The sequence below is a fragment of the Anomaloglossus baeobatrachus genome, chromosome 1 (genome assembly GCF_048569485.1).
Source record: "Anomaloglossus baeobatrachus isolate aAnoBae1 chromosome 1, aAnoBae1.hap1, whole genome shotgun sequence".
Taxonomy (NCBI): domain Eukaryota; kingdom Metazoa; phylum Chordata; class Amphibia; order Anura; family Aromobatidae; genus Anomaloglossus; species Anomaloglossus baeobatrachus.
This window is the reverse complement of record NC_134353.1, coordinates 558,563,297-558,635,385: the sequence shown is the minus strand read 5'-3', so window position 1 is coordinate 558,635,385 and position 72,089 is coordinate 558,563,297.

Sequence of the window (72,089 nt, the reverse complement as noted above, 5' to 3'; positions counted from 1 at the left end):
TTTAATCTTGAGCTCCTTCCACAAGTTTTCAATTGGGTTAAGGCCAGGAGACTGACTAGGCCACTGCAACACCTTGATTTTTTCCCTCTTGAACCAGGCCTTGGTTTTCTTGGCTGTGTGCTTTGGGTCGTTGTCTTGTTGGAAGATGAAATGACGACCCATCTTAAGATCCTTGATGGAGGAGCGGAGGTTCTTGGCCAAAATCTCCAGGTAGGCCGTGCTATCCATCTTCCCATGGATACGGACCAGATGGCCAGGCCCCTTGACTGAGAAACAGCCCCACAGCATGATGCTGCCACCACCATGCTTGACTGTAGGGATGGTATTCTTGGGGTCGTATGCAGTGCCATCCAGTCTCCAAACGTCACGTGTGTGGTTGACACCAAAGATCTCGATCTTGGTCTCATCAGACCAGAGAACCTTGAACCAGTCTGTCTCAGAGTCCTCCAAGTGATCATGAGCAAACTGTAGACGAGCCTTGACATGATGCTTTGAAAGTAAAGGTACCTTACGGGCTTGCCTGGAACGGAGACCATTGCGGTGGAGTACGTTACTTATGGTATTGACTGAAACCAATGTCCCCACTGCCATGAGATCTTCCCGGAGCTCCTTCCTTGTTGTCCTTGGGTTAGCCTTGACTCTTCGGACAAGCCTGGCCTCGGCACGGGAGGAAACTTTCAAAGGCTGTCCAGGCCGTGGAAGGCTAACAGTAGTTCAATAAGCCTTCCACTTACGGATGATGCTCCCAACAGTGGAGACAGGTAGGCCCTTGTGAAGCTCATTGTTCTTTGTGCCTGAAATACTTCTTAATACTTTAGGGGAACCAAACAGAATTCTTGTGGTTTGAGGGGTTGAATAATAAATGATCCTCTGAATAAACTTTTCACAATTTAAAAAAAAAATAAAAAAAGAAATAACATTCTTTTTTGCTGCAGTGCATTTCACACTTCCAGGCTGATCTACAGTCCAAATGTCACAATGCCAAGTTAATTCCGAATGTGTAAACCTGCTAAATCTGCAGGGGGTTGAATACTACTTGTAGGCACTGTATGCAGGAGTATCAGCAGAAGCTGTTACGCAATGTTAGAGCGGCTTTTTCACTAAATACCAGTGCTGCACAGAGTGAATCTCACATTTCTAACTTGCCAACCATGGGACTGTGGAGTCATCATCACTGAAACCGTACCAGCCACACCATATCTGGTGGTAACAGCAATTTTATGTAACCATTTCATGAATTTTTTAGAACATCCTTTACAAGGCCACAATACACAAGAAGTCTGACACTTAGTCAACACCTGGAAAGGATCATACAGGAGTATTTCCAAGTGAATTTCGATGCCATGACTATGCAACTGGAACCTTGCTCATTTTGGGCTTCCAATCAGGAAAAATGGCCTGAGCTCGCCACTTACGCCTTGGAGATCTTGTCGTGCCCCGCAGCCAGAGTTGTCTCGGAACGTGTATTCAGTGCTGCTGGGGGTGTGCTGACAGATAAGCAAACGCATCTGTCCAAGTGACAATATAGACAGACTAACATTCATCAAGATGAACAAATCATGGATCCGCAAGGACTTTTCTACCCCTGTGTCAACCTGTGGAGACTAAAGGCTTATGGATTTGTGAATGTGCTTCATGAAAATAACCATTTAAAGTTTGCAACTGTGGGAAAACTGATGACACTTAAGTGGTGTCTGTGGCGAAATTTGTCAAAATAATTTCTGCCATAGAAAGGGACGTACGTATGCAGGAGTATCAGCAGAAGCTGTTAAACAATCTTACATCAGATTTTCCACTAAACACCAGTGGTGCCCAGAATTAATCTCAATGCTTTGTCATGGCTAGGAGGAAATGGTCTTTTACTTGTCCACATCTGAGGGACCGAGGGCTGGCTGCTGTGCTGAGACAGCGTTGAGTAGGGTGTCTCTGCAGAGTTGCAAATTTGGTCATATACAAAATGAGTGGAAAAGGCCAGATGCTGGTGGAAAGGGAAACAGGCATGTTGGAAAGGGAAAAAAAGTTTGTGCCCGTGGGGTTGGTGATAAAGCAACAGTAACATCTGCTGAAGAAAAACCATCTGTTACAGGGGGACTGGCAGATTAGGATAAGGTGGTATATATCTCAATCGCCAGTCGGGGTCCACCGTTCTCTCAGATGGAAAAGGAGATGCTGGCTTGCCAAAGGTTAGGCGAAGGATACAGAGTAGAGATGAGTCACCCCTCTAGAGTTCGGGTTTGGTTCGTCGAACGGAGGACAAGTTCGTCAAACGTTCGACGAACCAATTCGAACCCCATTGAAAAGAATGGCAGGCAAACACAAACACATACAAACACATAGGAAACTCCTTCTAAGGTGTCCCAAGACACCACAAACACATGGAAAAGTGACAAGGACATATACTCATGCGAAAACAAAAGAGCTGGACGAGTAAAAAGAGGAAGAGACACAGATATAGGCATGTCATGCCCCTCTAAAATCAAGGGGACTCCAAGCAGATTCTCCCTTTTTTCAAAAAATTGGGCCACACACCACTTTAGTGGCAGAACTTGTGCCCCAATTGCAAACTTGACATGTTGATTTGCATCAAGCACATTCAAAAATACGGCAGCCTTAACTGTCCCCAGGATGACACCGGGGTAGCAAAGTCGTTGCTGAACCATGACTTGTTCATCTTGGATCATTTTTAAAAACACAGCAAGGGGACTCTAAGCAGAGTCTCCCTTTTTTCCAAAAATTGGGCCACACACACCACTTCAGTGGCATCAATTGTGCCCCAGTTGCAAACTTGACATGTTGATTTGCATCAAGCACATTCAAAAATACGCCAGCCTTAACTGTCCCCAGAATGATACCGGGGTAGTGAAGTCCTTGCTGAACCATGACTTGTTCATCTTGGATCATTTTTAAAAACACAGCAAGGTGACTCCAAGCAGAGTCTCCCTTTTTTCCAAAAATTGGGCCACACACACCACTTCAGTGGCATCACTTGTGCCCCAGTTGCAAACTTGACATGTTGATTTGCATCAAGCACATTCAAAAATACAGCAGCCTTAACTGTCCCCAGGATTACACCGGGGTAGCAAAGTCCTTGCTGAACCATAACTTGTTCATCTTGGATCATTTTTAAAAACTCAGCAAGGGGACTCCAAGCAGAGTCTCCCTTTTTTCCAAAAATTGGGCCACACACCTTCAGTGGCATCACTTGTGCCCCAGTTGCAAACCTGACATGTTGATTTGCATCAAGCACATTAAAAAACATGCCAGCCTTAACTGTCCCCAGAATGACACCGGAGTAGCAAAGTCCTTGCTGAACCATGACTTGTTCATCTTGGATCATTTTTAAAAACTCAGCAAGGGGACTCCAAGCAGAGTCTCCCTTTTTTCCAAAAATTGGGCCACACACCTTCAGTGGCATCACTTGTGCCCCAGTTGCAAACTTGACATGTTGATTTGCATCAAGCACATTAAAAAATCCGCCAGCCTTTACTCTCCCCAGGATGACACAGGGGTAGCAAAGTACTTGCTGATCCATGACTTGTTCATCTTGATGAACATTAGTCTGTCCCCATTGTCACTGTACAGACGCGTGCACTTATCTGTCAACACACACCCAGCAGCACTGAAGACACGTTCCAAGACAACGCTGGCTGCGGGACACAACAAGATCTCCAAGGCATAAGTGGTGAGCTCAGGCCACTTTTCAAGATTGGAAGCCCAAAATGAGCAAGGCATCAGTTGCAAAGTAATGGCATCGATGTTCATTTGGAGATTTTCCTGTATCATCCTCTCCAGCCGTGGACTATGGGTCAGACTTCTTGTCTCTTGTGGCCTTGCAAAGGATGGTCTAAAAAAATTATGAAACGATTCCATAAAATTGCTGTTACCACCAGATACGGTGTTGCTGGTACGGTTTGACTGATGATGACGAGACAGTCACATGCTTGGCAAGTTACTACTGTAAGATTCATTCTGTGCACCACTGGTCTTTGGTGGAAAAGCTGAGCTAAGATTGCATAACAGCTTCTGCTGATACTCCTGCATACGTGCGTCCCTTTCTATGGCTGGAATTATTTCGCAAAATTTGGACTTGTACTGGGGATCTAAGAGTGTGGCAACCCAGCAGTAATCATTACTTTTAATTCGGACAATCCGAGGGTCATGTTGTAGGTAGTGCAGCAAGAAGGCACTCATGTATCTTGCGCATCCATGCAGACCAAGTCCTTGCTGTGTTTGTGGCGGCAAGATGATAACCATGCTTCCTTCCTCTGACATCTCCCCCCAACCTCGAACAACCGAAATTTGACCAAGGTCTCCCTCATCTGCTGAATCTTCCATGCCCATCGCCAGGTTGTCCTCCTTTTTTTCCTGGGCTCCTGCACCTGCCTTAACAGTTTGGCTGCTACAATGCGCCCTTGTCAATCCCTCTCCCCCACCGTCCCATCCCTGCCGCCTTGGTGATGCTGAACGTCTGCACCTTGTAGACCTTGGTATCCTTCCAAATATGAATCCTCCTGTACTTCCTCCCCTTCCTCTTGTCCCACCACCTGATTCCGAATAGTGTTAAGAGTGTGCTCCAGCATGTAAATGACTGGAATTGTCATGCTGATAATGGCATTGTCAGCGCTAAACATATTTGTCGCCATGTCGAAACTGTGCAGAAGGGTGAATAGTTCCTTGATCTGAGACCACTCCAGCAGCGTGATCTGCCCCACCTCTGCATCTCATTGGCCCAGGCTTTACATCATAACGTAATGCACCACGGCTCGGCGGTGCTGCCACAGTCGCTGCAACATGTGGAGAGTCGAATTCCAGCGTGTCGCCTCATCGCATTTCAGGCAGTAAACCTGCAGGCTGAAAGACTTCTGGAGCGATGCAAGTCAGTCAGCTGAGCCGGTTGAATGGCGGAAGTGAGCAGAGAGTGACCATGCCCTCTGCAGATACCCATCTAGGCCGGGATAGTGGGTTAAAAATTGCTGGACAACAAGGTTAAACACGTGAGCCATACAAGGCACATGTGTCACCTTGCCCCGGTGAAGGGCCGCACCCAGGTTTGCAGCATTGTCACACACGGCCTTCCCTGGCTGAAGGTTGAGTGGAGACAGCCATTTACTAAACTCGGTCTCTAGAGCTGACCACAACTCCTCAGCTGTGTGACTCACATTTCCCAGCCATTTCAACGTAAAGACCGCCTGATGCCGTTGAACTCTGCTGCCAGCATTGTAAAGAGGTGTGCGGGATTCCTTGTGCGCAGTTACAACGGTAGGTTGCCTGACCAGAAAGACTTTGGGCGGAGGTGGAGGACCCAGACGAGGTTGAGGAGGCAGAAGCAGTGGAAGAACTTCGACATACAGAGGACTGACTCACAACTCATGGGGATGGCAAGACTTGTACAGCAGACCCTTCTCCATCTCTCACCATAGTTACCCAGTTCCCAGTCAGCGACATGTAACGCCCCTGTCCATGCTTACTGGTCCAAGTATCGGTGGTGAAATACACCCGTTCACACACAGAGTTTGTCAAGGAAGCGGTGATGTTGTGTGCGACATGCTGGTGTAGCGCAGGCACACCTTTCTTAGAGAAGTAGTGGAGACTGGGCATCTGGTACTGGGGCACTGCGTCGGACATAAGGTCTCCAAAATCCTCTGTGTCCACCAGGTGGAAAGGCAGCATTTCTGTAGCCAACAGCTTGCAGAGGGTGAAAATCAACCTCTTAGCTTTGTCATTGCTAGGAGGAAATGGTCTTTTTCTTGTCCACATCTGAGGGACCGAGATCTGGCTGCTGTGTGGAGACGGCGTTGAGTAGGGTGTCACTGAAAAACTGCTGGTCTGTGAGGAAATTGCAGGCGGAGACATGATGTTGCCTTCATCTAAAGTTGGTGCTCTCGATGTCTGAGAGAGCTCTACACCAGCACCTGTTTCCCCTTCCAAAACAACTGACCTGCCAATCAAACTGCCTGTTGCGGGTAAAGCGGTGGAAGGTCTGCGCCGAAAAGCATGTGTGACAGCTGTCCCCACAGTCATTGAGCATGAAGAGCGCGCAAATGTACTTGAAGGGGCAGACGGTGGTTGGCCCGCTCCGCTAGGCCGCATTGCAGCACAGTGAGCTTCCCACTAGGACTTATGCTTGTTATTCATGTGACGGTTCATGGACGAAGTAGTCAAACTAGTGAGTTTTTGGCCTCTACTTACAGATTGGCGACAAATCTTACAGACCACATGAGTTGGGTGATCCTTTGCAATGTCAAAAAAGGACCAGGCTAGGCAACTATTAGAGCCCATGTGACCTGCAGAGCCACCCCGTCTTGTGCTCAGAGGCAGAGTTGTGGCTGAGGATGCAGTTGTTGACGTACTTCCAGTACTCGGTCTGTGTCCAGGAAGGTGAAAGCTAACCTCGTCGTCAGTCGCATCCTCCTCCACTGCCTCTGCTGACCTCCTCGAGTGCCTGACTGTGGGTTGACAGTAAGTTGGATCTACAACCTCATCATCAACCTGTGTGTTTGCACTCCCATCGCCCTCAAACCTAACCTCTTCCTGCCCTGGCTGAATAGTTAAGTTGTCATTCCAATCAGGTATCTGAGTCTCATCGTCATCAGTATGTTCCTCATTGTCTCCACCAAGAGGTGTTACAGTTTGGGAATGAGGGTCTACATTATGCTCAGAAACTTGGTCATCAGGGCCTGAATCTGACTCACAAAGCCTCTGGGCATCACTGCAGATCATTTCCTGATCTGTACTCACTGTAGCTTGTGAATAGACCTCTGATTCCCAGGCTATAGTGTGACTGAACAGCTCTGCAGACTCACCCATCTTTGTTACACCATACTCTGCAGGGTGGGTGGAGACTTGAGAGCTGATAGAAAGCAAGTGCGATTTGGGTGACAACTCAGAGAACTGTTGTTTTTTGGATGTTGAAGTTGAGGTGGAGGAGAGGCCACTTGTTGGAGCACTTGAGATCCATTCAAGCATGTTCTTTTTTTGTGCATCATCTACCTTTGTTAGAGTTGTTTGATTCTGTAAAAAAGGGATCACATCAGATTGTCCACGGAAAGTAGTAGACATCTTACTTTTGCTGGAAGATGGCCTTTCTTCAGCAGATGTTACTGTAGCTTCGCCACCTACCCCAAAGACACAAACTTTTTTCCCTTTCCAATACGCCTGTTCCCCTGTCCACCGGCATCTGTTCTTCTGCCACTCATTTTCTTTGTGACCAAATAGGACAATTAAAATGTCATAGGTAGTCTAGCTTTATTGACAGTTGAAGAACCAACACTGACTATCCCTGACAATGAAACTATGGCCCTAAAACTGGCAGCACTTTTTGCAATTTAAAATAGTGTTGCAAAAATGGAGATGTGGTGTACACTGCAGTGGTGGTATAGCAAAATTGTCAGCAGAGGAACTTTAACTTAGTATCCCAGACAATGAAAGTATGCCCCTAAAAATGGCAGCACTTTTGGCAATTAAAATTGCATAGCACAAATGGACAGGTGCTGTACAATGCAGAGGTGGTATAGCTAAATTGTCAGCAGAGAAACCCTAACGTAGTATCCCAGACAATGAAAGTATGCCCCTAAAAATGGCAGTACTTTTGGCAATTAAAATTGCGTAGCACAAATGGACAGGTGCTGTACAATGCAGAGGTGGTATAGCAAAATTGACAGCTGAAGAACCAACACTGACAATCCCTGACAATGAAACTAAGGCCCTAAAACTGGCAGCACTTTTTGCAATTTAAAATAGCGTAGCAAAAATGGAGATGTGGTGTATAATGCAGAGGGGGTATAGCTAAATTGTCAGCAGAGGAACCCTAACGTAGTATCCCAGACAATGAAAGTATGCCCCTAAAAATGCAAGCACTTTTGGCAATTAAAATTGCGTAGCAAAAATGGACAGGTGGTGTACAATGCAGAGGTGGTCTGGCTTTATTGACAGCTGAAGAACCAACACTGACTATCCCTGACAATGAAACTATGGTCCTAAAACTGGCAGCACTGTTTGCAATTAAAATTGCGTAGCCAAATGGACAGGTGTGTAGAATGCACAGGTGCTGTAGCTAGCTGGTCAGCAAAGGAACATTAAGTTAGTATCCCAGACAATTTTAGTATGCCACTAAAAGTGTCAGCACTGTTGGCAATTAAAATTGCGTAGCAAAAATGGACAGGTGTGTAGAATGCACAGGTGCTGTAGGTAGCTGGTCAGCAAAGGAACACTAAGTTAGTATCCCAGACAATTTTAGTAGGCCATTAAAAGTGTCAGCACTGTTTGCAATTAAAATTGTGCAGCAAAAATGGACAGGTGTGTAGAATGCACAGGTGCTGTAGCTAGCTGGTCAGCAAAGGAAGCCTCACTTTCTACCCCTGACAATGAAACAATGCCCCAAGGAATTGCCTGAGCTTATGTAGCCAGACGCTGTGATATAAACCCCTGCACAGCATTGGCACAGACCTGCCTAGCAACAATGGCTTTGAACGGCTGTAATGCAGCCCTGAAAAGGGCTGAAATCACAAGTAGTCCCTAATCCCTAAAGCGATCTGTAGATTGTACTTTATGTCTATAGCGCACACAGCAGCAGCAGTGGGAGCGGGAGCGGTGACTGTCACCCACCCGCAACAGACAGATAATGGCGGCAACGGGGAAAATGGCTGGGTCTTATAAGGCAAGGACATTTGACATGCACAGCCTATGACATATGCCCTTGCTTGTCTGGCAAGGCGCAAAAATCCACTTTGCTGTGTTTGTGTCTGTGATTTGCTGAAAGCCTGACCCGCCCACTGTATGCGCGGTTAGGAAAAAAAAAAGTGCCATTCTTTCAGCACTCAGCAGCAGCACTGATCTAAACCCCGCCCCCCCCGCACACTATACGCTGAATTTTGATAATATCATGATTCACAGTGACTCACACTATTACAGTGAAAATAGTAACTAGCTATGCTTTTTGGTGATCGAATCGTTCTTGAACGTAACTCGAACTGCTGAACTTCAAGCAAATCATTCGAGTTCGTCGAATGACTCGAACACCCCCCCAAAATCATTCGAACATGAAATTGGCGAACCATTCGACTCGAACATCGCTCAACTCTAATACAGAGCTGGGTGGCTCTGAAACTAATAGGAGCCTGACCCGAGTTAGACAACACTCGGATCAGGAGATTGTGAACCCTGTTAACGTCACAGAATCCACACACCCAGCCCAGGAATTCCCTGTTAACAACACCGGGGCTCTGTGGTACGCTGTCCGTGTGCGTAGGTGGCACACCTGTGGCCAGCAGGTGTAGCAGCAGCCCAGTTAATGTCACTAGTCTGCACTAGCAGGACTGGTAGGACCGGAGCTGGCCGTAACCAAGCTGTGTTACCAAGTTTGGTGGTGTCCAGCACCGATGCCCTATCCCTGCCTACCTCTTGCCTAAAGCCGCATTGGTTCAACACATGGAGGTGTGCTCTGTATGATCATAATAAATAACTACGCACCTCCATATTGTCTCCAGCCCCTTTTATAACCTGGGTCCGCCCCAACCCAGGGTGGACCACAATGCACCTCCAGGAGCCAATAGCAGAGTGCACATCATTATTGACATAATCAGCAGCCTAGCCTGAACCGCCACTTAACTGCTGACCTCATGGCAGCCACGCCCCGAACACCTCACCATTCATCGTCTGACGAACAATGATGAGGTTCCAAGTCATAGGGGCGGGTCTCTGCGAGCCAGTCCGGAGTGGCCACATCATCAGGACACCTGATGCCCTCTGGCCTATCAGGGCCTGCCACCTCATGGACATGGCCAGTGAGGTCCTTACCGGACCTAGCCTCTGATGCACTAAAGGCTCAGTAGGCACAACACAGGACTTAGACACGGCACGGAGTTTAAGTACCTGTGTAAAGAGGCTTTTCGCACTAAGTGTGGGAGCATTCTCAGTAGCCCGAACTGAGGACTTAGCCTCAGGAATGGCACAGTCAGGCTGAGCATGCTCACTAGGTGAAACACTGGACTTAGGCTGTGGCTGGGCTAAATTGGCACACGCATGCACACTAGCTGCCTCTCCACACTTAGACGTGGAGGAGGAAGCAGCCAGCTGGACGACCCGAGGCACGGTCAAAAATGGCAGCTGTTGCCTGGGCACAACTGGAACTGCAGCAGGCTGCTTGCGGCTACGGCGGCACTGATTCATAACACCAACTGCCAGCCAAAATAAGATGTCTACTTCTTCCCGTGGATAATCTGATATGATCCCTTTGTTACGGACACGACCATCGCTACCAAATGTAGATAAGGCACCAAAACAGCAGATGCTTGAATGGATCTCAAGTGCTCCATCAAGTGACCTCGCCTCCACCTCAACTTCAATATCCCAAATACTCCATTCCTCTGTGGTGTCACCTTAATCACACTTGCTTCCTACCAGCTCTCAAGTCTCCACCTGCCCTGATGAGTATGGGGTAACAGAGATGGTTGAGCCTGCAGAGCTGTTCAGTCACACTATAGCCTCGGAATCAGAGGTCTGCTCAAAAGCTGCAGTGAGTCCAGACAAGGAAATGATCTGCACTGATGCCCAGAAGCTTTGTGAGTTGGATCCAGGCACAGATGAAGAAGGTTCTGAGCATTATGTAGACCCTCATTCCCAAAATGTAACTCCTCTTGGTGGAGACAATGGGGAACATGCTGATGAGACTCAGATACCTGATTGGAACGACAACTTTACTTACTATTCAGTCAGGGCAGGAAGAGGTTGGTTCTGAGGAGTCAGGAAGAAGGGAGTTAAAACACACAGGGTGACTGATGATGAGGTTGGAGACCCCACTTACTGTCAACCCACAGTCAACTAGTCGATGAGGTTAGCAGAGGAGGTGGAGGAGGATGCTACTGATGATGAGGTTAGGTTGCGTCTTCCTGGACAGAGACAAAGTACTGGAAGCACGTTAACAACTGAATCCTCAGTCACAACTCTGCCTCTGAGCAGAAGTCGTGGTGAAGGTCGCATGGGCTGTAAGCCTTGCCTAGCCTGGGCCTTTTTTGACATCGAAAAGGATCACCCAACTCATGTCATCTGTAAGATTTGTCACCAATCTGTAAGTAGAGGTCAAAAACATACTAGTTTGAGTACTTTGTCCATGAACCGTCACATGGATGTGAAGTGATAGGGTGAGGGTGTATTGATGACCTTTATCCACTGTGAATGCAAGATGCTTATTTGCCGTTCATTGTGTGCATTGTTGCTGACCACCCACAAGGGGATGCTGTTTTGCATCTGGCTTTGACTGTTTGGTCACTATAGCAATAGCAAAACGGTCTTCGGCTGTGGACTTGGAGACCGGAGGAGGGGCTGTATGTGAACTAAAGGAAAAGCAAAAGGTGTGCGTAATAGAAAGGAGCCGCCGTGGAAACACTTAGGTGGATTGTGAGGAGACTCGTGTTGGAGTTTGGTGAGGAGGACCGTAAGGCCTGTGAGCAGCATCCTGTGCCGGAGACCACCATTCTTCAGTTGCTCTCTATACTGTTTAACGTGAGAGGATCGTCAAGTCAGTTTTTATGGCAACTGGACACCACAGTACCCGGGTACGGTAGGATGGGCCCAGACAGGAATGCTTGCACACAACACTTTGCTTTGGTAACAAAACACATATCTGTTCTGCTTAGGCTGACTATATAGACAATAAGACTTTCTGCCTCTGCTCTGTCAGTTTGTCAGTTGCAGTTAAAATCCTAGAGGGAGAGCAACACATGTTTGCATTGACTGTTGCTTTACAAGATTTCCAGGACTGTGTTGCTGAGCTGTGTGGTTTGCCTTACTACTTTAATCATTTGCCTTATCTGTGAGGCTTCAGCTAACAAGGGTATTCAGTGGAGTAAATGGGTTTTGTCTATGTTTAGGTAGATAAGTTGTAAGCTCTTGAGATGCACCACTGGTAGGTCGTGTTCGCACACACACACACAAACACACACACACTCACACAATTACTCCTGCTACGCAGAGGGATTACCAGGTAGTAGGCAACTGTTTAGACAGTCCCTTGGTTAGGCAAAGGTTGGTGAGAAGGGTGTATAATTGCCATTACGAGTGTCGCAGCAAAGGAGTGTAGGCTTTTGGACTTGTGAATAGGTTGTTCTATTCTTTCAGTTTTATGTATGGTTCTTATTGTTTGTTTTGGTAAAGTTAAACAATCATTTATCAACCCAACTGCCTAGAGTCCTTTTCCTGGTGCGTGGTTTTGCTGTATACTGGGAACCCCAACCTGTACATGACTTTAAATGAAGCATAAGTCTCTGTGGAAAGGTCACTATGCTACAATGCAGCCTAGCTGGGCTGTGCAACCACCGTCTGCCCCATCAAGTGCATCTGCGTGCTCTTCATCCTCTGTGACTGTAGGGACAGCAGTCACACATGCTTTTGGATGCAGACCTTCCACCCCTTTACCCGCAACAGGCAGTGTGATTGGCAGGTCATCAGTTGTTTGGGAAGTGGAACAGCTGCTGGTGTTGAGCTCTATCAGACATTGAGAGCATCACCTTTGGATGAATGCAACATTATATCTATGCCTGCACCTTTCTCACAGATTAGCTGGACTACCTGCAGTTTAAAATTGCGCAGCAAAAATGGAGAGGTGGTGTAGAATGCATAGAAGGTGTAGCTTTATTGACAGCTGAGGAACCAACACTGAGTATCCCAGACAATGAAACTATGCCCCTAAACTGCTTGCACTTTTTGCACTTAAAATTGCGTAGAAAAAATGGAGAAGTGGTGTAGAATGCAGAGGTGGTCTAGCTTTCTTGTCAACAGAGGAACCCTCACTGACTATCCCAGACAATGAAACTATGCCCCAAGGAACTGCCTGCACTTTTTGCACTTAAAATTGCATAGCAAAAATGCAGAGGTGATGTAGAATTCAGAGGTGGTCTAGCTTTCTTGTCAACAGAGGAACCCTCACTGACTATCCCAGACAATGAAACTATGCCCCAAGGAACTGCCTGCACTTTCTGCACTTAAAATTGCGTAGCAAAAATGGAGAGGTGGTGTAGAATGCAGAAGTGGTCTAGCTTTCTTGTCAGCAGAGGAACCAACACTGACTATCACAGACAATGAAACTATGCCCCTAAAACTGCCTGCACTTTTTGCACTTAAAATTGCATAGCAAAAATGGAGAGGTGGTGTAGAATGCAGAGGTGGTCTAGCTTTCTTGTCAGCAGAGGAACCAACACTGACTATCACAGACAATTAAACTATGCCCCTAAAACTGCCTGTACTTTTTGCACTTAAAATTGCATAGCAAAAATAGAGAGGTGGTGTAGAATGCAGAGGTGGTCTAGTTTTCTTGTCAGCAGAGGAACCTACACTGACTATCACAGACAATGAAACTATGCCCCAAGGAACTGCCTGAGCTGATTTAGATAGACGCTGTGATAAACCTTTGCACAGCGCTGGCACAGACCTGCCTAGCAAAAATGGCTATGAACTGCTCTAATGTAGCCCTGAAAAGGACTGCAATTACAAGTAGTCCCTAATCCCTAAACCAATGTGTAGATTGCACTGTATAAGTCTACAGCGCACGCAGCAGTGGTGACTGTCACATACCCGCAGCAGAGAGATAATGGTGATGATGGGGATAATGGCTGGGTCCTATAGGGCAAGGACATGTGACATGCACAGCCAATGACACATGCCCTTGCTTGTTTGGCAAAAATCCACTTTGCTGTGTTTGTGTCTGTGATTGGCTGACAGCCTGGCCCGCCCCACTGTACGCGCGGTTAGGAAAAAAAACTGGCGATCGCCATTCTTTCAGCACTCAGCAGCACTGATCTAAACTTTGTCCCCCCGCACACTATACGCTTACTTTTGATAATATCATTAGTAACAGTGACTGACAGCATTACAGTGAAAAGCCAGCTAGTAACTAGCTACGCTTTTGGTGATCTAACCATTATCGAACAGTAACTCGAATGGTCTAACATGAAGCAAATCATTCGAGTTTGTCGAACAACTCGAACACCGCCCAAAATCACTCGAATTTTAAATTTGCCGAACAGTTAGATTTGAACATCGCTCATCTCTACTCATCACCTTCCGTATCAACTACTGCAAAACCCTCATCTATGCCTTAACTCAGCTGCTTAATTAATCCACTTCTCCCCTTGCTGCTCCTCTGCCTCCCTTCTTTATTGGCTCCCAATTTCTCAATGGTCTCAATGGATATAGTTGAAACTAATAGCACTGACCTACAAAGCCATCCATAATCAGTATTCAATATATCTCCTAACTAAACTCCTGATATCTTCACAAATTGTCACAATGACTATGGGGATAGCAGGAAACTGGATCTCTTAAGCAACCCTCAGGCTAGGGAACCCTATGCTATCTATAGTCTCGGGGAATTCCCCAAAGGTGGGGATTCCTGAGTCTCTTTCCTGACCCTGCTCCTGAGCAGCCCTGAAATATTACACTCCTCTTCTTCCCTCAGGGGAAAACAGGACAGAAGTGAGATTAAACCCACAAAAATAGACAGAAACTAAAACTATGTCACACAACACATGCTCACCGAGGTATAAACCAATAAAAGATATGGAGGTAAAAAAGAGCAGGGAGGAAACAACAAGACAAAGGGTAAACTCCACAACCCCTCCAGGTAAAAAGCAACACTTTCCAGAGAGTCTGGAACATAAAACACTCAGACCAACACAGTATAACCAATAGCTGGCATGGGTAAAAGATTTCATCCAACTTAAATATAACACCACCCTTGGAGAATAATGTTCCTCACACAGCCCTCTTACACAATGATGTCCCCACGTAGACCACATGGAGAATAATGTCCCCCACTGTCCCCAAATAGCCCCGATGGAGAATAATGTCCCACAGGCAGCTCTCTTAAACAATGCTATCCTCACACAGCCTCCATAGCGAATAATTGCTCCAAACAGTTCCCTCTCCATCTCAAAAAATAACCACTTCACCCCGTTTCCTGCATCTCTGGTCTGTGCTGTGCATTAATGGCACTGCTGATGGGATGTAGTGAGGTTATCATGCCTGCTGCAAATGGACGAGGAACCTGATGGTGCCCTGTTCAATCATGTTATTCACCAGTATCTCATCTGGAAGATGTAAGACGCTTTCCAAGTAGGGACTGCTTGGTGCAGGATGGAATGGCATGAAGCCAATTGCTTGTCTCGGTCCATGGGTCACACCAGAACATCCAAATCTACTTTAGAAGGTGCTATGAAAAAAAAGGTGAAAGGTGAAATTTTGGTGTGAAAATTCAGTTTTTTGTCTTGAAAAGTTATAATCAAATAATGACAAATGTGTGTATGTACAATTTTAAATTAATTTAAATGTTAAGTGTCTTTGTTTACGCAGACTGTATTGGATTACCAGAGAGACAAACAATACAAACAAAGTTGTCTTTTTCTTATTTCATTACATATTCTAATATACTACATTTCTATATAACTATAACAATAAAACAGAAGCTCATCTTTAGTTATCATAAGAAATAAGAGAAAAATAGTAGTAGTAGACTTTGCAGTGTTTATTCATCAGTCTTCATATTAGGCACACAAGAAATAGATTTCTAACAGTAGTTTATAAAGGGTAGAGAATGCTAATGAATTCTTAAAGATAGGTAGTACTCCCTGTTACTTAACTCTTTAATGCTCCAGAATGGATGTATCTCTCATGGAGTGGATTGGGGTCTGGATCTGAGCCCACACAACACACTGCAGATGTCAGCTAAATTAAATAATAGGCATGTGTCTAACAAGTGCGACCAGGTTCAAGTTTACATAGTGAACTTAACAATAAAAGTAAAACATTTTAAAAAAGTTTTTAAAATACAAAAAAAGCAAAGAGAATGTACAATTTTGAAACATTCCTTATTTTCCCTCATTATAAATAAAGACTTTAGAAAAAGAAAAAATAAACATATCTAGTATCATTGCATACATAACAGATGGGTGTGTAAAAATATAAAAGTAACTAACCCTTTATTGAACACCATAAAAAGAAAACAACCAACATACAAGAATTGCTCTTTGTTGGGCATCACACTTTCCTAAAAAAATACAATAAGAAGCTATTAAAATGTCATTCCTACCTCAAAACCTTCAGCTTAGTACACAAAACATTAGCTTTCACACAGCACTACTCATGGGAAAATAAAAATGGTATAGGTATTGGAAAATGAAGACAGAAAACAATTATTTTTCTTTTACAAAATGTCAGAAATTTTTTTCCCCACAGGAAGAAAAAAAAATCAAGAAAAAGCAAGATTGAAGTTGTTTTAATTGTATTGACGTTGAAAACTATTTTTACTGTGCAGTGAAAACCATGTAAGTAAATCCCCCTCCAAACTTTTTGCCATATCATGGTGCAACTCAAATCTATACCTTAGCCGTAATAGGGTTGTGTCAACAGAAAAAAAAAAAGTTATGTCTCATGGAAAAAGGGGCAAGAAAAAATGATGACACGGAAAAATTTTAAGAGATTTATATTCTACCATATTTTTGGGGACACACCAAATCTTAAGTAATCTACAGTCTTCAAATTATATTTATGTTTAATCTAATTTTATTAGTTAATGAAGACAACTTATAAACACACCATTTACGCCACAAACTTGGCATGATATAGCATTTCCATAGAGTAACATCCAAACAAGTTCTTAAAGCGATCATTTTAGTGTCAGAGACAATTGAGAAAAATTTACATATATACCATTAGAGACTAAAGAGTGTGTAATATTTACAGTTGGAAATAAATGTATGATTCCATTAGCCTGAATTATGATGAGAAACAATGAGAGAATAAACAGAAAGAGTGAATACGGATAGAAGAAAAGTAAAGGGGGAGGAATAGGAATGAATAGACAAGGAGAGGGGAGGGAATGTAAAGGGTAGCATGATAAGGTGCCTCCTCCCCTTGCCTCCACCACCCCCGAAACATGGGAGAGGGGGGAAGAGAGATAGAGAACAAGGCAAAAAAGAAAACAAAAGGGGGAGCAGGAAGATGTACAAAAAGAATGCAACTAGAGTTACCATCTTATGCTATATTAAATAGAGATTTAAATTCAGGGGAGTCTGGAAACAAGATCCAAGAGCTCCAGATCCTAAGAAATTTTTCTGTCCTACCCATAATCTCAGCTGTTAGGCTTTCCATTTTATGGAGACGGGTCATCTTGACATACCACTCCTCCAGAGACAGAGGTTGCGTCAACCTCCAATGTCTTGGAATAACTGTCCCGGCCTCAGTTAAGCAGAATCACAGAAGTCCCTGTTTTTGAACCTTAATGGATCTAGGGAGCATAGATAACAAGGCTATGTGGGGGGAACCTATAATTACATCTTTACATATAGCATGGTAGGTCAAGAACACACCATCTCAGAAAGGTTTTAATGTACTGCAACTCCACCATATATGTAACATGGTGCCCCTGTCTGTGTTGCACCACCAACATTTGTCAGAGACTGAAGGATAAATATCATAAAGACTTGCTGGGCAACAGTACCAATGAGTTACATTTTTGTAATTTTTTTCCTGGGCTGCACATGCCATATAAAATTTGTGCGTGAATAAAAATGATTTTCTCCAGTCACCCTCTGACAGGCCCCCCCCTCCAATTCCTCATTCCATCTCCTCACAAAACTTGGTCAGTCCAGACCCCCAGTTTCATTTAGCAAGGCATATATGAAAGAGACCGTGTGAGTCAAATGGAGAGTCCAACAGAAACAATTTCTCAAAATTTGTGGGTGGATTTATGAGCCTTATTTCTACCCTGAGATGAAAGGAAGGATTTTAACTGGGCATATTCCAACCACGAACGCCACCTGCTCCGTTCATGAGGGCAGCAAAGAAGGGAAGTGCTACTCCTTTGAGAACATGGTAGTATCAAATATCGGCCCTTGCCTTCCAGGCCAGAAATTGCTTTGAATGCATCCCTGGCGGAAAATCTGGGTTAGAATAGAGAGGAGTAAGTGGTCCTAAACCAGCACCAAGAAATCCCTTCTTGATCTCTACATCCCAAGTCTTCAGAGCCACCTTCAGAAAATCCGCCTCTGACTGTACATGACCCCTGTTTGCCACACTAATCCATGTGAGATTATACAGTGGTAAGCTGGAGCACTCTTGTCATATGTTGATCCATTGTTTAGAAGGCCCATGAAACCTCCAGTCTAATAACTGCATCAAAAGAGTTGCCCTGTGGTACAGTCTAAAATTGTGGAGCTCTGCTTCCCCCTCCGAGTTTTTATATCTATATAAAGAATGCAGACCAGTTCTTGCTCTATGACCACCACAAACAAATCCCCGGATAGCAGATTGGAGTCTAGAAAAGAAGGCAGAAGGAAGTGCATTGGGGACTGCCTGGAACAAATACAGGACTCTGAGCTGAACATCCATTTTGATGGCATTAATGTGCCCAAACCAATATAGCTTCTCTTTATCATAGGTATTTAGGTCTCTGACTGTTCTATCTTCCAATGCTGGTAGTTCATTGAGAAAACTCTTGCAGGATCCGAAGGGATCATTACTCCTAGGTATTTTAGAGTGTCATTTTGCCACTTAAATGGATAGTTTTTTTAACGTGTCTGAATTCTATATTTGATAATGTGACATTTAAAGCTTCCAATTTTGATACATTAACTTTAAAGTTACTAAGAAAGCCGAAGGTCTCCAGCTCTTTAATAACCTACTGAAAGGAGAGACGAGGCTGGGTTACGAACATAAGGAGGTCTTCTGCAAATAGAGCTGATTTAAACTGGTCATTTCCCACTGGTATCCAATGTATATTATTGTTGTTTCTAATAGTCACTGCCAAGCGCTCCATTATTATTACGTATAACATTGGAGATAATGGGCAACCCTGCCTAGTACCATTGCTAATAGGGATCGGAGATGAGAGGAAAGCATTTACCCTAATTCTAGCCGAGGGGTCTTTGTAGAGAGAGGAAATCTTCTCAACGATCTTATTACCTAGGCCAATTTGATGCAAAGAGGCCATCATAAAATTTCAATTGACCCAATCGAAGGCCTTCTCCACGTCTATAGACAGCAAACACATTGGGATAGATTTGTCCCTCGACCGGGCCATAAGGAGAAACAATGTGTTAGTATTATCTCTGACCTCATGACCCATAACAAACCCCAGTGTGAATAATATTTGGGAGCAAGGGAGCTAATCTGTTAGCCAGAGCTTTTGAGAATATTTTAATATCAATGTTTATCAGTGAGATAGGGCGATAGTTGGCTACTACTGTATGATCTTTTCCTGGTTTAGGAATTACACTGATATGAGATTCTAATGATTGTGCAAGAAAAGGTGAGTCATCTGTAATGGAGGTAAAAAGTCTACTTTTAAATGGTGTAAGCTGCTGACCTAATAGCTTATACAATCTCAGGGTAAATCCATCTGGTTCTGGGCCTTAAAATTATATTTAATATAGTTTTGCTTTTCTCCACCGTCTTGGGTAAAGTAATATAACATAAGGACAGTTGGATGGCAACTTATGAAATACTATAGCAGTACAATGAAGTACATTATTCTAACCAGAGGTCAAAAGAATGCATTATATACCATGTCATCCAGAAAATGTGTTCTGACAACAAAGAAATCTTGTGAGGTTGACATTATGACTATGGAGAATTGCATACTTTACCATGATGTTGTATGAGAAGCTTGTTGTGTTATGCATGAATTACTGCTTTCCCAAAGTACACTAAAAGAACATTTCTTACAAAATGATTCAAAACAATGACAGCTCAGGTGAAGTCAACTGAAGGAAATAAACTACTCATATTTAATCAAGCTTTTAGTTGACAGTGCGCTACTACTTTGGGAACGGCTTCTCAATGAATCTATGTTTGAAAGTTCCAGGGAGCCACATATCATACATTTATTTTTAAAATGCATATAAATAGACTTATTATTTTATGTAATATTTAACACTTGGCTTTTGTTATTTTATTTATTTACTTGATCTGCTTTGTAAAGAGTCTTGATGTAAAAAAAAGTCTTTAGAAACATGTTGCTGTTTTCTCTCCAGTCACATTTCATGAGGACCTTTAAGTAGATTTTCTTAATTAAAATGAGAACCTCCTCCAATTGCTACATTTTCACCTTATCTGAAAGTTTTTTTGACACACTATAAAGAAAAAGACATGGATCGCACATCCCAAAAAATACAATGATCTAAAGCCGCTAGGCAAAAAATTAAATAGAACATGAGGTTCTTTTGTTATCATTCTGATCAGATTGTATTAAGCCCACTGCCACGTCACGGCAAACCTCTTGAGTAGGTTCCTAACCAAAACCTTTTTGTGCGGCACTGTGCACTAACCACTGCTGCAGCGACAAAGCGCCAGCAGGGCAGGTGACCTGGTGCCTCACAGCACCCATGCTGCAAGGCGAAGCCCCCAAGGCTCCAGGCCGCGCCGCCCCACTGACACGACACCACCACAACAGCAGCCACCACACAGCACACAGTGAGAGGAGCTGTGCACTCACCTCCCACTGGCTCCCATATGTGGACTGGGAGAAAAAAGAAGGCTGACCCTTCTTGCAGTCTCCTGCTGATTAAAATCACCTGTGCCAAATGGGGAGAGTGCAGATCCAAGCAAAAAGAAGAGGGGGATAGAACCACTCAAGAGGTTTGCCGTATCGTGGCAGTGGGCTTAATACAATCTGATCAGAATGGTAACAAAAGAACCTCATGTTCTATTTAATTTTTTGCCTAGCGGCTTTAGATCATTGTATTTTTTGGGATGTGCGATTCATGTCTTTTTCTTTATAGTGTGTTATACAACATTCTATCCCCCTCTTCTTTTTGCTTGGATCTGCACTCCCCCCATTTGACACAGGTGATTTTAATCAGCAGGAGACTACAAGAGGGGTCAGCCTTCATTTTGCTCCCAGTCCACATATGGGAGCCAGTGGGAGGTGAGTGCACAGCTCCTCTCACTGTGTGCTGTTTGGTGGCTGCTGTTGTGGTGGTGTCGTGTCAGTGGGGCGGCGCGGCCTGGAGCCTTGGGGGCTTCGCCTTGCAGCATGAGTGCTGTGAGGCACCAGGTCGCCTGCCCTGCTGGCGCTTTGTCGCTGCAGCAGTGGTTAGTGCACAGTGCCGCACAAAAAGGTTTAGGTTAGGGACCCACTCAAGAGGTTTGCCGTGACGTGGCAGTGGGCTTAATACAATCTGATCAGAATGGTAACAAAAGAACCTCATGTTCTATTTAATTTTTTGCCTAGCGGCTTTAGATCATTGTATTTTTTGGGATGTGCGATCTATGTCTTTTTCTTTATAATGTGAAAGTTTTTTTTGTCTATGCCCCTTTAAGGGTGCATGGGACAGCAGTCATGTGCGAGGCACAGTTCTCGTTCGCCATGAAACTCTACAGTAGGATGTGATCCTGGCTGGGTACGTGGACGTGTGGTGCAGGTTATACCTTTTTGCCTGCTGCTCATCACCTTTGCTTCAGGTGTGAAAGACCAAATCGACATTGAAGATAGAAACGGAGGCCAACAGTTCTTATAAACCCCTTTATGAACCCAATTTCCATTTTATGTTTTCATTTTTTCCTTTCTTTCTACCAAGAGTCATAGGCTTGTTTATGCGGGATGAGTTGTACTTTTGAAGAACACCATTCATTCTGCCACGTGTTGTACTGGAAAATGGGAAAAAAATCCAAGAGCAGTGAAATTGTTTTTTTTTTTAATTTACAAGTTCGTAGATATCAAACATGTATACTTATATTTCTATTTACATGGTGGAAACAAAGTTTGAAATTTGTAAAAAAAAAAAAAGAATTGCGCTTTTGTTACTATTTTTGGAGACCTGTAACACTGTAATATTCTCATCTTTTGGGATCTGGGGCTGTGTGATGACTTATTTTTTTTTCCTGAGTGGATGTTTTTAATTATACAATTTTTGGGTAGATGCGAGGTTTTGATTGTCTCTTATTGCCTATTATTTTAAAAAAAGTGTAATTTTAGTGTTTTGATTTTATTTCTCATTCTGCCCTTTTCCGATCAGATTAATTTACTTCATATTTTGATAGAATGGGCAACACCAAATATGTGTATTTTTTTATTGTATTATTTTCAATGGGGCAAAAAGAGTGAGTTGGACTTTTGTGCTTTTTTAATTTTTCACATTTTTTAAAACTTGTTTGTACACTTTTTATTGATTTTTCTAGTCTCTTAAGGGGACTTGAAGCTGATACAGTCTAATTTCTTCTGCTGTTCAGAATGATGTTTAAGAACCGGTCTGTACAGTAGGATAAAGAGTTGCACACTAGTCACAATCTATAGGGGAATAATGAAAAGCAGAACTGCTATGGGAATACTAGACTGAAAAATACAATGAACTATCTGAAAACATGAAAATGGAATATGCATAACTGCTATAAATAATAGGAATATTTTTGGGCTCTTTTGCATTGATCAATACAATGGCTAAACATCTCTTATATTCATATTATTCATAGCAGTTATGCATATTCCATTTTTCATGTTTTTTCACTTTTTCAGATATTTTTCATGGATGCCGTGCACTTGGAGGAACAGGTGAGCTAGATGCCTTTGATTTTTTTGGTATGACGTACTGGTACATCATAGATTGTGAAGGAATTAGGCAGTTCTTTAGTGCACTGCTTCCACTGCTCTTCCAACACAACCTTGTAAGCTAGACAATGGGCAAATAACTTAAATACAGTTTCCAAAATAGAAGGCGACATGAGACACACCTCCTTTTCCACCTCCTCAACTGTTACATCCTTTGCTGTTTCTGATCTTATTACTTTCCAGCCTACACCATTGTATCATATGGGAAAGTCATTCTAACCTGCTCGCTCTTCTGTATCTCAAACTAGCAGGGATTCACTGCACCAGCAAAACAACGCTTTTGGACCAGCTGACCAGGACTCCTTTTCATTTCATATTTTAAACCTGTTAGGTCTGTTCTCCACGAGCTATAAGCTGCACTGTGCTCTACTCCAGACCCTTCCTTCAGCCGTGACCCTGATCTCAGCCAGAACTAAGTTTTGAAGCTAACCCCACTCCTATCCTCAGTCACCTTCGTAAGTGTGTCCATTTCTTCAGATCTCACTGTCTTACTTCAGCTGTTGCAGTCACCACGAGTCACCCACTAGAAGCAGACTTTAGCACCTAACTGAGTTGCAAGTTGGAAACTAGTCACAAGCTGTTCCCTATCTTGCTGTAAACTGAAACCAGTCTTTTACCCTAAGAGGCAACTACTCCCTTTGTGAGCTAGTCCCACACTTAATTCTTGCTTGTCCTACAGTCAGTAGCTAAGCCAAAACTTTCTTACTAAACATTGTACATAACAGTTCTATAACTTGTAGATTACATCAGCACTTTAAATCTTACTACTATGCATATACAACATGAGACTTTGGCAGGATTGGAGTATTTAGGGCAGGGACCACCAAGGCCACTCTCCTACACCCAATCATTTCACATGGTTGATCCCTGGTAATGCCATGTGCACTTGTTGAGTGGTGAAATTTTTATTTACATATTTGAAAGACAAAACAAGGAGGGGAACAATCAGAGGTAAGGCTGTATGCGCATGCTGCAGTTTTTTCTTAACACAAACTGCAACCAAAACTGCACCTTGTCAGAGAGAGCCTGGAAATGTAAAAAAAAATGACTTGGAATGTAGGTGAGTTTTTGGTGCTTTTTTGATGTGTTTTTGGTGCGTTTTTGTTAATGCATTTTTTTAAAAGAGGAACAAGCTATGATAGGATAGGATAATGGATAGCTAGCTAGAATAGATGATAGATAGAAAAAAATAGAAAGAATAGAAAGATAGATGGATCAATACATAGATAGGTACATTTAGGTCCAGACATATTTGGACAGTGACACAATTTTCGCGAGTTGGGCTCTGCATGCCACCACATTGGATTTGAAATGAAACCTCTACAACAGAATTCAAGTGCAGATTGTAACGTTTAATTTGAAGGTTTGAACAAAAATATCTGATAGAAATTGTAGGAATTGTACACATTTCTTTACAAACACTCCACATTTTAGGAGGTCAAAAGTAATTGGACAAATAAACCAAACCCAAACAAAATATTTTTATTTTCAATATTTTGTTGCGAATCCTTTGGAGGCAATCACTGCCTTAAGTCTGGAACCCATGGACATCACCAAACGCTGGGTTTCCTCCTTCTTAATGCTTTGCCAGGCCTTTACAGAAACAGCCTTCAGGTCTTGCTTGTTTGTGGGTTTTTCCGTCTTAAGTCTGGATTTGAGCAAGTGAAATGCATGCTCAATTGGGTTAAGATCTGGTGATTGACTTGGCCATTGCAGAATGTTCCACTTTTTTGCACTCATGAACTCCTGGGTAGCTTTGGCTGTATGCTTGGGGTCATTGTCCATCTGTACTATGAAGCACCGTCCGATCAACTTTGCGGCATTTGGCTGAATCTGGGCTGAAAATATATCCCGGTACACTTCAGAATTCATCCGGCTACTCTTGTCTGCTGTTATGTCATCAATAAACACAAGTGACCCAGTGCCATTGAAAGCCATGAATGCCCATGCCATCACGTTGCCTCCACCATGTTTTACAGAGGATGTGGTGTGCCTTGGATCATGTGCCGTTCCCTTTCTTCTCCAAACTTTTTTCTTCCCATCATTCTGGTACAGGTTGATCTTTGTCTCATCTGTCCATAGAATACTTTTCCAGAACTGAGCTGGCTTCATGAGGTGTTTTTCAGCAAATTTAACTCTGGCCTGTCTATTTTTGGAATTGATGAATGGTTTGCATCTAGATGTGAACCCTTTGTATTTACTTTCATGGAGTCTTCTCTTTACTGTTGACTTAGAGACAGATACACCTACTTCACTGAGAGTGTTCTGGACTTCAGTTGATGTTGTGAAAGGGTTCTTCTTCACCAAAGAAAGTATGCGGCGATCATCCACCACTGTTGTCATCCGTGGACGCCCAGGCCTTTTTGAGTTCCCAAGCTCACCAGTCAATTCCTTTTTTCTCAGAATGTACCCGACTGTTGATTTTGCTACTCCAAGCATGTCTGCTATCTCTCTGATGGATTTTTTCTTTTTTTTCAGCCTCAGGATGTTCTGCTTCACCTCAATTGAGAGTTCCTTAGACCGCATGTTGTCTGGTCACAGCAACAGCTTCCAAATGCAAAACCACACACCTGTAATCAACCCCAGACCTTTTAACTACTTCATTGATTACAGGTTAATGAGGGAGACACCTTCAGAGTTAATTGCAGCCCTTAGAGTCCCTTGTCCAATTACTTTTGGTCCCTTGAAAAAGAGGAGGCTATGCATTACAGAGCTATGATTCCTAAACCCTTTCTCCGATTTGGATGTGAAAACTCTCATATTGCAGCTGGGAGTGTGCACTTTCAGCCCATATTATATATATAATTGTATTTCTGAACATGTTTTTGTAAACAGCTAAAATAACAAAACTTGTGTCACTGTCCAAATATTTCTGGCCCTGACTGTATATGATAGATAGAAAGAACATATAGAATAGATAATAAGAAAGAACAGATAGAATACATAGAAAGAAATAACAGAATAGTTTGATAGAGTGATAGCAAACTTGGCCAGCCATTTTTTAATTTTTTGGGGGTAAAAAAAACTAACGTGGGGTCCCCCCTTTTTCATATCCAGTGCAGGAACAGCAGCAGCTGGAGGCTGCAACCATCAGCTGTCTGCTGTACTTTAGCTGGTTATGAAAAATAGAGGTGATCCTACGCTTTTTTTTAATTTGATGTATTTAAAGAAAGATATGATGATGGGTTTCCCCCATTTTTCTAATACCAGCCAAGGTACAGCAGAAAACTGGTCTGCTGATATTTTTAGGGTGGAAAGGCCATGTTTATTTGGCCCTTTCCAGCCTAACAATAGCAGCCCACAGCCGTCCCAGAAGTGGCGCATCCATAAGATGCACCAATTCTGGTTCTGGACCCACCTCTTCCTGATTGCCCTGGTGTGGTGGACAAATAAGGGGTTAATGGGCACTAGGTTAGTGATGTCAGGTGTCTGAGACACCCCAAATCACTAATCTGTAAGTGAAAGTAAATAAACAAAAACAGCCAAAAAATCCTTTATTTGAAATAAAATTAAAAGCTCCCTCTTTCACCACTTTATCAACCCCCAAACACCCCTCCAGGTCTGAAGTAATCTACACGAGGTCCCACAGTGATTCAGTTTTGCTACATCCCTATACTGCCACAGTGAGCAACAGAGAACATGACTGCTAGCTGTGAGTGCAGACAGAGCCGCAGCAATCAGAATGAACTGGGGTGAACCCCTGACATCACAGCTACGGGTCCCTCAGTACGGCCTGTGTCACAGCAGTGATGTCACGGGTTCACTGTTGTGAAGTTCAGGCCACTACTGAAGTGAGCTGCGCACTCGGCGATGCCATCACTCATGTGAGTCCTCCAGCTGTGGCTCACTTCAGTGGCAGCCTGATTTGCTGTCACAGGTGGAGGACTCCACCTGTGGTCACGGCTAACCTGAGTGCCATCACTGCTGATAAAGAGACTCACTTCAGTTGCTGCATGGTACTGACAGTAAGCAGTCTTGTTCTATGGTGCTCGCTGTTAGCATCAGATGTAGCAGTGCTGGAAGCGTCATGTGACCTCGTGTGGATTACGTCGGACCTGAAGGGGTGTTTGTGGTGTTAATAAAGTGGTAAAATAGGGTGTTTGTTTGTCTATTTCAAATAAAGGAATTTTTGGGAGTTTACAGATTAGTAATGGGGGGTGTCTCATAGACGCCTGCCATGACTAATCTACGACTTAGGCTATGTGTGCATGTTCAAACAAGGAGCCTCATGGTTATACCTTAAAGTCTCATATAGGTCATACTGGTATAGGGTATAAATTGACCCTCCAGTATGGCCACATGAGACAGCACACTCCAATAACATGTAATAAAACAAGAGCAAAATGAGTTTTTGGTGCAATTAGAAAGTAATTTTATTATTAATAAACAGTAGGACAATTCATATATAGAAAGGACGTTTCAAGCATAGGGTTGGGGAATAAATACCAAGGTCCCATAGACCACAATTGTAAAAAATATATATTCAGTGAGATGGGATTTTACAAAAAAAAAAACAAAACGTTAGAACCCAGGTAAGACGCTAGTAAAAGCTTGTAGGTGGCCAAACCATTTCAAGTGGAGATGGGCTACATATCATACAGCAGCATAATAGCATGTGTCGCAAAAGCCCGTATCAAGGAGTAGATTATAAAGCCAAATATAGCGCTTACCTAATACAATGGTGGTTCAGGGGAGCCAGACCAGAGGGGAACCGCCGACGGACGTTTTGTGGTGCGGGACCGCTTCTTCCGGGAGGAGTGAGTGCCAGCTGTGACCGCAAATCACCTGAGTGACGGCAGTGCTGAACGCACTGCTCACTTCAGTCACTCGGATGATTTGCTGTCACAGGTGGAGGACTACAGCTGTGGTCACAGCTAACCTGAGTACCATCACTGCTGATAAAGAGACTCACTTCAGTTGCTGCATGGTACTCACAGTGAGCAGTCTTGTTCTATGGTGCTCGCTGTGAGCATCAGATGTAGCAGTGCTGGAAGCGTCACGTGACCTCGTGGGAATTACGTCGGACCTGAGGGTGTTTGGGGTGTTAATAAAGTGGTAAAATAGGGTGTTTGTTTGTCTATTTCAAACAAAGACATTTTTGGGTGTTTGTGTTTATTTACTTTCACTTACAGATTAGTAATGGGGGGTGTCTCATAGACGCCTGCCATGACTAATCTATGACTTAGGCTATGTGTGCATGTTCAAACAAGGAGCCTCACGGTTATACCTTAAAGTCTCATATAGGTCATACTGGTATAGGGTATAAATTGACCCTCCAGTATGGCCACGAGACAGCACACTCCAATAACATGTAATAAAACAAGAGGAAAATGAGTTTTTGGTGCAATTAGAAAGTAATTTTATTATTAATAAACAGTAGGACAATACATATATAGAAAGGATGTTTCAAGAATAGGGTTAGGGAATAAATACCAAGGTCCCATAGACCACAATTGTAAAAAATATATGTTCAGTGAGATGGGATTTTCCAAAAAAAAAACCAAAACGTTTAAACCCAGGTAAGACGCTAGTAAAAGCTTGTAGGTGGCAAAACCATTTCAAGTGGAGATGGGCTACATATCATACAGCAGCATAATAGCATGTGTTGCAAAAGCCCGTATCAAGGAGTAGATTATAAAGCCAAATATAGTGATTACCTAATACAATGGTGGTTCAGGGGAGCCAGACCAGAGGGGAACCTCCGACGGCCGTTTTGCGGTGCGGGACCGCTTCTTTCGGGAGGCGTGAGTGCCAGCTGTGATCGCAAATCACCTGAGTGACGGCACTGATGAACGCACTGCTCACTTCAGTCACTCGGATGATTTGCTGTCACAGGTGGAGGACTACAGCTGTGGTCACAGCTAACCTGAGTGCAATCACTGCTGATAAAGAGACTCACTTCAGTTGCTGCATGGTACTCACAGTGAGCAGTCTTGTTCTATGGTGCTCGCTGTGAGCATCAGATGTAGCAGTGCTGGAAGCGTCACGTGACCTCGTGGGGATTACGTCGGACCTGTAGGGGTGTTTGGGGTGTTAGTACAGTGGTAAAATAGGGTGTTTGTTCATCTATTTCAAATAAAGGAATTTTTGGGTGTTTGTGTTTATTTACTTTCACTTACAGATTAGTAATGGGGGGTGTCTCATAGACGCCTGCCATGACTAATCTACGACTTAGGCTATGTGTGCATGTTGCATTTTTTCATGCGTTTATGCAATGTTTTAAACTGCAACATAAACACATGCGTTCTGTGTCCCCAGCAAAGTATGAGAATTTAGCAAAATCAATGCGCATGTTGTGTTAAGACGCAGCGTTTTGCATGCCAAATTTTTGGCAAAATAAAAAGCAACATGTCACTTCTTTTGTGCGTTTTGGATGCTTTTCCCACTCTATCTATGGCAGAGCAAGCATCCAGAACGCATGAAGTCTGCATCCATTCTGCACTCAAAATACATCTAAAATGCAGCATTTCGGCTGCATTTTGAAATGGACATGCAGTGACAAAACGCTGCAGAATATTTGTCACGGCAGAACGCAACATGCGCACATAGCCTTAGTGGCAGCTATGGGCTGCCATTAACTTCTTATTGCCCCAATTTCCACTGCACCAGGGTAATCGGGAAGAGGAGGTAAAGTCCCAGGGCTGTGACATCTAATGGATGCGTCAATTTCGGGCGGCTGCTGGCTGATATTTTTAGGCTGAAGTCTCCATAAAATGTGGGTCTTCCCCACCTGAAAATACCAGCCATGAGCTGTAAGGCTTTATCTTGACTGGGTATTCAAATTTTGGAGACTGCACGCCATTTTTTTATTATTCATTTATTTATTGTACTGTATGATGTAGACATGCCAACCGGTGGCTATGATTGGTTGCAGTCAGACAGCTGTCACTCAGCATGAGGGTGCATCTGACTACAACCAATCACAGATGGGGAGGAGTGAACATGTATGAGCCTAATGAGTGGGTGCAATGAATATGTTATGAGACTAATGAGCGGGTCAGGAAGAAGAATGAGAGTTCGTGGGAGCAGTGTGACAGACGTGCGTGCCGGTGATCGGTGAGTAGCGGAGAGTGAGACAAAGAAAGAGAGAGACACCGACATGCCAAAATCACTCCAGCATTGATTTTGTCATTCTGGAACTAAGTTGGTGAGTTGCATTTTTGTTGACAAAACCGATGGTAAAACGTATGCAAAACGCAAACAATTTGTAATCATGCATTTTGCCACGCATTTTTCATACCCTCATTGATTTCAAAAGATGACAAATGTTGACAAAAACCCAAGAAAAACTAAACATGCAGCTTCTTTTTTGTCAAACTTGTCAAAAAAAATTCCGACAAACTGCAACGTGCGCACAGCAAATCTGACTTCTCATAGACTTTGCTGGGAAGTTAAATGTCAGAACGTTCTGACAACAAAGTTGCACCAAAAAACACGACAAAAAAAATACATGTAGCCTAAAGTAAAATAGAAACATTTGCACCAGTTCTGCTTTGTTTATCCACTCCTGGTTTAGGACCAATTACTCAATGTGTGCATGTGGCCTAAAAAGGAAAAGAATTTTCCCTTGAACCTTGAAAATATAATTATTACTAGAGTTGAGCGCGGTTCGCGGTTCGAGGTTCTCCAGTTCGCGGCTCGAGTGATTTTGGGGGCTGTTCTAGATCGAACTAGAACTCAAGCTTTTTGCTAAAGCTCGATAGTTCTAGATACGTTCGAGAATGGTTCTAGCAGCAAAAAGACAAGCTAATTACTAGCTGGCTTTCCGCTGTAATAGTGTAAGTCACTCTGTGACTCACACTATTATGAAATTTCAGTATATAGTGTGCGGGAACAGCGCATTCAGAACACTGCTGTTTGGATAATGGCGAACGCCATTTTTTTTTTTTTTCCTTGTCTTCCTTCCCTGAGCGCGCGCGTGTAGTGGGGCGGCCAGCATGTCAGCCAATCCCAGACACACACACAGCTAAGTGGACTTTTAGCCAGAGAAGCAACGGCATGTGTGATAGGATGTCCATGTCACATGTCCCTGCATTATAAAAACGAGTATCTGCCCGTCCGGACGCCATTATCTCTTCTGCGTCTGGGTGTCAGACACCGCTGGCGTAGCTCCTGTCTCCGATACTGCTGTGTACGCTCTATACACAGCGCTATACAGAATAGGGATAGAAGTTTCTATTAGTCCTTTTAAGGGCTAATAACGGCAGGGTCAGAGCCATAGGTGACAGTCAGGGCCGTGAAAACAGATTTCAACAGCTACACAAGATGACAGCGTCTGTGTAGCTAAGGTCAGGGATTTCCTCGCTGCATTTCCCCATTAGGAGGGATAGAAAGGCAGGCTTCCTTTCCTCTACCCAGACCCACAACCCTGCCACTGTACCCTCCTGCCCTTTGCACACTCAAGCTCATTGCTACTAAGCCATTATAGTAGCAAACACTGAGGAAACTTAGTGGCATCCTAAATGTGGCTGTTGGACTGCTGTATTGTCCCACTAGTGCAAACATATTTGCAGCACGTCTGCCTGCATTGCACACTCAAACTCATTGTTACTAAGCCATTATACTAGCAAACACTGAGGAAACTTAGTGGCATTATAAACGTGGCTGTTGGACTTCTGTATTGTCCCACTAGTGCAAAGATATTTGCAGCACGTCTGCCAGCATTGCACACTCAAACTCATTGTTACTAAGCCATTATAGTAGCAAACACTGAGGAAACTTAGTGGCATCCTACACGTGGCTGTTGGACTTCTGTATTGTCCCACTAGTGCAAAGATATTTGCAGCACGTCTGCCAGCATTGCACACTCAAACTCATTGTTACTAAGCCATTATAGTAGCAAACACTGAGGAAACTTAGTGGCATCCTAAACGTGGCTGTTGGACTTCTGTATTGTCCCACTAGTGCAAAGATATTTGCAGCACGTCTGCCTGCATTAGACTCTCAAACTCATTGTTACTAAGCCATTATAGTAGCAAACACTGAGGAAACTTAGTGGCATCCTAAACGTGGCTGTTGGACTTCTGTATTGTCCCACTAGTGCAAAGATATTTGCAGCACGTCTGCCTGCATTGCACACTCAAGCTCATTGTTCCAAAGCCATTATAATACCAAACACTGAGGAAACGTAGTGGCATCCTAAAAGTGGCTGTTGGACTTCCATTAGTGTCCCACTGGTGCAAATCTATGTGCAGCACCTCTGCATGACACCCTCCTGCTCTGTTTTTAATAAGCTATAATGATAGCAAAAAATGCTGCCATTTAGTGGCATACAAGAAGTGGCTGTTGTACTCCATTAGTGGCCCACTGGTGCAAATCTATGTGCAGCACCTCTGCATGACACCCTCCTGCTCTGTTTTTAATAAGCTATAATGATAGCAAAAAATGCTGCCATTTAGTGGCATACAAGAACTGGCTGTTGTATTTCATTATTGTCCCACTGGTGCCAAGCTATTTCTAGCACCTCTGCATGACACCCTCCTGCTCTGTTTTTAATAAGCTATAATAATAGCAAAAAATGCTGCCATTTAGTGGCATACAAGAACTGGCTGTTGTATTTCATTATTGTCCCACTGGTGCCAAGCTATTTCTAGCACCTCTGCATGACACCCTCCTGCTCTGTTTTTAATAAGCTATAATGATGCCATTTAGTGGCATATAAGAACTGGCTGTTGTATTTCATTATTGTCCCACTGGTGCCAAGCTATTTCTAGCACCTCTGCATGACACCCTCCTGCTCTGTTTTTAGTAAGCTATAATGATAGCAAAAAATGCTGCCATTTAGTGGCATACAAGAACTGGCTGTTGTATTTCATTATTGTCCCACTGGTGCCAAGCTATTTCTAGCACCTCTGCATGACACCCTCCTGCTCTGTTTTTAATAAGCTATAATGATAGCAAAAAATGTTGCCATTTAGTGGCATACAAGAAGTTACTGTTGGACTTCCATTAGTGTCCCACTGGTGCAAATCTATTTGCAGCACCTCTGCATGACACCCTCATGCAGATTTTGCTACGCTAATTTTATAGCAAACTCAGGGAATTCCTTGCTGCATTTGATCATTCAGAGGGATAGAAAGTGAGGCTTCCTTTACTGTCCTGGTACCCACAGAACACGGCCACTGTACCTACCTGTCCACTTTTGCCACGCTATTTCATTTGCCCAAAGAGTTGACTCTTTTTCTGCCTTCCTAAAATTGTCTGTAATACTTAGTTAGTGTTCCTTTGCTACCAAGCAAGGTACAACACATGTGCATTCTACACTCCTTTCCATTTCTGGAATGCAATTATTAAATGCAGGTAGTCCAGCCAATCTGTGATGAAGGTGCAGGTGTGGATATAATGTAGCCTGCATCCAATGTTGGTTTTCTCGATGTCTGACAGCTCAACAATACCATCTGTTTCAACTTCCAAAACAAGTGATGACCTGCCAATTACACTTCCTGTTGCATGTAAAGGGGTGGAAGTTCAGTGTGAAAAACCATGTGAGACTGCTGTCCCCAGTCACAGAGGATGAAGAGCACGCAGATGCACTTGATGGGGCAGGCGGTGGTTGCACAGGCACGCTAGGCCGCATTGTAGCACAGTGAAATTTACATTGCGACTTATGCTTCATTTTAAGTCGTGAACAGGTTGGGCTCCCCAGTATGCAGCAAAACCAGGCAACAGGAAAAGGACTCTAGTCAGTTGGGTTGATAAATGATTGTTTAACTTTACCAAAACAAACAATAAGAACCATGCATACAATTTAAATAATTGAACAATCTATTCTGTTGCCTACTACCTGCTAATCCCTCTACGTAGCAGTAATTGTGTGTTTGTGTGTGTGTGTGCAAACACGACTTACCAGTGGCGCATCACAAGAGCTTCCCAGTTATCTATGTAAACATAGACAAAACACATTACCCCTCCTGAATACCCTTGTTAGCTGAAGCCTCACAGATAAGGCAGATGATAACAGTGTGAATGCAAACCACACAGCTCTGCAACACAGTCATGGAAATCTTGAAAAGCAACAGTCAATGCAAACATGTGTCGCTGTCCCTCTATGATTTAAACTGTACGTGACAATTTGACAGTGCAGAGGCAGCAAGTCTTATTGTCTATAAATAGTTGGCCTACCAAGAACAGATATGTGTTTTGCTAATAAAATAAAGTGTTGCGTGCCCGCATTATTGTCTGGGCACAGCCTACCGTACCCGGGTACTGTGATGTCCAGTTGCCAGAAATACAGACTTTACGCTCCTCTCACGGTAAGCAGTATAGACAGCACCGTAAGAATGTTGGTCTTTGGCACAGAATGCTGCTCACTGGCGTTACGGTACTCCTCACCAAACTCCAAAATGACTCCCCTCACAATTGAACCAAGTGTTTCCGCGGTGGCTCCTTGCTGTAACGCACACCTTTAGCTTTTCCTTCTGTTCATAGACAGCATCTCCAAGTCCACACCCGAAGAGCAATTTCTCCTCCACGTCTAAGTGTGGAGAGACAGCTAGTGCGCATGCGTGTGCCGATTTACCCCAGCCGCAGCCTAACTACAGTGTTTTGCCTAGTGAGTATGTTCAGCCTGACTGTGCCATTCCTGAGGCTAAGTCTTCATTTCGGGATACAGCACATGCTCCCACACTTAGTGCGAAAAGCCTCTTTGCACAGGTACTTGCATTCCGTGCCGGGTCTAAGTCCTGTTTTGTGCCTAGACACCATGCTAAAGCTGATAGTCTTTTTTCAGAGACTGTATTTCATGCTACTGAGCATGCTCAGGCACTTACTGCATCAGAGACTAGGTCCGGTAATGAACTCTTTGGCCCTGCCCCTGATGTGGGGGGCCCATATAGACCACAGGGCATCAGGTGTCCTGACGATGTGGCCAGGCCACTCCCAAATGGCTTGCAGAGGCCCGCCCCTATGACTTGACACCTCATTATTGATGGTCAGACGATGACTGGTGAGGTGTTTGTGTCGTGGCAGCCATGATGTCATTATTGAAGTTGCGGTTCCAAATAGGACGCTAGTTATGCCACTCATGACGTGTCACTCTGCTTTTTTCTCCAGGAGGTGCATTGTGGTCCACCCTGGTTTGGGGCGGACCCAGGTTATAAAACGGGCTGGAGCCAACAAAGAGGTGCGCAGTCTTCTATTATGCTCCGAAAGAGCATACCTCCATGTGTTGAACCCATTGCAGCTTTAGGCCAGAGGTAGGCAGGGATAGCGCATCGATGCAGGCCGCCACCACAGTTGGTAACGCAGAACGGTTAAGACCAGCTCCTGTCCTACAAGTCCTGCTTGTGCAGCCCAGTGGCATTAACAGGTCTGCTGCTGCTGATGCACCTGCTGTCCACAGGTGTGGCCCCAATGCACACGGTCAGCGTACTCAATGGCCCCTGTGATGTTAACAGGGAGTTCCTGGGCTGGGTGGGCGTGTGGACCCTGTGACGCAAACAGGGCTCCCAGTCTCCAGATCCAAGTGGCGTCTAACTCGGTTCAGACTACTATTAGTTTCATAGCCACACAGCTCTGTATCCTCCACCTAACCTTCCAGTTGTCAACCTCTCCTTTTCCATCTGGGAGCACGGTGGACATTGACTGCTGATGGGGATATATACCTTTCTCTTTCTTTTCTTATTAATTTTCGTTATATAGCGGTAACATAGTATATACCACCTTATCCAAATCTGCCAGTCCCACCGTAACAGATGGTGCTTCTTCAGCAAATGTAACTTTTGCTTAACCACCAAACCCACGGACAAAAACTTTTTTCCCCTTTCCAACACACCTGTTCCCCTTTCCACCAACATCTGTCCTTTTTCAACTCATTTTGTATATGACCAAAAGTGCAACTCTGCAGGGACACCGTACTCAACGCCATCTCAGCACAGCAGCCAGCCCTTGGTCCCTGAGATATGGACAAGTAAAAGACCATTTCCTCCTATCCATGACAAAGCGTTGAGATTCACTCTGTGCAGCACTGATGTTTAGTGGAAAAGCAGATCTAAGATTGCATACCACCTTCTGCAGATACTCCTGTATATGTGCGTCCCTTTCTATGGCAGGAATTATTTCGCCAAATTTTGTCTTGTACCGGGGATCTAACAGTGTGGCAACCCAGTAGTTAGCATTACTTCGAATTTGTTCAATCCGAGGGTCATGTTGTAGGTAGTGCAGCAAGAAGGCGCTCATGTGTCTTGTGCATCCAGGAGGACCAAGTCCTTGGTGTGTTGGTGGCAAAGAGGTGAGAATCGTGCCTCCTTCCTCTGCCCTCTCCCCCGAACCTCGCACAACCGAAATGTGAGCAAGCTCTCACTCATCTGCTGACTCTGAGTCTTCCATGCCCATCGCCAGTTCGTCCTCCATTTCTTCATGGGCTCCTGCACCTTCCTCAACACTTTTTGCTGATATTATTTGCTCTTGTTAATCCCTCTCCCCCACCATGACTGCCGCCTAGGTGCCGCTAACCATTTGGACCTCGTAGATCTTGTTATCCCTTCCGCATATGACTCCTCCTATACTTCCTCCCCTTCCTCTTGTCCCAACACCTGACTCCGAATATTGCTTACAGTGTGCTCCATCATGTAGATGACCAGAATTGTCACGCTGAGAATGGCATTGCCAGTGCTAAACATCTTCGTCGACATTTGTAAACTGTGTAGAAGGGTGCATAGGTCCTTGATCTGACACCACTCCAGCAGCGTGATCTGCACCACCTCTGGATCAAGTTAAGCCAGGCTATATGTCATAACGTATTGCAGCAGGGTTCGGCGGTGCTGCCACAAATGCTGCAACATGTGCAGATTCAAATTCCTGCGTGTCGGCACATCGCATTTCAGGCGTTTAACCATCAGAACTAAAGACTTCTGTAGCGACGAAAGTTGTTCAGCTGCTGTGTGCGAACGATGGAAGTGAGCACATAGCGAGCATGCCCGCTGCACAAGGCCCTGTAGGCCGGGATGGTGTTTTAAAAATTGCTGGAGAATTAGATTCAAAACGTGAGCCATACAAGGCACGTGTGTCACATTGCCCTGATGATGGCCCGCAGCCAGGTTTGCATCATTGCCGCACACTGCGGTTAAGTCATCAACGGAGTATGCTCCGTCAATTTGTACTCCGGTCGCCAGGTGACAACGTGTTCCTTTCATGCTGATGATGATGATGGGAGAGAAGTTGATGCCAGCGGCGCAGGTGGACGCAGGTTATGCTCACCCACTGGGCTGCATTACCTTGACAGATGCAGAATCTCTGGCTGAATGTAGGTGGTGGGTATCTCACAGATGAAGTACCATCATTCAGCTACAACCAATGGGAAGACAGCACACCCTTTCTTATGCCCATCCTGTCTGCAGACCACTGCCAGACATAGCTATGAACCTCTGGTTACTTTTACCCCCAGTTCAGTTTTATGATTTTGTGTGCTTGTTACCTGACTACTATTCCTGCTTGCTGTTTATGTACCTTGTTGGCCGATCCGCATTTCACCTCTGATTGTTTTCTGATTAAGTCCTGGCTGTCCCATTCTGTTCCTGTTCCTCAATTAATGTTTTGTCCCTGCCTGACTACTATTCTCTGGAACTGCAGCCTTCCACAGGTATTGATCACCTTGGGCCCTGTATAATTTCTAATCCCTGTATAGGGGTTAAAGGGTTTCAGGGTTCTGGAGATCCTGCTTGGTGAGTGGCTTCCCTCTAGCCTATCCTTTACAGCCCATCTGAGTGTGTGGATTAAGGAAGGCGTTACACCGTGCCCTCTGCAGAAGGCCATGTAGGCCAGGATAGTGCTTTAAAAATTGCTGGACAACCAGGTTCAACACGTGAACCACACAAGGCACGTGTGTCACATTGTCACGGCGAAGGGCCGCACCCATGTTTGCATCATTGTCACACCCGGCCTTCCCTGGCTGCTGGTTGAGTGGAGAGACCATTGATGAAACTTGGTCTCCAGAGCTAACTGTCCACAACTTCTCAGTGGTGTGACTCACATTTCCCATACATTTCAAAGTAAACATTTGACGGCATGATGGCATTGAGCTCTGCTGCCAGCATAGTAAGGAGGTGTGTGGTTTTCCTTGTGCGCAGTTACAAAGAAGGCTCCCCTGACCACACAGGGTTTGGGCCGAGGTGAAGGACCCACATGAGTTTGAGGAGGCAAAAGCAGTGTATTAACTTCTACATACAGAGGAAGGATTGTTACAACTCGTGGGGACAGCAAGACTTGTACAGCCGACCCTTCTCCATCTCTCCCCATAGTAACCCATTGCCCAGTCAGCGACATGTAACGACCCTGTCCATGCTTACTGGGCCAAGTATCTGTGGTAAAATGCACCCTGTCACACAGTTTCTCAAAGAAGCGGTGATGTTTGGTGCGACATGCTGGTATAGCGCGTGCACGCCTTTGTTGGAGAAGGAGTGGCGCCTGGGCATCGGCTCTTGGGGCACTGCGATGGGCATAAGGTCTCGAAAATCCTTGGTTAAACAGGTTGGAAAGGAAGCATTTTGGTAGCCAACAGTTTGCAGATGCTGAAAGTCAACCTCTAAGCCATGTCATGCCCTTCTAAAAGCATGTAAAACACAGCAAGGGGACTCCAACCACAGTCTCCCTCGTTTCCACTAATTGGGCCACACACACCCCACTTGACTGGCATCCGTTGACCCCCCTTTTCAAAATGAAAAAGATGCTTTGCATGAAGCACTCTCAAAAATACGCGTGCCTTTCACCTCCCCTGGATGACCCAGGGGAAAAAAGTCCTCTGAGAGCCATGACTTGTTCATCTTGGTTCTTTTACAAACACAGCGAGGGGACTCCAACCACAGTCTCCCTCGTTTCCACTAATTGGGCCACACACACCCCACTTGAATGACATCAGTTGACACCCCTTGTCAAAATGAAAAAGATGCTTTGCATGAAGCACTCTCAAAAATACGCGTGCCTTTCACCTCCCCTGGATGACCCAGGGGAAGAAAAGTCCTTTGAGAGCCATGACTTGTTCATCTTGGTTCTTTTACAAACACAGCGAGGGGACTCCAACCACAGTCTCCCTCGTTTCCACTAATTGGGCCACACACACCCCACTTGACTGGCATCAGTTGACCCCCCTTTTGAAAAAGAAAAAGATGCTTTGCATGAAGCACTCTCAAAAATACGCGTGCCTTTAACCTCCTCTGGATGACCCAGGGGAAGAAAAGTCCTCTGAGAGCCATGACTTGTTCATCTTGGTTCTTTTACAAACACAGCGAGGGGACTCCAACCACAGTCTCCCTCGTTTCCACTAATTGGGCCACACCCCCCCCACTTGACTGGCATCAGTTGACCCCCCTTTTCAAAATGAAAAAGATGCTTTGCATGAAGCACTCTTAAAAATACGCGTGCCTTTCACTTCCCCTGGATGACCCAGGGGAAGAAAAGTCCTCTGAGAGCCATGACTTGTTCATCTTGGTTCTTTTACAAACACAGCAAGGGGACTCCAACCACAGTCTCCCTCATTTCCACTAATTGGGCCACACACACCCCACTTGACTGGCATCAGTTGACCCCCCTTTTCAAAATGAAAAAGATGCTTTGCATGAAGCACTCTCAAAAATACGCGTGCCTTTCACTTCCCCTGGATGACCCAGGGGAAGAAAAGTCCTCTGAGAGCCATGACTTGTTCATCTTGGTTCTTTTACAAACACAGCAAGGGGACTCCAACCACAGTCTCCCTCGTTTCCACTAATTGGGCCATACACAGCCCACTTGACTGGCATCAGTTGACCCCCCTTTTCAAAATGAAAAAGATGCTTGCATGAAGCACTCTCAAAAACACGCATGCCTTTCACCTCCCCTGGATGACCCAGGGGAAGAAAAGTCCTCTGAGAGCCATGACTTGTTCATCTTGGTTCTTTTACAAACACAGCGAGGGGACTCCAACCACAGTCTCCCTCGTTTCCACTAATTGGGCCACACACACCCCACTTGACTGGCATCAGTTGACCCCCCTTTTCAAAATGAAAAAGATGCTTTGCATGAAGCACTCTCAAAAATACGCGTGCCTTTCACCTCCCCTTGCTGACCCAGTGGAAGAAAAGTCCTCTGAGAGCCATGTCCACATTGTCAGTGGACAGACACGTGTGCTTATCTGCCAGCAGACCCCCAGCAGCACTGAAGACAGGTTCCGAGAGAACGCTGGCTGCAGGACACGACAAGATCCCCAAGGCATACGTGGCAAGCTCAGGCAATTTATCCAGATTGGAAGCCTAAAATGAGCAGGGCTCAAGTTGCACAGTAATGGCATCGATGTTTCCTTGCATATACTCTTATATCTGTGTCTCCTCCTCTTTTTCCTTGTCCAGCTCCTTTGTTTTCGCATGAGTATATGTCCTTGTCACTTTCCCATGTGTTTGTGTTGTGTTGTGAGTTGTTTGGCACCTTTTGGACACCTTTGAGAGTGTTTTCTAGGTGTTTTTATGTGTTTGTGATTTCCTGCCATTGTTTCCTATGCGGTTCGAGTTCGGTTCGTCGAACGTTCGACGAACTGAACTCGAGCCGAACCGGGACCGGTTCGCTCATCTCTAATTATTACTAGAGATGAGCGATGTTCGAGGTTCGCCAATTTCATGTTCGAGTGATTTTGGGGGGTGTTCGACGAACTCGAACGATTTGCTAAAAGTTCGGCTGTTCGAGTTACGTTTGAGAACGGTTCGAGCACCAAAAGCGTGGCTTTTCACAGTAAGTATGTGCGCACCTTTCGTATCTGCATGCGTCCTGCATCCCCAGTACAATCCCTTACTCTTTCCTACTCACCGATCACAGGCGTCTCGCTGCACGGCTGTCTGAAATCTCCAGCGGCATTTTCTCTTTTGAAAATGGCTGCCTCTTCATTATTCAGTTAGTTATTATGTGCTTTCCCCGCCCACTGGGCGCCCATGATTGGTTGCCGTCGGACACGCCCCCACGATGAGTGACAGCTGTCTCACTGCAACCAATCACAGCCGTCAGCAGGCGAGTCTATATGGTGCAGTAAAATAAATAAATAAATAATAAAAAAAAGAAAAAAAAAATGCTGTTCCACCCATATTTGATACCAGCCAGGATAGATCCACACGGCTAGAGGCTGGTATTGTCAGGATGGAGAGCACCACATTATGGGGAGCCCTCCACCCAAACAATATCAGCAGGAAGCTGCCCAGAATTGCCGCATTTATTAGATGCGGCTGTCCCAGGACTCTGCCCAGCTCATCCCGAATTGCCCTGGTGCGGTGGCAATTGGGGTAATAAGGAGTTAATCATGACAGGCGTCTCCTCGAGATTCCTTTCATGATTAAACTGTAAGTGAAATTAAAGAAATACACACAGCGAAAAATCCTTTATTTGGAATAAAAGACAAAAAAAATCCTCTTTCACCCTTTTATTAAAATCCCCAAACAACAATCCAGGTCCGAAGTAATCCACACGACACTGTCAGCTCTGCTACATGAAGATGACAGGGAGTGATCTGTGTCCTCTCCACGTAGCACCTGAAGTAAGCCACGCTGTCACCAGACTTCACTCTGCAATGTAGACGTCAAGATTACCAAATCTACCTATGTTTCTCATTAGAGCCAGTGGCTCAATGGTTAGAGCTCCCGTCTAAGAAGCATTAGTTCACGAGTTTGAGCCCCTGCCGTCCCAGTAAAAATTTTAATTTATTTTTAATTATAATTATTATTTATTTATAATTATAATTTAATTTAATTATGCACTGAGTGGAGGAGCCGGACATCAGCTGTGAGTCGCGGGACACACCTCTAAAATCGGAGCAGTTCACGGAATGAGGCTGCATTGCTCTCTACTCTCTCTCTCTTTCTGTCTCTCTCACTTTCTCTCTCTTTCTTTCTCTCTCTTTTTCTCTCTTTCTCTCTTTCTCCCTCCCTCTCCCTCTCTCTCTCTCTTCTCTCTCTATTTCTCTCTTTCTCTCTCTTTTTCTCTCTCTCTCTCTTTTTCTCTCTTTTTCTCTCTCTCTTTTTCTCAGTCTCTCTTTTTCTCTTTCTCCCTCTCTCTTTCTCTTTTTCTCTCTCTCTTTCTTTCTCTCTTTCTTTCTCTCTCTCTTTCTCTCTCTCTTTATCTCTCTCTCTTTAACTCTCTTTTTTTCTCTCTCTCTTTCTCTCTCTTTTTCTCTCTCTCTCCCTCTCTCTCTCTTTTTCTCTCTTTCTCTCTCTCTCTCTTTTTCTCTCTCTTTTTTCTCTCTTTCTCTCTCCTCTTCTTCACTCTCTCTTTTTCTCTCTTTTTCTCTCTCTCTTTTTCTCAGTCTTTCTTTTTCTCTTTTTTCCTCTCTCTCTCTCCTCTCTCTTCTCTTTCTCTCTTTCTCTCTCTGCCCCTCTCTCTCCCTCTCTCTCTCCCTCTCTCTCTTTTTCTCTCTCTTTCTCTCTCTGTTTCTTTCTCTCTATTTCTCAATCTCTCTCTCTTTCTCCCTCTCTCTCCTCTCTCTCTATTTCTCTATTTCTCTCTTTCTCTCTCTTTTTTGCTCTCTCTTTTTCTCTCTCTCTCTTTTTCTCAGTCTCTCTTTTTCTTTTTTTTTCTTTCTCTCTCTCTCTATCTTCTCTCTCCTCTCTCTCTCTCTCCCTCTCTCTCTCTCTTTATCTCTGTCTCTTTCTCTCTTTCTCTCTCTCTTTCTCTCTCTCTCTTTCTCTCTCTCTTTTTCTCTCTGTTTCTCTCTCTTTCGCTCTCCCTCTCTATCCTCTCTTTCTTTTTCTTTCTTTCCCTTTCTCTCTCCTTTTCTCTCTTTCTCTATTTTTCTCAGTCTCTCTTTTTCTCTTTTTTCCCTCTCTCCCTCTCTATCTCTTTTTCTCTCTCTCTTTCTGTCTCTCTCGTCTCTCTCGTCTCTCTCCGTCTCTCTTCTCTTTTCTATCTCTTTTCTCTCTCTTTTCTCTATCTTCTCTCTCTTTCTTCTCTCTCTCTTTCAGACCTGGCTATGATCAGCTGATGCGGTCACCTGACGGAATCAGCTGACACTATAAGTCGATCGGTGAGGCTGGCTTTTTACCGCCCGGACGGCTAAACTATCAGCTGATGCTGTCGGACAGAAGTCTGCACAGAAGTGTGTAGTTTTTGGGGGGGGTTTCACTGATGCATCAGCTGATTGTATAAAAGCCGTTTATACAATCAGCTGCTGTGTCATGTGATTCAGGCCCTTGAACCTGACACATCATCTGATCGCTTTGCCTTCTAGCAAAACGATCAGATGATATTGGATCCGGATTGGAAGGCGCGGGACCCTTAACCCAGGATTACTGCAGAGGGGGAGTTCTTTATTTCCATAAAGATGACGTCACTAATTGTGTTGTGTTTTATTTATAATAATAATATTTTTCTATGTGTTCTGTTTTTTTATCGGTACTAGAAATTCATGGTGGCCATGTCTAATATTGGCATGACACCATGAATTTCGGGCTTAGGGCCAGTTGATAATATACAGCTAGCCCTAACCCCATGATTACCCAGCGAGCCACCCGTCACCAGGGCAGCTGGAAGAGTTGGATACAGCGCCAGAAGATGGCGCTTCTATGAAAGTGCAATTTTCTGGGGCGGCTGCAGACTGCAATTCACAGCAGGGGTGCCCAGAAAGCTTGGGCACCCTGAGCTGCGGATTCTAATCCCCAGCTGCTTAGTTGCACCTGGCTGGACACAAAAATTGGGTGAAGCCCACGTCATTTTTTTAATTATTTCATGAAATTCATGAAATAATTTAAAAAAAAAGGGCTTCCCTATATTTTTGGTTCCCAGCTGGGTAGAAATAGGTAGCTGGGGGTTGTGGGCAGCCTGTAGCTGCCTGCTGTACCTGGCTAGCATACAAAAACATGGTGAAGCCCACGTAATTTTTTTGGGGGGCAAAAAACTCTTGCATACAGTCCTGGATGGAGTATGCTGAGCCTTGAAGTTCTGCAGCTGCTGTCTGTCTGTATGGAGGAGAGCATTCACTAGTGTATGCAGGAGAGCAGACAGTATTTGCAGAACTACACGGCTCAGCATACTCCATCCAGGACTGTATGCAGGAGTTTTTTGCCCCCCCAAAAAATGACGTGGGCTTCGCCATATTTTTGTATGGTAGCCAGGTACAGCAGGCAGGTACAGCTGCCCCCAACCCCCAGCTGCCTATTTGTACCTGGCTGGGAACTAAAAAAATAGTTAAGCCCTTTTTTCAATTGTTTCATGAACTTCATGAAATAATTAAAAAAAAAATCGACATAGGCTTTGTCCCATTTTTGTGTCCAGCCAGATACAACTAGGGAGCTGGGAATTTGAATCCACAGCACAAGTTGGCCCCAGCATTCTGGGCGCCTCTGCTGCAAATTGCAGTCCGCAGCCGCCCTAGAAAATGGCGCTTTCATAGAAGCGCCATCATCTGGCACTGTATCCAACTCTTCCAGTAGCCCTGAAGCCGGGTGGCTTGCTGGGTAATAATGAGTTAATACTAGCTTTGTTTTACTAGCTAGTATTAAGCCAGAGATTCTTAATGTCAGGCAAGTTTGACCCAGCCATTAAGAATCTCCTTTAAAAGGTTAAAAAAAGACACCACACAGAGAAAAAAATACTTTAATAGAAGTAAATACACAGACACACTTAGAGACTCCATGTTTATTACTCCCTCTCATCCCTCCATGATCCATGGTCTTCTATCTTCTTTCTCCTTCAACCCATGCAGCTCTGCTTTATCAGACAGCACAGCATTGGAGGAAGAATGCTGCTGCTCCCGTGCAGTCTATTCACTCAGTGAGTGAGCAGAAGCTGCGTGCTGTAAGCGGTGACGTCACCGCTGACAGGTGGGTTGCTATAGTAACGGTGATCACCGTTATTCACCGGCTGTGGCATCTAGTCCTTGCATGTGAGCTGACTCTGTAAAAAGCACCCACATGCAGGAACGGGGAAGCCGACCATGTGCCAGAGCATTTTGCCGGTACACGGAGATGCTGGAACAATCACCGCGTACCGTAAAGATGCACTGACAGGACCTAGCATGACGTCTAGCCATGTGACCAGTCTGTAGCCAATAAGATAATAGACACATGACTGGTCACATGCTATTTTGACGTCATGGTAGGTCCTATCATCAGTGCTGGTTACCGGGAGGACGCAGTGATTATCGGAAGGAAAAGCGGCGGGAGACAGAGTGCAGGATGCATCGCGGGGACCTGTAAGTGTTATGGCAATGTTTATTAACTGTATGTGTACATGTATAATGTGTTTTTATGTGTTTTTGTTTGCCTCCCATTGTTTTAAATGAGGTTTGAGTGGTTCGTCGAACGGAGCCTCCGTTCGATGAACCGAACTCGAACCCTAGTGGGTGGCTCATGCATAATTGTTTGTGGATGCCATCACATGTTGGCAAAGCCCCTGAGGTGCCTGAACAGTAGAGCTCCTCCTCAGGTAACCCCGTTTTTAAACTAGACCCTCAAGAAATGTATCTAGTTGTTTAATGAGCACCTTAAACACCCAGGTGCTTTAAAGAATTTTATAATGCTGAGCTGGGAAAATGAAAAAAGATATTTTAACTACAAAAATATTGCTTTAACCCCCAAATTTTTCATTTTCAATAGGCTAACAGGAGATAATGCATGTGTGCTGCCCCTGCAGCTGATCGAACCACTCGGATCCGGGGGTGGTGATGACTCGTGGCACGATGGTCTCCGGACCCGGGGGCCAGAGTTCACAGTCAAATGAATAAGGGAGTATTTACTGGGGATTTGGTATAGTTAGTGACGCAACCCATTGTGTACGGTATTTGGGAGTACCGCCGCTGCTATTAGGAGTACCCGGGGTGATGGAGTTTGGCAGTAAGATGACGTTACCCTCAATGGGTAGGGGTAGGCCCCGGGACTCTGGATGATAATGCGGGGGTGCAGTGCAGGGGTCAGTCAGGTACTCACTCAGTAATGAAGCAGACGCTGACAAAAGGTTAAACAATGTCTCTGACTGCCGCTGTCTCCTGAGGGGAGCCCGTCCGGGTCCCATCCCCTGCAGCACTGCCTTGTGGTCCGTAACCTGCCTCCTGGTACCAATTCAGATTGTCTGTTGTGGCCCGGTAGCTTGGAGCTTTCCGAACCCCGCTCCCCACTGTGGCTAAGTGAAGGAGCCTGCTCTCAGGAGCTCATGCTTGGGATTTCAGTGGGCCACTTGCTAGGAAATCCCTATCCCCCTCGTTGCGCTAGTTCCCCTAATCTCTGAGCCTCGTGGGAACAGTCCATAAAGGTCCTGTCCTCCGCAGGTTAATTTACGGGTCGCCTGAAGCTTCTCCCGGACCTAGGATCAGTGTACCCTAACGTGCCTTCGGTCCTGGACCGGTGATAGGACCAGGCTGCTGACCGTCCTCTTTGATGGGTTCCAGGCACCTAGCCTCAATCCCGTGCGAACGGGGGTCCGACTCCTCTAGGTCCAGACCACCGTCTGCGACCTAGTCTGCTTCCCCCCTAGAGCTACTAAACTAAACTAAAGAACCTCCCCCACTCCGCTGTAGTCCTGGGTCAAGGGTCCCGAGATGTCCAATCTGGATCCAATATCATCTGATCGGTTTGCTGAATGGCAAAGCGATCAGATGGTGTGTCAGATGTTCAAGGACCTGAATCATATGACACATCAGCTGATTGTATAAATGGCTTTTATACAATCAGCTGATGCATCAGTGCAAAAAAAAAAGAGAGAGGGAGAAAGAGAGAAAGAGAGAAAAAGAGGGAGAGAGAGAGAGAGAAAGAGAGAGAAAGAGAGAAAGAGAATAAAAGAGACAGAGAAATAGAGAGAGAAAGAGAAAGAGAGAGAGAGAGAAAGAAAGAGAGAGAGAGAAAGAGAGGGAGAAAGAGAGCAAAAGAGAGAGAAAGAGAGAGAGAGAGAAAGAGAGAGATATAAGGAGAGAGAGAAAGAGAGAGAGAGAAGGAGAGTGAGATAGAGAGAAAGAAAGAGAGAGAGAAAGAGAGAGAGAAAGAGAGAGTGAAAGAGAGAGAGAAAGAGAGAGAGAAAGAGAGAGAGAAAGTGAGATAGAAAGAGAGAAAGAAAGTGGGAAAGAGAGAGAAAGAGAGAGAGAGAGAAAGACAAAGAAAGAGAGACACGCAGGCACTACCGTCCCCATTATCATCACCGCAAACACTCCGACACTACCGCACTCATCATCATCGCACACACGCAGGCAGTACCACCCCATCATCATCCCCGCCCACACCCCGGCACTACCGCACTCATCATCATCCACGCACACATGCAAGGACTACCGCACTCATTATCATCCCCGCACACACGCAGGCACTATCGCACACATCATTGTCCCCGCACAAATCTCGGCACTACCGCCCTTATCATCATAACCGCACACACGCAGGCACTACCGCACACATCATCATCCCCGCACACACCCCGCCACTACCGCACTCATCATCATCACCGCAGACACGTAGGCACTACCACCACCATCATCATCCCCGCACACACCCCAGCACTACTGCACTCATCATCATCCCCGCACACACGCAAGCACTACTGCACTCATCATCATCCCCGCACACACGCAGGCACTACCGCACACATCATCGTCATCGCACACACCCCGGCACTGCCACCCCCACCATCTCCGCACACACGCAGGCACTACCTGAGTGAAGTCTCAGGTGACAGCGCGGTTCACTTCAGTTGCTGCGTGGAGCTGACACAGAGCAGTCGTGTTCTACAGAGCTCCCTATCAGCTTCATGTAGCAGAGTTGAAAGCGTCGTGGGGATTACGTCGGACCTGGATGGTTGTTTGGGGATTAATAAAGTGGTAAATGAGAGGTTTTTTGTCTTTTATTCCAAATAAAGGATTTTTCGTTGTGTGTGTTTATATACTTTCACTTACAGTTTAATCATGGAAGGTACTCGGGGAGAAGCCTGCAATGATTAACATAGGACTTAGTGGCAGCTATAAGCTGCCATTTAACTCCTTATTACCCCGCTTGCTCCCCATAACGTGGTGCTTCCCATCCTGACAATACCAGTGTGCTAACATATTCAAGAACTACAGGAAAAAAATGTCTTTTGTATTTGTAAACAAAGATTCTGCCACAAATATTAAGTTCTGTTTTATATTGTGTAAAATACTTATTTAATGCAATAAAATGAAAAATGAATAATTTAAAAATCATACAATGCGTCTTTCCAGATTTTTTCTATTTTACTCTGTTTATCACAGTGGAAGTATACCTATGATAACAATTATAGACCTCTTCATTCCTTGTAGGTGGGAAAACTTGCAAAATCGGCAGTGTATCAAATACTTTTCCCCACTGGTCACTATGCCTGTCAGGAATGCACAATGCAACAAGCACCTGATGCTTATGCAAAACATGTTAGTGTCAAACAAAATCTCTAAATTAGAACATTTTTACTCAGCTTGTATTGTTTAATTCTATAAGTATTTTTGTTTACATGGTAATTGATTTTTTTTTTTTGTTTTACCCTAGGGCACAGGTTCCCATGGAACACATTATTTATATGGCACTGCTACTCCTATACATGCAGTAGATCACTAATAACATACCATGTTTTTCAGATTATAAGATGCACTTTTCCTCCCAAAAAGTTTGGAGGAAAATGAGGGATGCATCTTAAAATCTGAATATAGCTTATCGGGAGGTGGAAAATTGGTGCAGGTGGCTGTCTGTGCGAGCAGCTGACTGTGCGGGTGGCTGTCTGTGCCAGCGGCTATCTATGCTGGCAGGTGGCTGGCTGCCTCTCTGTGGGGGCTGCGGTGGCTGTATAGAGCAGGGCTGTGTGGTGGGTGTATTAGATGCTCAGGATTCAAATGATGGCGCCCGGAGTCAGCGCGTGTGCAGATGAAGCTCTCGGCTGTGAGCTCCATGTACACGTATGCTGCTCCGTGCGCCATTTCTTTGAAGTCAGGACCGCCAACAGAGCATTTGGGACACCTGCTGCACAGGTCTGCTCCACACAGCCACTGCAGCTTCCGCTGCCAGGACAGACCCCACCGCTGTCAGGACAAACTCGACCACTGCCAAGATAGATTCCACCGCTGCCAGGACAGACCCCACCTCTGCTAGGACAGACCCCATCAGCACTGCCCTTGCCTCCTGTGACTCCACTCCACCACCGCTGCCGACCCCCTCCAGGAGTGTAAGACTGACCCCATTTTTTTTACCTTTTTTAACTTTAAATTTGTGGTGCGTCTTATAATCCGGTGTGTCTTATAAAACAAAAAAAACAATTATATCACTGTTACCAGTTTTTTTCTATATAGCTTGAGATATTGTGTCTCCTCTGCATGTCTCTATGCCTACTCTGCACATTAAATACATGAGATTTCATTACTGAGGTCTCAAGGTTTACAAGCAAACTCCTAAATACAGTGGTACTTCAGAAAAAAAGCAAAGCTAAATATAAACCTTGCTTTGAGGGTGTTTTTGGGGACATGGAACCAACAATTCATTGCGACAACATGACCCTGCTGGTGGCATTGAGTATTGCCAAAGGAAGTACATACTGTAGAGTAATGGCTTTTGGCACAGAGGCCAGACCATTAAGTAGTGTGCAGAGGAAAGAGTTACCGTGAATAAAAGCATAGTAGATTATGATGTCAATTAGTTTCCAATCAGTTTGTAATCATTTTAGAATTATGCCCATCCATTTACAACATTAGTATTCTTTGATTTTTACTTTCAGATGATACAGACATAGGAGTGATAGATTAAGTAAAGAATCTTCAGAAAATAATTGGATCTATCTGAACAAAGAACTAGTGAGTACAGGAAAATCCGAGGCTTAGGCTTTGGGTACATCCCTTGAGTGTAATACACAAAACCATGCTGTACTATAGATATTCAATTGTCCATGTAACAGCCATAACAATGGTGGGGAATAAGTCATTCATTTTTCTACTCAAACTCACTCCCAAAACACTCAAGTGGTTAATTATAGAAAAGAACAGCTTTGTTACTTAAATCACATACAATGAAAAGGTCAGAATTAGACTCTGAAGAAAATAAATTTGGATGAACACAACTGGGTAAAGAATAGCCTGTACACTAGCCCTAGGAAAAACAATTACACTTCTATATATATAAAAAATATTTCACTTTATAATTTAAAAGCCGACACATTACTAACAATGACACACAAAAAAAACCTAAAAGCAATAGGATGTCCCCCATGTCTTCAAATAATATACAATCGATATCAGTATGTAAATCAATAGAGAACTATTGACATAAATCAGCTTAGAAGAATCGCCATTACATAAACATACAGCTCACATCCCAGTACTAAGAAATGCTTTATTGTTAATCGTATTACTGGTGGTTTTCATAGCCATCGCAATACAGGCAGGAACCATGGAAAATCAACCTGACATGTATTTCACATTCTTCGTCAGCTCAGATTAATGGCCTGGCAGCAGGGTCAGACTCGTGTTTCTGGGGCCCATAGGAGGAATGGACTCCAGGGGCCAAAAATACAATGAGCGAGTTCAGTCAAACTGAAGTTAAATATTTGGATTGGTACCTGAACTTGGATCTGAACTCCATAGAAGCCAGTAGGGATCCAAACCTTTGTACTGTAAAATGGTCATAGTAAGGGCTAAGGGGCTGCAAAATGAAGTAACATGGGGTTAATAGCAAGACAATTTCCCTGTAAACAAAGATGGATAGGGAAATGACTTAAAATGGTTTTGTCATCATAGCAATCATGGTTAAATAGGAAATAAATTAATAAAAAAACAATTTTAAGAGTACCCCCACACCCCCCACAGAGCCTATTTTCAGAGTTTCCCCACAGAGCCTGTTTTCAGAGATTCCCCTCAGAGCCAAAATTTTAGGCGTGCCATCACAGTCCCTGTATTCAGACTTCCCCCACTGAGCATGTTTTAGAGCTCGTCCAATAGAGCCTTTTTTGGACAGTATCCTTATAGAGCCTTTCTTAAGAGTAACTCACATAGCCTGGTACAGATTGCCCACACAGCCGTTTTTAAGACTACCCCCACAGAGCTTGCTACACTGTAGCCACACTGAGCCATTTTTCAGAGTACCCCACAGAGCCTTTACAGTTTGAGTTCGCTCACTACTAGTCCATACTACAGCTATATGCAAGTACCTGTTAGACGTCATCCCTGTTGTAGTAGAGCATCGACAGTAAAATACAGGTGGCTCCTGCACATCTACTGTGCGCACACCATAACTGCAAAAGGTACAAGCATTAAACCACCACTATGTTTTTTGTTATATTTTTTAGCAATGGAGTGGTGCTTCAACTTAAAGCCCCCCTTCCTCCTGTCATATACTTACATTCCATGGCTTCCCCTTTTACCAACATCGGTGTGATCCCATTGTGCCATTTTGTGGCTGCAACTTCTGACTGGCTAGAAGTCAGAAGTTATGTCACAGGCTCCCAATGCATGTCTATGAGAGCCAAAATGAAGCTCTCATAGACATATATTGAAATAGGCCTCTGAAATGCTCTATGAAACACTTGATTACGTATGCATGTCAAAAATTGCCAGAGACTGACGAAAGCAGTGGCAATAGAAGATGATGCCGCCTGAAAAAGGAATATAATACAGGGTCTGGGGACTTAAGCGGGCTTTACACACTACGATTTCGTTAATGATTTATTGTTGGGGTCACGTCATTAGTGACGCACATCCAGCGTCATTAACGATATCGCAGCGTGTGACACTTATGTGTGACCTAAAACGATCGCAAAAGTAGCCAAAATCGTTTGCCGCGGAGGGGCTGTCCTAAAACAAAAAATCATTCTCTTCTAATTAACGATGTTGTTCCTCATTCTTGCGGCAGCACACATCGCTATGTGTGACACCGCAGGAGCAAGGAACATCTCCTTACCTGCCTCCACCGCCAATGTGGAAGGAAGGAAGTGGGCGGGATGTTACGTCCCACTCATTTCCGCCCCTCCGCTTCTATTGGACGCCTGCCATGTGACGTCGCTGTTACGCCACATGACCAGCCCCCTTAGAAAGGAGGCGGATCGCCGGCCACAGCAACGTCGCAGGACAGGTAAGTCCGTGTGACGGGGGTGCGCAATTTTGTGTGTGACGGGCGGGTATGCACGCTAGCGATTTCGGTACCGATATCGTAGCGTGTAAAGCCCGCTTTACACTTTAAGCATCAATCCAGTGTTGCAATGAAAAACACTAGGGTAGTGCGTTGCATAGATTGTTTGGTGAAAACAAGTTATCACCAGTCCACAGGATCCACAGGATTGGTGGAATCCATCCATTTGAAACCGCACTGACATGAAGAAAAAGAAACTTTTATTCCTGGAGCACTTTTATCCCAAATTTAAAATGCAGCATTAGGTTGGGGGTGTGACCAAAGCACCAGCCACTCTTTTTGGGTTTACAAGAAACAGCAAAGTGCACTAATCGTAGCCACTGAGGGAATGAATGGATCAGTGGTGGAGTCGACCACGAGCTCCATTCTAATGGGGATAAAATTTCACCATGCTGCCAATCCGTGTGGGTTCCAATATTCGGACATCCACCAATCAATAAGCTATCACTTATCCTGTGGAAAGATGATTACCTGTTTTCACTAGTGAACCCCAGTAAGTTCATCTTTGTCACTGTGTAATAGTCATAATAAAGGGAGGGGTTAATGTTTCAAGTATTTAATCACTAATGACAATAAATAATTTTCTAATTAATATCAGAGAGAACAAATTGCTGCAATATACAACACAATCCACTATATCAAGACCAATTATACCACATACAAAAAAGAAATACCACCACACCATGACCAGACCACATAATGACTGAATAATGTCACACATAAAAGAGAAATATTTCCACACTGTAACCAGACCATATCATATCACCACATAGTGACGGAATAATATAATAATGATCATGAATAAAAACCACCATACTAATAACACTGATATTACCACCATTATACACAGGAGCTCTGTATACAGTGAATAGTGTACAGGTAGTACAGAGATCACGGGTGACATTGTATACCGAAGCTCTGTATGTATTGTACAGTAACTAGCACGGATGGTCAATTAATTTTCCCCAGTGGCTCATGAGAGACAGTGACTGTTGGTGAGGTCGAACTATATACAATATATGCCCCTACTCATCCTCCTACATATAGTATGATCCGAACAAAGCCTCCCTATATACAGTTTGATCCAGACACAGCCCTCTATAGACATTATGACACACTAACAGCCTTCTATATACCATATGACCCACACACAGCGCACCTATATACTATATGAGCCCTCACATACTTTCCCTATATACAGCATAAGCCCACACACAGCCCCACCATATACAGAATGAGCACAGACACAGTCCCCCTATATACAGTATAAGCCCAGGCACAGCCTCACTATATGCAGCATGAGCCTACCCACAGTCCCCTATTTACAGCATGAGGCCACAAACAGCCCCACTATATACGGAGAGAGCACAAGAGCACACACATAACCACATTATATGAACCCACACAGAGCCCCACTATAAACAGTATGAGACCACACACAGCCCCCATATTCAGTATGAGACCCCACATTGTCCTCGATATATAATCTGAGCCCACACACAGCCCCACTTTATACAGCATGAACCCATACACAACTCCACCATATACAGCATGAGCCCACACACAACTCCACCATATAACCATATACAGCATAAGCCCACACATACCCCCTATATTCAGTATGAGCCCACACATATCTCGACTATACACAGCAAGACCTCATACATAGCCCCCTACATACAGTGCGAGTCCACACACAGCCCCACTATATAGAGCATGAGCCCACACATAGCCCCACTAAATACAGAATGAGTCCACATATAGCCCCTGTATAAACAGCATGATCAACACTATAAAGTGTATGATTACCCCTATATGTAGCATGAGCCCACACATAGCCCCACTATATACAGCATGAGCTCACACACAGCCCCTGTGTGCGTGATAACATGATTTCCATGAGCAGGCATCACTGGCAGCTAATGGAAATCTGGTAATGTAGTATGAACGATATCAGAGGGCAAAATTGCATACGAGGCAAAGTGCATGTAAATAACTGCATGCAAACATTTTATACATTAAATAGAAGTTATATGCATTGACTATACAGCATAATCTATGTATCCAAACATAGAAGTACTTTATATATGATACAATGTATCCCTGAAAAGTACCACTGTCACAAAAGGCATCTATATTTAGCAGCGTATTTATATTTTTTGGTAATTAAGTGACTCTCAAAATCTGAAATTATACATGCATTATATCATATAACTAAAATATAGAAATATACAACACAGACAAAATAGTACACATGGTAAGATCAGTATTAGAAATAATAGTAACTTGACTAGCTTACGAACATGCTACAAACATTTGGCTCTGTGAAATGAGTAAATGCAAACATCTAGTCACATTTTAGAAAGGCCTTTTATTGTGGCCAACCTAAGGTACACCTGTGTAATAATCATGCTGTTTAATCAGCATGTTGATATGCCACACCTGTGAAGTGTGTGGATTATATCGGCGAAGTGCACAATAAAACAGATTTTGACAAATTTGTGAACAATATTTGAGTGAAAAAGACCTTTAGTGAATATAAAAAAAGTCCTAGATGTTTGAGTACAGCTCATGAAAAATGAACCAGAAACAAATGTGTTCTGTTTATATTTCTGTCCAGTAATATATATATATATATATATATATATATATATATATATATAGAGAGAGAGAGAGAGAGAGAGAGAGATATATATATTACATTTGCATTTTTTTGTTTTTTCTATTCTATTTATTTTGTAACTTATTTTTTCATCTAGCTATTGTAAATATATTTTTATTTTCTTCATTTGTATTATGTTTAGAACTATGTTATGGTGTCCTGTCTCCAGAATTTGATACCAGTGGGTGCGACATGTAGTTTTCTTGGATAGAGGCTTAGTTTATAAGTTGTTTTCTATACGCCCTTGCATGATATCCTGAAAAAGAAATCTGATCAATCTGATCAATTAAAGAGTTGACTTTAACCCCTTCATGACCTAAGACGTAACGGTATGTCCTAAATTATGAAGGGGTGAAAACAACCAACTGCTGCGGTGAGCCGGTGGTGATTCCTGCACGACTGCTGATTTGAACATCAGACATATGTGTCTTGCAAATGCAGGTTGATTCGTGATCCACCCGCCTCTGTTAACCCCTTAAATCACGCTCTCAAAATGTGACAGTGCAATTTAAAGTGCCAAAGCAAGGAATGCGCCTTTCCCTGCCTCCATTGCAGGCCTTGTGATGTGATCATGAGGAGCCGATGGTTGCCATGGTAGCACAGGGTTATGTGATGACTGCTGTCACTATCATGATATGGTATCCATCCACAGACAGCTGTTTCGGGGTATTTGCCCCTCATCAGTGTGGAGTAGGAATCTGGCTAGTGGGAGCATTGCCTAGTAAAAGACTATGTGAGCAAGGATGGTTGACCTTAGGGAGATCAACATCCACCACTGCGGAGACACCATCACGTGTTTCTCAACGCAGTGATTCTAGAGCAATGCCCCCTGGGAAATATTGAAAGCAAGAAGGCCTGCGGAGACACCATCACATGTTTCTCAACGCTGGCAGGAAACTAGCCAGGTCTTTCACCGGGAAGGAACAACCACGGGAAGGGCAGTCTTCAGTCAAGGAGACCACCTATGCCAAACATGGTATCCATCCACAGACAGCCATTTCGGGGTATTTGCCCCTCATCAGTGTGGAGTAGGAGTCTGGCTAGTGGGAGCATTGCCTAGTAAAAGACGATGTGAGCAAGGATGGTTGACCTTAGGGAGATCAACATCCACCACTGCGGAGACACCATTACGTGTTTCTCAACGAAGTGATTCTAGAGCAATGCCCCCTGGGAAATATTCAAAGTAAGAAGGCCTGCGGAGACACCATCACATGTTTCTCAACGCTGGCAGTAAACTAGACCTGGCTAGTAAATTAAAGGGTTAAAAAAATAAAAAAGATACACAAATTTGGTATTGCCACCTTGACAAGTGCCTGATCTATTACAATATCACAATTTAAAATCAACTAATCTGATCGGTAAACGACATAGTGGCAAAAAATTCCAGATGCCAAAATTACATTTTTTTTGTCATCGCAAATTTTGCGCAAAATGTCAGCTCGAAACGAAAAAATAAGCTATCACTGAGCCCCATATCTGAATAAAAGAAAACGCTATGGGTAGCGGAAAATGGTGCAAAAAATGCGCCACTTTTTTGGGACAAACTTTTGAATTTTTTTAACCTCTTAGATAAAAGTAAACCTATACATGTTTGGTATTTACGAACTCATACCGACCTAAGGCATCACACCGAAACATAGTAAACACGGTGAATAAAATACCTTAAAAACTATAGTGCAATCACATTTTTTTTGCAATTTCTTTGCATTTGGAATTTTTTTGCTGTTTTCCAGTACACTATATGGTAAATCCTATGGTTTCATTTAAAAGTACAACTTGCCCTCATATTACAAGATTGACAGAAAAAAATAAAATGAAAGAAGGGGAGCAGAAAAACAAACAAATGGAAAATGGAAAATCGCCCGGGAGTGAAGGGGTTAACCCCTTCAGCCCGGGGCACTTTCCGTTTTTTGCGTTTTTGTTTTTTGCTCCACTTCTTCCGAGAGCCGTAACTTTTTGATTTTTCTATAAATCTTGCCATATGAGGGCTTGTTTTTTTGTGGGACAAGTTGTACTTTTAAATGAAACCATAAGTTTTACCATATGGTGTACTGGAAAGCAGCAAAAAAATTCCAAGTGTGGAAAAATTGCAAAAAAAGTGTGATGGCACAATAGTTTTTGGGATGTTTTATTCACGGTGTTCACTATATGGTAAAACTGATGTGTCGGTGTGATGCTTGAGGTTGGTGCGAGTTTGTAGAAACCAAACATGTATAGGTTTACTTGTATCTAAGGGGTTAAGCTTGTCCAATTAAAGTGGTGTACGTTTTGCGCCATTTTCCAAAAAATGTAGAGTTCTCATTTTTTGGGATCTATGGCTCAGTGACAACTTATTTTTTGCATCTCGAGCTGATGTTTCTAATGGTAGAATTTTTGCGCAGATACTACGTTTTGATCGCCTGTTATTGCATTTTGCGTAAAACTTGCGGCGACCAAAAAACGTAATTTTGGCGTTTGGAATTTTTTTGCCACTACGCCGTTTACCAATCAGATTAATTGATTTTATATTTTGATAGATCGGGCATTTCTGAACGCGGCGATACCAAATATGTGTATATTTATTTTTTTTTAACCCTTTAATTTTCAATGGGGGGGAAAGGGGGTTGATTTAAACTTTTAGGTTTTTGGTTTTTTTTAAAAATTTTTAAAACTTTTTTTTTACTTTTTTTATTTTATTTTACTAGTCCCCCTAGGGGGCTATAGCGATCAGCCATCTGATCGCTGATCGCTATCTGCTGATCACAGCTATACAGCTGTAAACAGCAGAAATAGTCATTTTATTTTTCCCTCTGCTCCTGGCCGAGGAAAAACGAAAGTGAAACATCGTAGCTGCAGGCGTCATCACATGACCCTGTGCTACGATGGAAACCACCGAACGTCACGTGATCACTCACGTGACTTCCGGTGGGGGCGGCGGTAAGTAAAAAGCATGGCCGCGCGCATATAGATCTCACTGCCAGACTTTGGCAGCGAGATCTAAGGGGTTAATGTTACTGGTGGAATGCGATTCCATTCGGAACCTGTAGGCACACATGTCAGCTATTGAAAACAGCTAATATGTGTGCCGATCCACGCCACCTGCCTGCGGCAGGGGGCGCGGCTTAACGGGACACGCTCCATGACGGAAATATCCGTCCATGGTCGTGAAGGGGTTAAAGGGTGGAGCAGCAGTCTGTACGAGGAATAGCACTTAAATACTACTGTCATCAGGTCCCATCTATTCTTCCCTTTTTCTTATCACAATGACTTTATCCCTTTAAGGCAAAAGCCATTTTTTTAACTTAATGCCCAGGTCATTTTTTGCAATTCTGACCAGTGTCCCTTTATGAGGTTATAACTCTGGAACGCTTCAACGCATCCCAGTGATTCTGAGATCATTGTTTCGTGACATATTGTAGTTCATGATAAATTTAGAATGATATTTTTTGCTTTTATTTGTGAAAAAATCAAAAATTTGGCGAACATTTTGCAATTTTCAAACTTTTAATTTGTATACCCTTAAACCAGAGAGTTATGTCACACAAAATAGTTAATAAATAACATTTCCCACATGTCTACTTTACATCAGGGCAAGTTTTGAAACAACATTTTTTTGGGTTTAGGAAGTTAGAAGGGTTCAAAGTTCCTCAGCAATTTCTAACTTTTTTAACAAAATTCACAAAACCATTTTTTAGGGATCACATCACATTTGAAGTGACTTTGAGAGGTCGAGGTGACAGAAAATACCCAAAAGTGACACCATTCTAAAAAATGCACATATGAAAGTACTCAAAACCACATTCAAAAAGTTTATTAACCCTTCATGTGCCTCACAGCAACTAAAGGAACTAAATGAAAAATGAACCAAAAAATGTTACCTTAACCCCTTAACGACCTTTGACGTACTGGGTACGTCACGGTGACATGGTGCTAAACGACCTATGACGTACCCAGTACGTCATGGCGAAATCGCGGTCCCGGAGCCCCGGCGAGTCCAATTTCTTTGATTAAACGGTAGATTCGGGAAGGAGGGGACCTCTGCCTGACCTCAGGAGGGGTGGTGCCTCCTCCCCGAACCTACAGAGGCTGTGATTGGCTGACAAACGCCGCTCAACCAATTACAGTCACTGTAATGTTCCAGCCATTGAAAATGGCTGGAACATTTAAATCCAGCCCTGATCAGTGCTGCTGTAGCACTGGCCATTGGCTGGAGCTGGGTGATCGGTGTTTCACCCGCCCCCAGCTCTGATTGGAGAGACCGGTCTTGTGACCGCTCTCTCCAATCAATGTGGATCTGCGGCCTGTGACCGTCCCTGGAAGCCGAGGAAAGCGGTCTCTGCGGGTGCCCATCGGTAAGTTGCCGCCCACCCCTGTCCCCCCTGTCCTCGAGCGCCCTGCCCCCCCCCCCCCCCCCCCCCCCCCCCCCCCCCCCCCCCCCCCCCCCCCCCCCCCCCCCCCCCCCCCCCCCCCCCCCCCCCCCCCCCAGCCCCGCCGCTGTCTCCGATCGCCCCGTCCGCCCGCCACCGTCGCTGTCTCTGATACCCCCGCCCGCCAACGCCAGCCCCGCCGCGGCTCCGATCGCCCCGCCGCTGCTCCCGATCCACCGCTGTCCCCGCCGCCACTGTCCCCGCCGCTGCTCCGGATCCACCACTGTCCCCGCCGCCACGCTCGCCACTGTCCCTGCCGCTGCTCCGGATCCACCGCTGTCCCCGCCGCCACGCTCGCCACTGTCCCCGCCGCTGCTCTGGATCCACCGCTGTCCCCGCCGCCACGCTCGCCACTGTCCCCGCCGCTGCTCTGGATCCACCGCTGTCCCCGCCGCCACGCTCGCCACTGTCCCCGCCGCTGCTCCAGATCCACCACTGTCCCCGCCACCGCTCCGGATCCACCGCTGTCCCCGCCGCCGCTCCCGATCCACCGCTGTTCCCACCGCCGCTCCCGATCCACCGCTGTTCCCGCCGCCGCTCCCGATCCACCGCTGTTCCCGCCGCCGCTCCCGATCCACCGCTGTCCCCACCGCCACGCTCGCCACTGTCCCCGCCGCCACGCTCGCCACTGTCCCCGCCACTGCTCCCGACGATCCACCGCTGTCCCCGCCGCCACTGTCCCCGCCGCCACACTCGCCACTGTCCCCGCCGCTGCTCCCGATCCACCGCTGTCCCCGCCGCCACGCTTGTCACTATCCCCGCCGCCATCGCACCCACCTTTTTCAGCCGCTGCTGCCCCCGAATTGGCCCCCACTGTTCCCGATCGGTGGCCGCCGCCTCCTTCATCGGCTGCCCCTTCTCCATCGCCACTACACCTCCTATCCCTCCATGTGCTGCAAGCCACCCTCCCCTCACATGTGGGGGGAGGGTGGCTTGCAGCACATGTGGGAGCGGGTGGCTTGCAGCACATGTGGTTGGAGGGTGGCTTGCAGCACATGTGGGGGGAGGGTGGCTTGCAGCACATGTGGGGGGAGGGTGGCTTGCAGCACATGTGGGGGGAGGGTGGCTTGCAGCACATGTGGGGGGAGGGTGGCTTGCAGCACATGTGGGGGGAGGGTGGCTTGCAGCACATGTGCTGCAAGCCACCCTCCCCCCACATGTACTGCTGCAAGCCACCCTCCCCCGACATGTACTGCTGCAAGCCACCCTCCCCCCACATGTACTGCTGCAAGCCACCCTCCCCCCACATGTACTGCTGCAAGCCACCCTCCCCCCACATGTGCTGCAAGCCACCCTCCCCCCGGGGCCCCCCCTCCTCCATGTGCCATCTCTCTCTCCCATCAGACTCTGCACCCCTCCCCGATCTGCTGCCTGCTCTCTCCCATCCTCTTCATCGACTGCCCCCTCTCACCCTCCTCAATCTGTTGCCTCCTTCATCTGCTGCCTCTTCTGTCTGATGTGATCCTGCTGCCTAGATCCATCCTGTAAGGTAGGTATCCCCATCTCACCTCCCTCCCCCCCATCCTCTGCGCCATTTCCCATCATCCATCCGCTGTGCCCTTTCCCATCCTCTGCCGCTCCTCCACCCGCTGCGCCCTTTCCCATTTTCCATCCGCTGCGCCCTTTCTCATCTGCTGCCCCGCCCTCTCGCATCGCATTATCCAGCGCAGTTGCTCGCTTCCAGACTGCAGTGGATGATGCGATACGAGACTCGTGCATTGCTCTCACGTTTGGCACTGGTCTTAGTGGCATGCTCTCATTTTTTTTTTTTTATTCATTTTTTTTTTTTTTTACTGATGTCTGTATTTTTGATTTCGCCAAACTAATTTTTTTGTATGGGGGGGTCTAGTTTCCAAAATGTGATCACATGTGGGGTAGCTCCATTGTTTAGGCACCTCAGGGGGTCTCCAAATGAAACATGGCGTCTGCTAATAATTCCAATCAATTTTACTGTGTAATGGCGCTCCTTCTCTTCTGAGCCCTGCCGTACGCCCAAACAATTGATTTCCACCACATATGAGGTACCTGTGTACTCAGGAGAAATTGCACAATACATTTTATGGTGCATTTTTTCCTGATACCCTTGTGGAAAAAAAAGCTACCTGTTTGAAAAAACAATTTTGTGGTAAAAAAAAGAAGAAAATATTTTCACGGCTGAACATTACAAACGTTTGTGAAGCCTCCAGGGGTTCAAAGTGCTCACTAAACAGCTAAATAAATTCCATGAGGGGTATAGTTTCCAAAATGGGGTCACTTATGGGGGAGCTCCATTGTTTAGGCACCTCAGGGAGTCTTCAAACCCGATATGGCGTCCGCTAATGAGTGCAGCTAATTTTGCACTCAAAAATTCAAATGGCGCTCCTTGCCTTCCGAGTCCTGCCGTGTACCCAAACATTTGATTTCCACCACATATAGGGTATCTGCGTACTCAGGAGAAAATGCACAATACTTTTTATGGTGCATTTTTTCCTGATACCCTTGTGATAAAAAAAAGCTACCTGGTTGAAGCAACAGTTTTGTGGTAAAAAAAAAAAAAATTCTTTTCACGGCTCAACGTTATAAACTTCTGTGAAGCCCCCAGGGGTTCAAAGTGCACATCAAACATGTAGAAAAAATATTTGAGGGCTCTAGTTTCCAAAATGGGGTCAATTATTGTTTAGGCACCTCAGGGAGTCTTCAAACCCGACTTGGCGTCCGCTAATGAGTGCAGCTAATTTTGCACTCAAAAATTCAAATGGCGCTCCTTGCCTTCCGAGTCCTGCCGTGTGCCCAAACATTTGATTTCCATCACATATGGGGTATCTGCGTACTCAGAAGAAAATGCACAATACATTTTATGATGCATTTTTCCTGATACCCTTGTGAAAATACTAATTTTTATGGCTAAAATAACATTTTTGTGTTAAAAAAGTAACATTTTCATTTTTTCGTCTACATTGCTTTGGTTGCTGTGAAGCTCCTAAAGGACTAATAAACTTCTTGGATGTGGTTTTGAGCAGAGTGAGGATTACAGATTTTAGAATGGGGTCACTTTTGGGTATTTTCTGTTGCCTAGGTTTCTCAAATCACTCCAAATGTGATGTGGTACCTAAAAAATTTTTTTTAGTAAATTTTGTTGGAAAAATGAGAAATTGCTGATGAACTTTGAACCCTTCTAACTTCCTAACGGAAATTTTTTTTTTTTCAAAAATTGTGCTGGTGTAAAGCAGACAAGTGGGAAATATTACTTAGTAACTATTTTGTGTGACATATCTTTTATATTTATGGGCATAAAATTTCAAATTTTGAAAATTGCAAAATTTTCAAAATTTTCGCCAAATTTCCGAAATGTTCACAAATAAACGCAAAACATATCGGCCTAAATTTACCACTGTCAGGAAGTACAATATGTCACGAAAAAACAATCTCAGAATCGCCAGGATCCGTTGAAGTGTTCCAGAGTTATAACCTGTCAAAATGACACTGGTCAAAATTGCAAAAAATGGCCGGGTCTTTAACCCCTTCACGACCATGGACGGAAAGATCCGTCATGGTGCCCTGGGCCTTAACAACCAAGGACGGATCTTTCCGTCATGGCTTAATCGCGGCACCGGAGCCTCCGGTGACTGCGAAAAGTTAGGATAAACCGCAGATTCGGGGAGGAGGGGACCTGTACCTGACCTCAGGAGGGGTGGTGCCTCCTCCCCGGACCTACGGAGGCTGTGATTGGCTGACGAACGTCGCTCAACCAATCACAGCCACTGTAATGTTCCAGCCACTTAAAGTGACTGAAACATTGAAATCCAGCCCTGGCCAGTGCAGCTATAGCACTGGCCATTGGCTGGAGCTGGGTGATCTCACTGGATCACCCTCCCCCAGCTTTAGTAGTTCTGATTGGAGAGATCGGCCTTGTGACCGATTTCTCCAATCACAGTGGACCTGTTGCCGGTGACCGCCCCCGTCATCGTCCCTGCAGCACGCCAGCACAGTGAGTGTACACAGTGCAATGGCAGGGCGACAAGCTCCGGTCCCATGCTGTTATGAGACCGGAGCATGGGACCCGGAAGTTGCAGCACTGCCATTGCACTGTATGAAACCGGCCTCCCGATCCACCGCCACGATCTGCCACCCGCACCCCCACCCCTCGTATCTGCTGCCCGCACCCTCACCCCCACACCTCCCGATCCGCCGCCGCTGCTGCCCTCCGCCGCGATCTGCCACCTGCACCCCCACCCCTCGTATCTGCTGCCCGCACACTCACCCCCACACCTCCCGATCCGCCGCCGCTGCTGCCCTCCGCCACGATCTGCCACCTGCACCCCCACCCCTCGTATCTGCTGCCCGCACACTCACCCCCACACCTCCCGATCCGCCGCCGCTGCTGCCCTCCGCCGCGATCTGCCACCCACACCCCCACCCCTCGTATCTGCTGCCCGCACCCTCACCCCCACACCTCCCGATCCGCCGCCGCCGCCCTCCATCTGCCACAGTGCCACCGGTCCCCCCCGATCTGCTGCCTGGCCCCTTTCCCTCGTGATCGGCTGCTCATCCCCTCACCGCCGTGATGTGCGCTCCCTCCCCTGTCACCGCCGTGATGTGCGCTCCCTCCCATCACCGCCGTGATGTGCGCTCCCTCCCCTGTCACCGCCGTAATGTGCACTCCCTCCCCTGTCACCGCCGTGATGTGCGCTCCCTCCCCTGTCACTGCCGTGATGTGTGCTCCCTCCCCTGTCACCGCCGTGATGTGCGCTCCCTCCCCTGTCACCGCCGTGATGTGCGCTCCCTCCCCTGTCACCGCCGTGATGTGCGCTCCCTTACCTGTCACCGCCGTGATGTGCGCTCCCTCTCCTGTCACCGCCGTGATCTGTGCTCCCTCCCCTGTCACCGCCGTGATCTGTGCTCCCTCCCCTGTCACCGCCGTGATGTGCGCTCCCTCCCCTGTCACCGCCGTGATGTGCGCTCCCTCACCTGTCACCGCCGTGATGTGCGCTCCCTCCCCTGTCACCGCCGTGATCTGTGCTCCCTCACCTGTCACCCCGTGATCTGTGCTCCCTCACCTGTCACCCCGTGATCTGTGCTCCCTCACTTCTTACCCCCGTGATCTGCTGTCCGCTCTCCCTCACTTCTCACCCCCGTGATCTGTGCTCTGCTCACCTGTCTCCTCCGTGATCTGCGCTGCGCTCCCTCCCCCACCTCTCACCCTCCCCGATCTGCTGCCTCCTTCATCTCCTGTGATCCAGCTGCCTAGATCCATCCTGTAGGGTAATTATCCCCAATCTCACCTCCCACTCCCCTTCCCACCCATCCCCCCCATTCCCGCCGCCGTGATGTGCGCTCCCTCACCTGTAACCGCCGTGATGTGTGCTCCCTCCCCTGTCACCGCTGTGATCTGTGCTCCCTCCCCTGTCACCGCCGTGATCTGTGATCCCTCCCCTGTCCCCGCCGTGATCTGTGCTCCCTCCCCTGTCACCGCCGTGATGTGCGCTCCCTCCCCTGTCACCGCCGTGATCTGTGCTCCCTCCCCTGTCACCGCCGTGATGTGCGCTCCCTCCCCTGTCACTGCCGTGATGTGTGCTCCCTCCCCTGTCACCGCCGTGATGTGCGCTCCCTCCCCTGTCACCGCCGTGATGTGCGCTCCCTCCCCTGTCACCGCCGTGATGTGCGCTCCCTCCCCTGTCACCGCCGTGATGTGCGCTCCCTCACCTGTAACCGCCGTGATGTGTGCTCCCTCCCCTGTCACCGCTGTGATCTGTGCTCCCTCCCCTGTCACCGCTGTGATCTGTGATCCCTCCCCTGTCCCCGCCGTGATCTGTGCTCCCTCCCCTGTCACCGCCGTGATGTGCGCTCCCTCCCCTGTCACCGCCGTGATGTGCGCTCCCTTACCTGTCACCGCCGTGATGTGCGCTCCCTCCCCTGTCACCGCCGTGATCTGTGCTCCCTCCCCTGTCACCGCCGTGATCTGCGCTCCCTCCCCCACCTCTCACCCTCCCCGATCTGCTGCCTCCTTCATCTCCTGTGATCCAGCTGCCTAGATCCATCCTGTAGGGTAATTATCCCCAATCTCACCTCCCACTCCCCTTCCCACCCATCCCCCCCATTCCCCCTCCCCCCATCCTCTGCCGCTCCTGCATCCACTGCGCCCTCTCCCATCCGCCCCCACCCTATCCCAGCCGCCGTCTCACAATCACAGATGCTCCCTTTATATGCCGCTGCCCCCCATCTGCTGCCGCCCCATCTGCCGCCCCCCCCCCCCCACCCATCTGCCGCTGTTTTTTTTTTCTATGCCATGGGGGTCTAGTTTCCAAAATGGGGTCACATGTGGGGGAGCTCCACTATTTCGGCACCTCAGGGGGTCTCCAAACAGCATGGAATACGCTAATTATCCCAGACAATTTTGCGTTTGAAACGTCAAATGACGCTCCTTGCCTTCCGAGCCCTGCTTGCGCCCAAACATTTGAGTTCCACCACATATGAGATATCTGCGTACTCAGGAGAAATTGCACAAAACATTTTATGGTGCATTTTTTCCTGATACCCTTGTGAAAAAAAAAGCTACCTGGTTGAAGCAACAATTTTGTGGTAAAAAAATTTTTTTTTATTATCACGGCTCAACTCTATTAACTTTTGTGAAGCCCCCAGAGGCTCAAAGTGCTCAATAAACATATAGATAAATTCCATGAGGGGTCTAGTTTCCAAAATGTGGTCACATGTGGGGGAGCTCCACTGTTTCGGCACCTCAGGGGGTCTCCAAACGCAACATGGAATACGCTAATTATCCCAGACAATTTTGCGTTTGAAACGTAAAATGACGCTCCTTGCCTTCCGAGCCCTGCTGTGCGCCCAAACATTTTATTTCCACCACATATGAGGTGTCTCTGTACTCAGGAGAAATTGCACAATACATTTTATGGTGCAATTTTTCCTGATACCCTTGTGAAAAAAAAAGCTACCTGGTTGAAGTAACAATTTTGTGGTAAAATTTTTTTTTTTTATTTTCACAGCTCAACTCTATTAACTTTTGTGAAGCCCCCAGAGGCTCAAAGTGCTCAATAAACATCTAGATAAATTCCATGAGTGGTCTAGTTTCCAAAATGGGGTCACATGTGGGGGAGCTCCACTGTTTCGGCAGCTCAGGGGCTCTCCAAACGCAACATGGTGCGGCTAACGATTCCAGCTAATTTTCTGTTCAAAAAAGTCAAATGGCGCTCCTTCCCTTCCGAGTCCTGACGTGCGCCCAAACAGTAGTTTTTCGCCACATATGAGGTATCTGCGTGTTCAGTAGAAATTGCCCAACAAATTTTGGGGGTTCATTTAATCCTGCTACCCTTGTGAATATGCAATATTTGAGGCTAAATTAACATTTTTGTTGCAAAAAGTAAAATGTTCATTTTTTCCTTCCACATTGCTTTAGTTACTGTGAAGCACCTGAAGGGTTAATGACCTTCTTGAATGTGGTTTTGAGTAGCCTGAGGGGTGTCGTTTTTGGAATGGTGTCACTTTTGGGTGTTCTGTGTCATGTAGACCTTTCAAAATCGCTTCAAATGTGATGTGGTCCCTAAAAAAAGTGGCTTTGTAAATTTTGTTGTAAAAATGAGAAATTGTTCATAAACTTTGAACCCCTATAACTTCCTTAAATTTTTTTTTTTTTTCCCAAAATTGTTCTGATGTAAAGTAGACATGTGGGAAATGTTATTTATTAATTATTATGTGTCATATGTCTCGTTGGTTTTAGAGCATAAAAATTCAAAGTTTGAAAATTACAAAATGTTCAAAATGTTCGCGAAATTTCCGTTTTTTTCACAAAGAAATGCAATAAAAATCGGCCTAAATTTACCACTAACATGAAGCCCAATATGTCATGAAAAAACATTCTCAGAATCACCAGGATCCGCTGAAGCGTTCCAGAGTTATAACCTCATAAAGTGACACTGGTCCGAATTGCAAAAAATGGCCTGGTCTTTAGGGTCAAAATAGGCTTGGGGCTGAAGGGGTTAAGGTGAAAACAGGCTGGGGGCTGAAGGGTTAAAATTTTGCTCTAGTGCCAATTTATTCACTTTTTCAAGAAGTAACACAAGAAAATGGAACACAAAATTTGTTACCCAATATCTTCTGAGCGCGGTGATACCCCTGTGGTCAGAAACATCTGTTTGAACAAATGGGAGAGCCCAGAAAACAAGGAGCAATATTTGAATTATGGAAAGCAAATTTGCTAAAAAGGATTACGAACACCATGTTGAATTTAAACTTAAGGCACCTAAACAGCAGAAACCCCCACAAGTGATCCCATTTTGGAAACTAGACCTCTCAAGGAATTTAGATGTTTGGTGAGAACTTTGAACCCCCTGGGGGCTTCACAGAATGTTGTAACGTTGAGCTGCGAAAATAAAAAAAAATATTTTTACCACAAAATTGTTACTTCAATCAAGTAGCTTTATTTTTCCACATGGGTATCAGGAAAAAAAATGCACCAAAAACTGTATTGTGCAATTTCTCCTGAGTACGCAAATGCCTCATATGTGCTGGAAATCTACTGTTTGGGTGCACAGCAGGGCTCAGAAGGGTAGAAGTGCCATTTGGCTGCAAAATTGACTGGAATCAGTAGCAGATGCCACGTCGTGTCTGGAGAGCTCCTGAGGTGGCTAAACAGTAGAGCTCCCCCACAAGTAACCCCATTATGGAAACTAGAGAGCTCAAGGATTATATCCAGTGGTATAGTGAGCATTTTGAACCCACAGGTACTTCACAGATTTTGATAACCTTAGGTCGTCATATTGAACATTTTCATTTTTTTCACAAAAATCTTACTTTAGCACCAAATTTCTCATTTTTTTCAAGCGGAAACACAAAAAAGGGGACACCAAAGGTTGTTATCCAATTTCGTATGAGCACAGGGATACCCCACATGTGGCCAAAAACGTTTTTATGTACAAACAGGAGGGCTTGAAATGGAAGGAGCACCATTTGAATTTTGGATAAGCTGAAATAGATTGCGGAAATCATGTCGCATTTGCAGGATCCCTAAAGAACCTATACAGCAGAAACCCTTACAAGTGACCCCAATTTGGAAATAGACCCCTGAAGGGCTTTATTCAGGGGTATAGTGAGCATTTTGAACACTTAGTGGCATCACAAAAATGTTACTCTAGCAGAAAATTTCTCACTTTTAGGCTATGTGCCCATGATCCGGCGACACTGAGTCTGGGGAGATGTGAGTGTTGTCCACGGGAGAACGCAGCTGCCCATGACCACGATCTAGGTTCGGTCCGCTGCTGACTTTAACTCTATTCTTTCCATGGAGAACTCTCGCCTCCGCAGCATAAATTGACATGCTGCAGCGCCAGATGTCAGTTTATGCTGTGGAGAAAATAAGCACAGTGTGCAGGATATTTCTAAAAATCCTTCCACTGCATTTTTACTGTACAATGCAGCATTTTGGATGCAGCGAAAACACAGCGTCCAAAACACTTGAAACCCTAATCGCGGGCATGCAGCCTAGAAAGCTAGGATGGATGGATGCATAGATAGAGACAGACAGACAAATATCAAACACATACAGTATATAATGTCCTACTCCCCTACATTTTGTAATCTTGCACCCTTTAGTTACTTTCACGTGGAACTAAAGCATATTTAGCCTTGTAATTAGCCAAAAATAAATAATGTAAAAAAAAAACGGGAAGTCCCCCCCATTTTTGATAGCCAACTAGGGTAAAGCAGATGGCTACAGCCTGCAAACCACAGTTGTCCACTTTACCTTGGCTTATGATCCAATGTAAAGGACACCCCAGGCTCTTTTTATAATTATTTATAAATTTATAAAAAAAAAAAGTGAGGTGCCTCCAAATTGGATCATCACCAGCTAAGGAAATGCGGACAGCTGTGGTCTGGTATTCTCAGGGTGGGAAGGTCCATAGTTATTGGCCCTTCCCAGCCACAAATAGCAGACCGCAGCCTCCCCAGATGTGGTGCATTCATTAGATGCACCAATCCTGGTGCTTTGCGCCATCTCATCAGATGCCCTGGTGTGGTGGCAAATGGGGTAATAAATGGGGTTGATACTAGCTGTGTAATGTCACTTGGAATCAAGCCCAGAGGTTAGTGATGTCACGGCATCTATCAGATCCACAAAATCACTAACCCAGTCAGTAATAAAAAATAAAAAAATATACAACAAAAGAAATTTTATTTAAAAAACACTCCCCAAAACATTCCTTCTTTCACCAATTTATTGTAAAGAAAAAAAAATCCGGTCCACAGTAATCCAATAAGGGGGTACCACGACGCGCGACGACTCTGGACCTTCTAGAATATGGGGTTACGCTCAGGGAACGTATCCCCCATTTTCTGGAAGTGCAGGCACTCCATGTGAGGAGTGTGATCACACTTCCAGGGTCCACAGCCAGCAGCAGTGTGAACCTGCAGTAAGCTTTGTCCCTGTGTGCAGAGAGGCTGACAGCCGCTTTGCGCATGTGGCCAGCATTTCTGCTGAAGATAATGAGAAAGAGGGGCGCGGGGGACTAACGCTGCATAAGGTAACGGGGGAGACCAGAAGAGATCGGGGGGGTAGCTGACAGCCTGACAGGGGGTGACCTGAGAGGACCTTTCTGTGCCATCTGCCATGTCAGATGGCACAGAAATCAAAGAAGAAGGATGAATGCGGCGGGACATCACTTGTGCGGCGGCCATTTTAGATCAACAGACGGGGAATGGGGGATGGGGACCAGAGGAATGAGGAGACTTTGGCCACACTGGGGACCAGGGGAGGACATTTATCTCCCACCTGACATATTTGACCATGCCAGATGGGATGATGCTGGACTGGTTGATTCTTGTAGCAGGCACCATTACCTGCATTGATGCCCTTAATTCTATTTATGAGAGTCCCCTGAGGAGTCCATCATGGACGAAACGCGTTGGGAGGTTCATGGGATTAAGAAAGGGTATAACCAGCTTAGGGACAGCTGTGGCCTGCCCTTGTTAGGGCAGGAGTTGGGGTCATAGCACTCAGCGACAGATGTAGGACTGTAGGTCCCGTTATGGAATCGCTGGAGGCCTGGACTCAATGAACGGCTGATCCCTAATGACGGCACATCTACAGATGAGTGAGACTGTTCTTTGTTATACATCACCACTGTGAAATTTTGCTAAATGTACTTGTACATCTTATGCTATCAGACTAATGATATTGTGCATTTGTTATATACCCACTAACATTTTAAAAAATATGAGCCACTGCTCATGTATTTACTGTATAAATTTTTAGAGGCATTTTTTTGATCCACTAAATCGAATAGGATTATACGGATTAACTGTTGCATAATACTTTGTGTCAACTATAGTTTCTAGATGTAGTTGAGTGGTGGGATTGTTGACAACCACTGTGATCCCCTATATTGGTTTGAAGTGGGGGTGTATATTGTTACTACTGGCTCCCTAGACTTCACCATCAATGGGTATTTGTCCTGAGCTGGACGAGTTTTGAATGGTGCATTTCCATTCATTTTTACATCGAGCACATATGAGCACTAGAGCACTTTATAGTGGGTGTTATTATTTTAGTAAATTAAATAAAGGTTATGTTTTAATAATCCTTTCCGTCCTTTATACTACTTGCTATTTTGTCTATGCCACATGGGAGATGAATAATTTTTTTACCGGTGGTGTATTAACTTTCCGGTCGTCGCTGTTACACAGTTTGTAATGGCGATCATGTAACCGGGGACCAGAAAAACTGACTCTGATTGTTATCTCCAAGTTCTCAGCTACCCCCGGTAGCTGAAATCCTGGAAATTTTGCGATACTGGGGCGCTGTACACTTTTTCCTGAGCGCTGTGAAACAGCGGTGAAAAGGAATAAGTACCATTTCCTGCCGCCGTTAAAAGGCGTATCAGTGGTCGTTAAGGGGTTAAAAGGGGACGCTCCATTTTGTCTTACAAAATTTTTAGTAGACACCAGGAAAGTACATTTCAGTTATTCTCTTGAAGTCAGGAACATAAATGTCTGCCTAATAAGAGGAATCATTTTTGGATAGTTTTTTAAATTGAAAAGCCTGAAAATTCTGTCACTGCAGTGTGTTGTTAAATAGGCTGTTGGTTACCATCAGTTACCATCTGCTTATACGGGGAGGTCACTTTGACATTACCAAGCTGTTAAAAGACTTGAAAAAATGTTAAATACATCTATACAGTCTCAGGAGATCTCAGAGACAGTTGAAGGCATTGAAGTATTTGTCATTCGAGGTAAATCGTTTTGATGTGAATCAAGTTTTGCTTTTTAATTTGATGATGCTGGCATATTTGAATTTGAAATTATTCACTCATTGCCAGTATGATTATGTCTTTAAAATTACAATGTATTAAATTTAAATCATAAAATTATTTTAACTTTATGGTAAACTTGGAAAAAAAATTGCAGTTTTTTGGGACCGCACTCCTCCACAAAATGCAGTAAAAAGATAACAAAATATCATATTAACCCTGCAATGGTATAAAACAAAACTTTGCATGATAGGGCTTTAACTTGCATCTGTGTATTTTTGAGACCATTCAGTGATCTGCATGAATGAATCATGTCTACTTTTAACACAGTACAACATCAGGGTCACAAGCATCCAATGTTGACTGACAATAAGGTTTTGCCCTTGTGCACTGGATTTCTCCAGAATCTCTGAATCTTTTGATGATGTGTACTGTAGATGTGGGGATATTCAAAGTACTTACAATTTTATGTTGAGGTACATTTGCTGAAATTGTGCCACAATTTTTAGATGCAATTGTCACAGATTGATGAACCTCTGACCAGCTTTGCTTCTGAGAGACTCTGCCTCATTAGCATGCTCCTTTTATACACAGTCATGTGACAAAGTTGAATGTATAGCAACCAGTAGTATCTCCTTAGTACTAACTACTTTTCCTTTTGTTACCATGTCCCATCTTTGTTCTGTTCTTGCCAGCTATTTCTAAATTTGATTTTTTTATCAAATGAAATGGAAAAAGTATAATTTTTTTCTGTTATTTATTCTGTTGTGAACAAATTGTGGCTATAATAGATTTAGCATAGCATTCTAGTTTATTTTTAACAGTTACAAAACTTTTTTTGAATTGGAGCTATATGTTTTTAAGCATTTCAACACCATCACCATGGAATTTTGTTTTCCATTCTACATTATATGTTAAAATGATTGGTATTAATCACAGCCACATCTCAGGCCTTCAAAAACAAAAGTCCTCAGATGGCTATGTCTATGATACAATAAAAAAAAGTGGCTGTTGAAAAAAACAGAGGGAAAAAAGTAACACTGCAAAAACAAACAAAAAAATGCAGTGCATTTTCTTGTTCTTAGCCACCTCCTAAGATTTAACCAGGATAGCCAATTGTACAATTTTTGGATAACCTGTATAACTTAACGAAAT